General features: G+C 33.0%; 3 protein-coding genes and 1 pseudogene across 4 annotated transcripts in view; 1 reads left to right on the top strand and 3 right to left on the bottom strand.

The window, feature by feature from the left end:
* Positions 1 to 7,287: 7,287 nt before the first annotated feature.
* Positions 7,288 to 8,937, bottom strand: LOC134247264 (E3 ubiquitin-protein ligase TRIM71-like; annotated as a pseudogene).
* A 15,888-nt stretch (positions 8,938 to 24,825) lies between these two features.
* Positions 24,826 to 26,455, bottom strand: LOC134247265 (uncharacterized). The gene has a single exon (XM_062729623.1). It carries the CDS (start codon positions 26,230 to 26,232, stop codon positions 24,937 to 24,939), a length of 1,296 nt encoding a protein of 431 aa, XP_062585607.1. The 5' UTR covers positions 26,233 to 26,455; the 3' UTR covers positions 24,826 to 24,936.
* A 26,666-nt stretch (positions 26,456 to 53,121) lies between these two features.
* LOC134247263 (uncharacterized) lies at positions 53,122 to 55,438 on the bottom strand. Its single transcript, XM_062729622.1, has 2 exons — positions 55,382 to 55,438; positions 53,122 to 55,019 (listed from the first exon to the last, which is right to left on the bottom strand). The coding sequence occupies exon 2, from the start codon at positions 54,983 to 54,985 to the stop codon at positions 53,324 to 53,326; it is 1,662 nt and encodes a 553-aa protein (XP_062585606.1). The 5' UTR covers positions 54,986 to 55,019; positions 55,382 to 55,438; the 3' UTR covers positions 53,122 to 53,323.
* A 7,128-nt stretch (positions 55,439 to 62,566) lies between these two features.
* LOC134247266 (F-actin-monooxygenase MICAL3-like) overlaps positions 62,567 to 66,154 on the top strand; it is a 5,180-nt gene continuing 1,592 nt past the window's right edge. For both annotated transcript variants that reach the window (XM_062729625.1, XM_062729624.1), the window contains exons 1-5: positions 62,567 to 63,180; positions 63,358 to 63,413; positions 63,537 to 63,747; positions 64,351 to 64,447; positions 64,701 to 64,774. In XM_062729625.1, coding sequence (XP_062585609.1) covers positions 62,595 to 63,180; positions 63,358 to 63,413; positions 63,537 to 63,747; positions 64,351 to 64,447; positions 64,701 to 64,774 — 1,024 coding nt within the window. In that variant the 5' untranslated portion in view covers positions 62,567 to 62,594. The remainder of the gene's footprint in view (positions 63,181 to 63,357; positions 63,414 to 63,536; positions 63,748 to 64,350; positions 64,448 to 64,700; positions 64,775 to 66,154) is intronic.

Below are 66,154 nucleotides of genomic sequence, written 5' to 3'. Positions count from 1 at the left end.
GTTTGGTTGGAAATGGTCTCCATGTCAAAATTTAGAAAATATTAAATGAAAAGGTTAATTAAGTTTGAAATACTTCCTTTTCCTGGATCTTGAAAAAAATTACTAATACCGGTCCCTCTACTCACCCCACAAGTAGCATCAAAATCAACTGGCTCACTAATGACACAGCAAAGTTAAATGGATATTTATTTTAATTATCATTAATTTTGCTAAGAATGTAATTAGGTGCTAAGATTTTTTTTTACTTTTTACATTGCTTTAAAAGTGATGACATACAATGCACATCACATGCATTAATTCAAAAAAGGCACTTCAAGCATGCATACAAATAAATATAAAACACTTGAAAGGAGGAGAAAGGACAATATGTACACGTAGATTTAAATGATCAATCTTGAACAATTTGTCTGCATCAAATCAAGGAAAATATGTTCATTTTGAAAAGTTACTCATATTGTATAATAATTAAGATACATTTTTTAGAGTTGTAGCTTGATTAGAAAGTGGGGTCACTCTATTATATTTAGTTATCTTAAATGTCATAGATTTGATATATAATGATATTATTTACAAATGTATGTATTTTAGGGCAAAGGATTCTATTTGATATAGTTGTGCTCATTCAAGTCGTGTTTCAGAAGAAATTCATTGTCCGCACAAACACTTGGAATAGCATTTTGATTAAAATTTTCATTTAAACAATCAAATTATTAGGAAAAGTTACGTGTATATGTAGCATGAGAGGGTATTTATGAAATCAAAAAGTATATCGGTTTTCTGTCAAAAGATATATCATAATGGGGAATCCTTGTTTTCACACTGCTATTATCAATTCTTATTTTTTCGCGTAAAATATATATTGATTACTTGCATGTAGTTGTGGCACATGAAATTTCCAATATCTAGTTTTTTTTTAGCTTTCTCAATGTTAAAGTCTTTGCTTTATTGTTTTGGTCAGCTATCTACCTCTTATCTCTTATATACCTTTTAATAGGAAAATTAAAACGTTTAATTCTCGGGGGAAAATCCCAGCCATAAGTTCTGAAAATTAAAGTAAAGTAAACATTTCAGAATTTTGAGGGAAATTTGTTATATCACCATTCTTTGCAGGTACCAGTATACATGTGATGATTGTCAACGATAAATCTGATTAATATAATTCAAGCAATATTCAATTAAATTGTTCCTCTTTTTGGTATTTTGGATTATTACTTATCTTTCAGAGACAAAATCTCATTCTAGAGATGAATTATATCACTTATGATTATACTATATCATTAATTAAGGTTAATTTTCATTTCACAATAGAAGCCTTATCAATTAAAATATTTACATTTCTTCTTTTCATAAAGAAATATCTTGAACAAAAAAATTTTACTGGAAAAAAAGTATATATTCTTCATTTAAAATCTATTTTCTGGTTGTATTTCACTCTTTTTTTATCAGGGTTATGAAAGTGTTTACTTATCATATATTTTTTCCTAAACAGATAAAATGGCAAATTCTTATGTATATCAGTCATTGTTGGAAATCCATAGATAACCACAGTAGCCTAATATATAATTTTCTAAACTCTTCTCTTTTCACAATTCTCAGAATCCAATTAAGACATGTCGTTTTATAGATAGCATAAATGAAAGCACTAAAAAAAGTATCTGTTGACCAAAGAAAAGGAATAGTAACTTTAATTCCAAAGAAAGATAAGGATAGAACTTTGTTAAAAAATTGAAGACCAATATCTTTTCTAAATTTTGATTATAAAATATTATCAAAGGCATTGGCAAAGAGGATTAAAACTTATTTACCTCATTTAATAGACTCTGACCAAACTGGATATTTAGAAAATAGATTTATAGGAGAAAATATCAGAACTATCTCTGATCTTATAAACTATACTAGTATCAAGAATATCCCTGAACTAATTCTTTAAGTAGATTTTTAAAAGGCATTTGATACAGTAGAATGGTGTTTCATTGATAAAGCTTTAGAAATATTTGGTTTTGGTGAAAGTTTTAGGCATTGGGTTCAAATTCTGAATACAGATATATCTAGTAGTGTCACAAACAATGGATATGCAACATCTTTTTTTTCAAATTAAGTAGAGGGGTAAGACAAGGATGCCCTTTATCACCGTACTTGTTCATTTTATGTGTTGAAATGCTTGCAATAGCTACAAGAGCAAATAAAAATATACGCGGCGTAAAAATAGGGGAGACCGAATTTAAGATTAGCCAGTTAGCAGGCGACACTACATGTTTTCTAAGTGATGAAAAATCAGGAATTAAAATATTAAATGACTGCCGTCACGAGAAAAGGGCCCTTAAGGTCAAATTTTCACAAATTAACTTTTTGGTAAATTTTGATAGCCGCACTCTTTCTGAATGCAAATATACATAAATTTTGAAAATATCTCACTTTTTCGGTATATTATGAGCATTTTAGTGAGGCACTCCAAAAATAACTTTGACGTTACTCACTGAAAACGTAATGACGTCGCCTGCGTTATCCGTTATTTAAATAAACTCAATCTTTTGAGAAATAAAAACTTGAGAAAGTATTTAATTTGTTTCTTCCGTGCGACTAGTATGTTATTATTTCTAAGGGATTCGATCGTGTGTTATTACTATTTTCATGCTAAGTTTAGAGCAGATCTAGTAATTTCGTAAAAGGGGGGGTCTAGACAGGATCTAGAAACAGTTTATAACATAATCAAAAGGGAAATAATAATTTTTAAATCCATACAAATTTTGATATAAAATAATCTTATTCAATTTATAAAATACATAAAGCACTTGTAACACTTAAAGATGAAAAGAAATATATATAGAGAGAGAGAATCCCATGCAGAAGGACACCGCGCGCAAAACGGGACACCCCTCGCAAATGCAAAAAGCACATCGATCCCAATATTTAAAAAAAAATCTTATGAGACAGCATTCACTCACCAACACACACGCACGTCACTTTATTCCCTATAACTGTTACGATATAAAAAAAAACACCATGTATTTTCTGTATCACCGAAAAAATTCATTGAGAAATAAATTCAGATTCGCCAAGATATGTAAACTTGTTTTTAAAAACGTTTATTCCTTTCATAAACATTCTTTAAAAGAATATACGTTCCCTTCTTCCATGCAAGCGGATTCTAAAATTTTTACGTTTTGAATATTTTATTAAAAATGTTTTAAGCTCTAAGTCTTCATTGTTTATACAATTCATTTTCTTCGCCTGTCTTAGTTATGGAGTAGAAACGTAGTAAAGAGGCAATCAAAGGACAATGCTTTATATACAGTACCTTAAATAGAATCTTTCATTGAATTAAATTTATACCTCAAATTGAAACTGTCTTTTAACTTCTTATTTTTGTAAAAGTAAATCACAATTAAAATCGGTTACAAATATTTCTGCACATTAACCTTTTATTTATTTTGTGGACCTGTACCCTGTTTCACTTTAACACAGCATTTGTATATTTCTTACAAGGACCGCCACTATGATCTAAAAAAAAATGGTTTATGTACCGTTGTACAATTTAATCAAAGAGACGGTCTCCTTTTCTTGTTCTTGTCTCCTTTTCTTATATGTACACTAAACGGTGTTTTACTTTTCTGTGCGAAATTACAGTTCCATTAAATTTTTGACGAAATCTATTTGAAACTGATCGAATACTAGACTATATTTTTACGCAAGAACGGCAGGCCCTTGGGAAGCCATTTCAGTTAAGGGGGGGGGGCTATAATTTTTTCAGTTGTGGGTACTTTCAACCACCAAATTTTCCTTCATCTATTTATTTTCCTTGGTGACAATGGCTAATTAACTTGATACATATAAGCTTTTCACATTTTGACGGGATTGTCTTATCTAATAATGAACTAGATCTAATACATCCAACATACGTTAATGCTTTTTGCATGAGGCGATGCTGTTAATTTAGCAATAACATACCTTTATAATTTGACTCTTTTTCACTGAAAATATTTAGGCAATCTTTCCCTAGTTATTACCTCAGAACATACCAAACATATTAAAATAATAATAAAAAAACCCATTTAACTCGTACCTTCGCCTGTCCCCAGAAAACTGGTGTAAAAAAGAGGGGGAGGGTTCAGTCAGAAAAAAAAAATTAATTTAAAAAAAACAACTCAACCAAAAAAAGGGGGTGTCGAAACTCGAATCCAACTTCGCCGCTGGGGAGGGGGGGGGGGGGGGGTAGGTTCAGTCTTCTGTCAGTATCAAATTTTCTTAATCAAACATAATACACTGCCTGATTCTTTTGCCATATAGTGCACGAATTTGACTATGCTGCAACAAAAAGTGTATATGTGTGTGTGTGGAGGTTGGGGGGGGGGGCGGACTTTCATTGTAACCCCCACCTCACCCCCGTTGCTACTTGCTAAGTACTGTAATGGCCGATATTTTCTTTAAAAGAAGAAAAAATGTGTTTGTTTATTAATTACTTTCCGTAGAGTCATGATAGGATTGTGATATAAAGTCTTATCTCGATTTCAACGGACCTTAAAGAAATTAATGTCGAGATATGCGGGGTATTTTGATACATGTATCAGAGTTGAAGATTCCAACGTAAAATGTGACTTATTTATTTCATATCATGAATTCAATAGTCAATGATATATATTTTACGCTCGTTAAAGCTTTTAAAGATTTCAAACATTTTCATAACTTTTGGAAAACACACCCATAACCATTTGTCACATATTTTTTGCTCTTTCAGTGATGTATTCTCAAGAGACGTAGCCATATATCTGATATTATCGAAACAATAGTAGTTTCTACCATACAATTCCTTTGAATGTATTTACTTGATCATTTTAAATTAGTTTTTGAAACAAAATTTATTTAAGAAAAATTTTCGTGGGATCCCCATCATCCGCACTGTTCCCCTTAGCATATTTTAGTAAAAAATACCGCGGGTATTTAATATTGTTCATGTAGAAGGTTTGGATATTCCAAGTTACCAGTACCTTTATTCAATCAATAAGGGATTATGTTTCTCAGGCCAAAATAAAATTATAGTTTGTTTGGAATTGCCTCCCGCCTCACTGAAATACCCCCCTCCTGAAAAAATTTTATTGACCAAAAGTAAGAAGATTTTTTTTTATTTAATCAATTTTTTTTTGCCCATTACATGTATCACATGCACCATACAAAACACTGAAATATAGTCTCAGATCTATGTAAAAATTAGGGTTTTTCATGGTAGATGCTTTTTTTTTAAAGTCAGAAAAAATGTTTTTACTGTTTACTGAGATTTTTATCAAAATTTATCTTCAATTTAAAAAAAAAAGTAATTTCCCTTCCTCCCTCCTGTGTCTGAAACCCTTCAGGCGGCAATTCCAAACAAACATTTTTTTAAGGATGGCCTCAGCTTTAACTTAAACCGGTCTTTTTATTCGGAGATTTTTTTTGGCTTGTCTTCTTTCCCCTCCCCCCTTATTTACACACATTTTAAAATCGACAGTTCACCGAAGGCTGACTATCGAGGTACTTGAGTACGATTAACTATGGGTTAATATTAAAATGGCTAAATACGTTTTAAATTATGGTATATACTTTTCGGGAAAAAGTAGCGCCTATAATTAAGAACAGTAATTGCTGTTTGTGCATAGATCTCTCGCTCGCTCTTCTCTCTCTCTCTCTCTCTCTCTCTGAAAAAAAATATCCATGTATATGGAGTATTCCTTTTAATATTAAGACTTCTTAACATGAATTCAAATTTAAGCATTTGTAAATTGCTAATAAAACAAATATGCAGCATCCTTAATTTAGTCATGCATAGACATCGGTTTAATCGCTGTTCCAGAGCTAGCAATGTGCATGTCCAATACCCCGTATATCAACATTAAATTAAATACTTAAACAAAATTATGAATAAATTTATTTACTAAACTGTAATAATATCATATACCTATTAAAAAAATGTCCGCATCAACTTTCAAATTTTTTTTACGCTTTGAAATTCAATTTAATTTCTTGTTTACAAAATGCAGTCAACAAAAATTACTTCCGTGTTTACAATACCGCGACTTTGACGTTGTTTTCTGAGCATTGTGACGTCAAAAGATAAGGGCCCTTTTCTCATGACGGCAGTCAAATGTTATTCAAAATTTTAAGCATTGTTCTGGACTGAAAATTAATTTGAATAAGACTGAGGCAATTTTGATAGGAAAGAATAAAAATTTCAAACCAGAAATCTTACCAGTAAAATGGTCAAAAGGTGAATTTTTTACCCTTGGAATTTGGTTTAGTTCTAGTGGGGAACAAAAAGTTCTTACTAAAAACTTAAATACAAAATTAGATGAACTAAAAGCAACTTTGAATTTATGGAAAATGAGGAATTTAACACTTATTGGCAAAATTCTAATAGTAAAAACTTAAGCAATATCTAAAATAGTATAACAAGCACAAGTACTTCCACTTCCCCCACAAATGCAAAAATGATAAAGGAAGTGTCTAAAGGACTGAATAAGTTCATATGGAATAATGAAAAACCAAAGGTTAAAAGTTCAGTATCTTGCCAAAAAATTACTAAGGGTTGATTGAAAGTTCCTAATTTTGAAGCACAAATGAAATCATTAAAACTTGGTTGGGTCAGAAGGATCTTTGGTAATACAAAAGAAAGATGGAGAAGTACAATTCAATCTTATCTGAAGGATATAGTATTAAATGATTTTATATTTAGCAGAGGTTGTTTAAATAGGCTATTTACCACAATTTTACAGAGAAATTTTTGAAACGTGGACACAACAAAGATGTAATGATATTGATATTGAACCAAAAATTTTTAAAGAAGCTCTTTGGTTCAATGATAACATTAAAATCAATAATGAAACTGTGTTCTGGAAAAAATGGTACACAAAAGGAATCTTAGATATTGGAGATATTTTAGGTGATAATTATGATTTTTTATGATTAGGTAAACAGGATGACTTAAATGTATCTTTTTTGATTACTTTTGTTTAAGGAATGACATTCCATATCATTGGCGAAAATACATAAGTCAGAACGAAAAAAGTTTTAATCAATAGAGATTCTTTGATCTAAAGATTCAATAATAAAATAAGTCCATTGTCAAAAATATCTTGTAAAGACTTTTACTGGATTATAATAGACAGTCTAAATGAAGTAAAAACGTGTACAAAAATGGTGGAATGATCTACATATATTCAATGTAGAAAAACTTTCTTGTAAAAATGTTATTTTAAGTCTATATGAGAGAATATGTGACTGTTTGAATTACTGCATTTTGCTTGCAATTTTTGACATAAAGCATTGTTTACATATATCTGATTTTCCTCACTTTAACACTTATATACTCAGCCACAAAGAGGTTGTCCCTGGTGTCTACACATAAACCCCATGGAATCTTTAGATCACAGTTATCAATGTAACGGAGGAACTGTCCGTTCTGATTTAGGATGTGGATACAATTGTTGTTACGGTCCGCTGTCAGGATCTGACTCCGACTGTCTGTTGTGATGCCGACTGGATCAAATGGTCCCTTGGTAGTAGAAGAATGACCAGTGTATCTAAATCGGAGTTTCCCTGCCTGATTAACCACTACTATCGCTTTGGCTCCATAGTCAGACACACAGATATCTAGATTCCTGTTCTCACTGATGTATTTAAGATTACCATCTGAATAGAGAGGTTTACCTTTATCATCAAACTGAATGGTTTGTTTCTCTGTGGAGCCAGAGTAACGGACAACTTTTGAATGTTCTCCATCATCACTGTTCATGGTAACCAAGTGGTCACCAGAGGAGGTACTACAGACAAAATAAGGTATCCACCCCTGTTGTTTGAACACTTCCTGTATCTGTTTATCCTTCACAATGTTTACAGTACTTGTACCAGTGTCAGTATAAACTAGATCTCCACTTTTTGTCACTGCTATGTCACGTGGCTCATATTCTGACTTGGTTTGGATTGACTTCAGTTGTGTACCCTGGAGGTCGTAGAGTTTCATGATTTTGTCTTGTCCATTGGTCCAGATTTCTTCATCACTGAGACAGGTAACACTGTAAAGTCTTTGATGCCCAGTGTCTATGGTGGTAATGAGCTCTGGTTCATCAAGCAGTTCTTTAAATGGAGGACAGGATACAAATTCTGTTGTAATGGTAATTGTTGACAGAGAACCAAACATTTGATGGAGTTGTTCTGTGTTGATCGTCTGAGGATAGAAACTTGGTAATGAAACTTTGAGGTCTGGAGGTAAATGTCTGAACTCTGCATTTCTCGATTTATATACAGGGGCTAGGGGAATTTCATTGGATTCAAGAATTTCCTTCAGATCAACAATACTCTGTTTCACCTCTTCAGTAATCTGTTTGATTTCTTTTTCCTGTTTATTTAGAGCAGCCAGGTGTTGCGTTTTCATTTCATCAATTTCAGATTTCTGTTTGTTAACAATGATGTTTATTTCTCTGTGCCAGTTTTCTCCTTGTTTGGTGACAGCTGTCGTCAGATTCTTGTAGTGTGTTTCCAAGTTGTTTTTCTTGGTTTTTATAACTGATACAATTTCTTCATATTTTGGGAAAATTTCAGTCTCAAGTTCTTTTAACTCTTTCTCCATATCTTTTGTTTTTGGAGCTGAGTCTTTGTAAAACATCTGATAAATGATGTCCTTTATGTTTACCCGAGGACAGACAGATAGAGCAGACAGGAATGTCACATTGCTCACAGTAAAGTTCACAGTTCTTGGAATGCCTTGGACATTTTGGGTAGTCAGGAGTTGACGTTCTTTCTTTATATGATACGACTCTATGGTTTTTGGTTGAATCAGAGAGATGCTCTCCTACACAGGCCTTACACATGTTGACATGACAAAGCTCACAATGACTTTGTACCACATGTATCTCACAGAGGTCACATCTAATGATGTCTTGAGCACAATACCGAGGGTCCATTAATGACGTTTTGGAAAAATCCGCATATGACACTACAATAACGAATGAAAAAAATGAGAGTGTGTGAGTGAGAGAGTGTGTGTGTTAGAGAGATGTTTTATCTCCATGTATGTTTATTCTTGTGGAAAACTGTTTACGCTTTCCATCTGGGTGTGAAAAATACGTGTTATGTACACTTGTAAGAATGTCTTCCACTCTTAAACCAGTCAAACTTAAACAGTCAAACCAGTCAAACTTAAACAGTGGCCGTTTATTTTTTTTAATAAATGTCATGCCTATAATCGTTGATGTATGGTAGACCTGAAGTTTTATATTACATATGTTTTTGATAAAAATTATTTGCGTATAGATTTAGAAGTACATTATACTATACGGGATGAAAACCAAAAGAAGCAAACATTGTTTTAAAAGACTGATATTATATAATATGCATGCAGAACACATAAAATTTGTTAAAAATACAGACCTTGTCAATGTTACAACTCTAGATTGAATTCTAATTATTTTTTCAGCTAAATTCGAACAAAAGTGTTGAGTAACACATTAGAATGAATTGTGTACTTACTTCAGTGATTTTAAAATTGTTTCATTAAAAATGAATACGGTTTATATGGTACAATCTGAAGTATCAGAAATTAGAATTACCTAATTTAAATGACACTTAACATTTACAATGGTCTTTATATATTTCCCTACCTTGAAGTACTGCACATAATCATATACATTCAAATACGTTTCTTTCATGTGACATTTTCCCGCTATTCTTTGAAACGCGGGAAAACAAAAAATGATTGATACGTCCTAATTCTATATATTTTTTTTAAATGAAATTTTTAACCGAAATTCGATGGCAATCGGTTAGAAAATATACTGTCCGTTTAGTCGAAAAAATAAATTAAAAAAATACGTAATTTTTTCTTAAAATTCACTTTTGATTGATTGATTGTATACTGTTTAACGTCCCTCTTCAGAATATTTCACTGATATTGAAACGTCACCATTGCCGATGAAGGGCCCTCGGCACTCAGGGCCATTGAGCAGGGAGGGATCTTTATCGTGCCACACCTTGTGACACGGGGCCTCGGTTTATACGGTCTCATCCGAAGGACCGCCCCATTTAGTCGCCTTTTACGACAAGCAAGGGGGTACTGAGGACCTATTCTAACCCGGATCCCCACGGGGAAAATTCACTTTTGAGAACAAGAAAATCTCTGCATAATCGTTGATATACGGCGTTTTCTTATATCTATTTTAAGTTGATTTTGGTGTAATTATGGTTCTCCGGATTAAAACTGTGGGAATAATTGATCACTCTGCCTTTGACTTTTTAATTTTTTTTTAAAACACCATGTCGTTACCCCTACTGTCATGTTATTCTATTATGATAATTAAATCACTTTTGAACTAGTATGTTTATCTTTTGCAGTTATCTATGGAATTATGTTACTAAACAAACACTGTACTAAGTGATGCAGCTCAGAAGTAGTTTTAATTATGGTGACAATGCACACTGAACTTATGAGACATCTGCACTGGAAAGTTATCAAGAATTTCTCAGAGCTTGTTTCTACGTTGCTCATTTTTATACTACTCTATTGAAACTGAAATATAATATATATGCATGTAGTTACCTAACAATAGAAGAGGACAAATAGAATATGATTTCACCCTTACCGTCTGTTTAAATTTCCTTAGTTAGGGGGATACATTGAAAAATGCATATTTTGATATACTTAACCGGTTAACTGAACGTCTTGCTGTTCACCGATTAATTATTATGTATTCGATTGTCATCCCTATTTTTTCCTATAAAGAAATGTAACAATGAAGGGCTTTAAATTTTCGCCTTTAAATTTACTTTGGGCCAAGGTGCAGTAAGGGCTAATTATCGTGCCAAAGCCCATCGTAGCAAAGAAACTTGTTTTTTTTCAAAGTTACATCAAAAGAACCCGTGACTTTTATTTCTAATGTCAGACGTTTGATGAAGGAATTGACAGTCACTACCCATTTTTGTGTTTTAGATTTGACGCGGGCAAGGAGAATCGCACCAAAGCCTGCAGATCAAGAAGCAAACGCCATTTAACTACATGTAAGCTACCTTTTGACCAGTTTCTAAAAAATATGATCAACTTCAACATCGAGTGTTTATTATTAGTTATCTTAATTCACCTTTTTCAATTGGCATAACATTATCAGAGGTAAATACACGACAGTTAAATGTCGTAAAATTCTTTTAAAAGAATTTTAAATTTTTGTAATGGTTTAATCTACAGTTTTACTCCCAGACTAGCAAATTCTATCACATTATAATTATTTACAAACAAAAACATTATTATTGTTTTTTTTCTTACCTGTAAATACTCCATGGCTCCTTTAAAACTATTCTAATATAACTTACCTGCCTCACCCAGGTTTTCGGTCATGTGATTTTAATTTGTTTTAAATATGTTTCCTGAAAAAAAATATTCATATACTTCAAAGGATAAAATAACAGCCTATACGTCATGCTATAGTCGACGAAATGGTGACTCAATGATAAATTAATGCCAGTGAAATGTTAATGAAAAGACTGTTGACGTCTGGTTTAAATGTTATACTGTAGATCACTTAATTTTCGCGACACCAGCGTCCTTATTTTTGCGAGAAAGTCATTCACTCTTTATTAGCGGGACAAATTTTTCACGAATTGCGGTCATTTTTCTTTACGATCTTAAGGAATTCTATTATACCCGAGAATTAAATTTTCGCGAGCATACCGTCTCGCATAATTACGCGAAAATAAACTTCTCGCGAATAGATAGTTATTTACAGTATTCATTATATATTATGTATATTGATTTTATTTACATTTGAACTTGTCCATATTGAGGGAATGAAAAACAAATTACTTAAAACTGAAATTATTATTAATTATACTCAGTTCATGGGTGGGGCGTTTATCTATTAGTGAATATGTATTATTGCTTTTACTTTTTGTTGTATGTTGTTTAACGTCCCTCTCGAAATTTTAACTCATAGCTTGTAACATGGAGAGCTACAAATTTTGATTTCCTAAACTCACTTACAGCCTTTGAGAAATTTTTCATTGCATTTACCAGCAAATTTATGAATTTCATGGTCCTTCCCCTAGGAGGCCTGATGAGTGGGACTAAAACCATCAAAATTTATTCTATCTTTCAAAATCATCTGACCACTGTGCCACGCAGGTAAGAATTATTGCTTTTAAAATATTCCTCTCTTCTTGGTACTAAGCAAACAGATTTTGTGTCCCTATTGGTAATTTGGAGGGAAGTCCTGTTCTGTAAATTTAATGGCTTCTAGATAACAATTTTACTTCCCAGTTTGACTCTCCTCAGGTAAAAAGGTTTAAATACCTGTACTTTTGTTATAATATGTTACATACAACTTTGGTTGTGTGGCAAATTTGTAAAAAGCTTTTTTTTTTTTTACAACAACCCCATTTACATGAACACATTTAATCAGAGATGCGATCTTTAAACAGTAAAATTAAACTATGCAAGCTTTACTCTTGATGTATAAATGTATACGTAAATTTTGCGATGCATTCACATGCATTAGCAAACTTTGTGTAAATCAGTATTTAAAAAATTGAAAGTATTTCAACATTCTGTAAATATTTTTATGTGGATTTCCTGACTATACAACATTGTTCTTTCTTTATACAACAAGACTTCTAACTGGTATGTTTGGAAATCCGAAATCTTACCTATTACGTGGTAAACGCTAAGTCCCTTTTTTAAAAACATGCACCAGGTACAACTGTTTTCTTATTCACAAAAAGATTTGCCATCTTCAGGAACAAAATCTAAAATGACTTTGTTCATTATTGTTATTATTATTATTATTTACAGTGGACCTTCAGATATCCGGACGCCAGATATCCGGATGTTTCAGTATCCGGACGATTTTTCATCGGAACGAAATTTTTAAATGTTATTTTGTCTTGTTTAACTGGTGATTCAGATATTATTATATCCGGACTTTGACTGGGAACCAAAGCGTCCGGATAAATGAGGGTCCACTGTAAATGACTTATGCCCTTATATTAACATTTAACATGTTTAAAAGCACCAAAAAAGATACTCAGTATTTGAATTTATCGATGCCCTATATCGTTATAGTTTTATTAACATCTGTAGCTTGTAGCCTCTTTGTGACGTCAGGTAAGCTCGAGTTTCTCCGAGAATATTTCTACGCATAAGTATAAACAATCAAAGTGCTGAAAGTACTGAATCCAGGTGACTTCTTCCAGTAAAATGTGAAATTCATCCCCAAATAACTGTCACATACAAAAATTCAAATCTAGGAGAAACCCTAATAAAAATCACTAGAAAGATAAATGTGAGCAACACGACAATGCATTTTGTAACTTATTTGATCTCTAAAAACTGTACTAGTTACTTAGTATCCTTAAGTATCCGTCAGCACAAGCGGAAAACATCTCGCATTTCTCTTCAAATTATATTTTGGTTTGTTTCTTGTAACACAGTAATGAAGATGAACATTATATTTAATGGTATTAACAAAACGTGCAGACACTGTGTTTATATAAAACCACAAAATAGAACGCGTATCACACCAGTGTCATTTTGTTCAATATATCCTAACTCTCTCACCAAGGTCCTCTACAATATGCCAACGTATTAAAGATATAGTATGCAGACTCTGGGGCCATAAAATTAGACTGTAGATGAGCTTACTCTTGATCACAGTCTCACTTTTCCACAAATACTAGTAATTCCTTAGATAAAAGTGAAATTAGGATCAAAAGTGCGCCGGAGCCAGAAGACAACATTTATCATTGATGCAGCTTAACATCTAATACAATCAAAAACCCTAGCCTCTCTTTAGTTTTTTTTTTTTTTGCCAAAAGCAGGCCTATTTTGACATTGTAAAGAAAGATATAAAAACTGCATTTTAAAACTTGACTTCCCAAATAGAAGATTAGAAGATTCGTGATTTAACTTAAAGGTACTTGGACACAGATTTGAAGCTATGATTTTCTGTATATTTCTGTATAATATCACGAATTATATATTTTAATAGCATTTCACTCAAAAACTAATTAAAAATCTTATTTCATTTAAAAGCAATTCAAACTTTAATTTTTTTGGTGAGTTTGATTGACACATCCTTTCACTTTCACACATCTTAATTTTATTCTTAATCCTTAGGAAAAGTGGCAATCCTGATTTGTATTAATTAGAAATATTAAAACTTAAATCATGAAGAATAATTTTATTCAGAGTTGAAATGTTAGAAAGCAGAACTACTTCACAAGTATCACCATTCCATTGTGTACAGAGTTTTGCGAATCGATCACACTCGTGTTATGTACACAGGTTTTTTGTAAATATGTTATTGTTTGGTGTTTACGATTCATCGGGTGCGTTAAATCGCCAAAGTCTGTTCACCACAACTGCACGGACTGACATTATATTGTGTGTTTGTTTTGCTTTAGAACATGTCTACTCTGAATTTTCTGGATTATAGTATTAATATTTTTCATTAATACACATCAGGATTGCCACTTTTCCTAAGGATTAAGAATAAAGTTAAGATTTGTGAAAGTGCAAGGATGTGTCAATTAATTTTTTATTAAAGTTTTAATAACTTTTAATGAAATAAGATTTTTAATTAATTTTTGTGTGAAATGTTATTAAAATATATAAGTAGTAATAAAATAGAGAAAATAATAATTTCAAATCTGTGTCCAATTGCAAGTACCTTTAAGTAATTGAATTTTCCATCAATTTTAAATCTATATTATTAGCTATAAGGTTTTAAATACATTGTATAGCTATATCATATTAAAATACGTTGCATACATGCAAGGTATTGTTTAAAAATATGTTATTTGATATTTTCCAGTTAAGAGGCATTTTTATAAATGTTTATACCTTGAAAACAAATTTTTCGTTATTATCATTCTTAAGTTTTAATTAATACACTTTCTTACATATGCATCCTCTTCAAAGTTCATTTTCAAATACCTTATAGATCTAATTACTGGTATTTCTCTCTTTATGAATTCCTTAAATTATGAATAAAAGAAACCACGTAATAATAACTTTATTACAAGTATAAATTATTATTCAAACTAAATTAATAGCTCTTAACTATACATGTATATCTGTATTTACAGCATGATTCAATCATTTTAAAATAAAAATGATCTACCTTTGGTATGACATCGATAGATGACTTGTAACAATGTAATTTTTCATATGCGGAATTCTAAATTCTAGAGGAGTTCCGACAGAGTATTTTATGAAATGGTCATTAGCATGCGGCGAAATATGTACAAGTGCCCTGCTATTATTCACCTTTTTCAACAATGATAATACCAAAAAAAGTTTTACCCTAACAAAAAATACTATAATTAACTATAGTTTACTATAGTTAACTATAGTGATAACTTTGACACTGTAAAAAAACTTTGAGGAAAACTTTGACACAATGAAAACCCTTGGCGAAAACTTTGACAGTTTGAAAAACTTTGACGAAAACTTTGACATTTTGAAAAACTTTGGCAAAAACTTTGACACTTTGAAAAACTTTGGCGAAAACTTTGACGAAAACTTTGACAGTTTGAAAAACTTTGACAAAAAAATTGACACTTTGAAAAACTTTGACAAAAACTTTGACACTTTGAAAAACTTTGGTGAAAACTTTGACACTTTGAAAAACTTTATCGAAAACTTTGGCACTAAGAAAAAGTTTATCGTAAACTTTGATACTTTGATAAGGTTTATCGAAAACTTTGATACTTTAAAAAACTTTATCAAAAACTTTAATACTTTAAAAAACTTTATCGAAAACTTTGAAATTTTGAAAAACTTTATCGAAAACATTGACACTTTGAAAAACTTTATTGAAAACTTTGACACTAAGAAAAAGTTTATCGTTAACTTTGATACTTTGAAAAAATTGAAAACTTTAATACTTTGAAAAACTTCATCGAAAAATATGACACTTTGAAAAACTTTATCAAAAACTTTGATACTTTGAAAAACTTTATCGAAAACTTTTATACTTTAAAAAACTTTATTGAAAACTTTGAAACTTTGAAAAACTTTATCGAAAACTTTGACACTTTGAAAAACTTTGACAAAAACTTTGACACTTTGAAAAACTTTGACAAAAATTTTGACACTTTGAAAAACATGACGAACACTTTGACACTTTGAAAAACTTTGGCAAAAACTTTGACACTTTGAAAAACTTTGATGAAAACTTTGACACTTTGAAAAACTTTGACAAAAACTTTGACACTTTGAAAAACTTTGGCGAAAACTTTGACACTTTGAAAAACTTTGGCGAGAACTTTGACACTTTGAATTACTATAGTTAACTATAGTATTTTTTGTTAGGGTAAATAGGGATGGTATTCTTACGTTCTAAATATTTTTTTAATGAATTACAAAAACAGAGGGGTACAAATAACTTCGTTTTGTGATAATTTACCATGAAGTGCGAAAATAACTTCGCTTTTGGAATTAATTACGGTGAATTTTGGAGCTCAGTAGGGACTATTGCGCCTCAAACGCCTCTGTGTTAATGTTAACCCCAAATTCTTTTAATTGCATGTTTCAATTCAAGCAGAACGCTTCTTTCTGTTTTGTTTTAGTATATACTCTTGCTTAAATTGACGCTCAATACACATACATATGGGTCACGATTTCTGCTGTAGCTAGTTGTTTACATTTGACCCTCGCTAAAATAGTTCGGAGCGTAGGGATACCTCATATCTTATTCCATCTCAGGATTTTGTATATAGTTTTTGTAAATCCATAAAAACACTACTTATAATTGCTTGGAAATCGCATTAATTGCATTGTAGATCTTGTTTTGTGACTGAAACTCTGATTTCAATACAGTCATGTTTAATCAGAGGACTATATTTCTGAGAGAACTGATAAATATTAATGTTTTCACATTTCCAATCAATCTTGCAATTGCTATTGTTTACATATTGGCAAATTATCTCTGATTTGATCAATGCCTTCTAAGATATCATATTTTAACAACAAGAGTAATGAATTGTCCCAAAGAGCGAAGATCAACAAGAACATGCAAATGGTAGTGATCACAGGGTTCCGCGATTGAAGCTATAGAGCAGCTATCAAGGCTGACTTACGTCACCTCGAAAAATGGCATTCAAATTAATTTCATTGTTGGCTAAGTAGTAAAACAGAGGAAGCGTAAATACCGTATATACTCGCCTATAAGTCGGTCCGCCTATAAGTCGGTTGTATTTTTTAAGGTAATTTTGAAGGGATTTGCCATTGACCCGCTTATAAGTCGGTGCAACTTTTTGGCAGAATCGGCTGAGAATTTTAAATCAATACAGTGATTTTTTGACATGGTTTTAATTAATATTTCTCAAAATGATGCCAATATTTAATTTTAAATCATTAAACAAATAAGCAATGCACGCTTGAGATAAAAATAAAACCATTAAAGTAAGAAAATATTTGTAATTTATGTATCATCTTTGAATACATATATGTTAATATGTAATCCAGACATTGTTTTTCAATAGTCGTCAGAAATATATATATAAAATGCTAAATTTCACAGTCCAGAAAAAAAGTCTTCTTATGACTCGCCTATAAGTCGGATATAGAGTTTTGGACCAAAATTTAACTCCCAAAATACCGACTTATAGGCGAGTATATACGGTATATGTTTGCGCATGCGTCAGGTAAAAGTACAAGTCTACATGTCAAAAGTTAAGCATGGGAATGTTATTTGTCGTCTATTTGGCAATATTTTGCAGCAAATGAAATGATTTTTACATCACCAGCTTAACTACAAAAAAAGAAAGAAACGAACGAAATCAAAATAGAGGGGGCAGGAAAACAACATGTCTACCAATATGCCAGACTCATCTAGTCATTCACGCTGAGTCAGGCTAACTTGTGTTCAGACTCCATCCCTGTGCAATATCCGTCCCCATCCTATCCGTCACCTTCTATGCAACTACCACAAGGCTTTGAGAATAAGAACCCTAGTCAAGTGCCTGTGCAGCTGAATTTTCAATCGAACATTCCAGTTACGAGTTCAGTTGCACAACCACAATGGGCAACGAAAATCTTCAGTAGAGTTAATGGAACCTCATCATGTTCATGTCGTTTAGAAAAAACTAGATTCAAGTGAAAATTCATTAAGTGCTATGCAAAGTAAGATTCAGTCACTTACTTCTAGAGTTTCTGTTGTCAAAAAAGAGTTCATATCTAAATCAGTCATGACAGTGACAAAACGCTAGGAACGCCTTTGTGATAAAAAAAAAATAGCACTAGAAAATCAGGGAATACAAATTGAAAGACATCACTCTACTCCTACAATGCCGTTCTATAAGAGACAAACTCCTATTCTATAATATAAAGAAAGCTTTGCCCCTTGTTTTGCCCCTTCAAACTAAAGACTGTGCCCGTATTATTCAAGAAATATGTAGATCTGTACTGGTAATAGAGGGAAAGGTCGACATAAGGGGCACAGACTTAGAAAAAAGGAAACTGGTAAGATACGGCCTGTGGTTTTAAAGTTCACAAGATTTTCTCAAAGAAAAAGTGTCCTTAAGAATGCGCATTAATTTAAAGAATGAAAGGCTATCGATATCGGAGGAATTTCCTACTAGAGAGAATTATAAGAAAGGAAGGAAAAATAACTTCCCGTGTTGAAGCAAGCAAAGGACGAAAACAAGAAGGCACTTTTCGTAAAAGACAGGCGTTATAGACTCTACAGATAGGACCAAGCGATTAAAATACCACAAAACAGGAGATCGAAGCCAAGATAAAGGTGCCCGGAAAATAATCAGCGCCTGCAATAATTGGATGGAACAATAACGGTGATTAAAAATATGAAATTCCTTAGAGTATTTGTTATGTACATAGAAGACTTAAGAGACTTGTTATGTATAATAGGAGACTTTATATTTATCTGATTGTTGGATTCATTACGATGGAAAATTTCCGTACTTGCTTATTTCTAGAGATTCAAGATCTACTCTATATTGATATAAGATATATTTCTACCTTTGTTTCAATTGTTGATTTCTTTATGATGCTTAAATTTGTTTCAATGATCATAATAATGATGTTTATCGCGCATTTACATATTTATATCCTATTAATTCCACAATTCTGAAAAGCAATAATTGTGTTATATTTAATGAATTAGAAAAACTTTTGCACAGTTCCAAAATCAAGGAGTACTTGTCTTCGGAGACTTCGACTTAAATAGTAGGACACGATCACTAACAGATTAACCACCATTAATGCACTAGCTACACAGTCAGTCGAGCAGACGTGCAGGTTCCTGTTCTCGCGTACATTGTATGTATTTAACAGTGTAGACACCGGATGAATACAGGGGATTACCTTCACTATCAAACATCGTACTACATGTTTCTCGCAGAAGTCACACACCTAAGGATGTCTTGAGCACTATACCGGGGTCCATTACTGATATTTTGTCATGTGCCCTGGTGATACTGCAGTAAAACGGAAGAGAGAGACTTAAGCATTTTAATACAAGCTGATTAAAACCCATAATATTACCTTTAATATGTATGACAGGTACTGATACAAACAATTCATAAAAAAACGTTGTTTACAATGGAAGGATGGAAATTGATACTATTTATTAAAAATACCATCTCTTTAAATTTGAAAGATTTAAGATAATTATATTGCAAAAATGTAAATTATCAGACACACTTATGACCTAATTCAGAGTCATTATTTCCTTTGAACGCATTACAATTTATTTCATTAATGAAATCTTAAGTTCTTTTGAAAAACAATAATTGACTAATCTGCATAATAAGTACCATCACAATGTACTTAGTTTTAACTGATCATGCCCCACCTTTAAATCTAACATCATCGCTCCTGAACGACAACATTACTCCCTAGTTTTTATATAATATGTAAACGTAAGATAACCAACAGTCATCATATTCAGAGACCAACTGTGGTTTAGACCTGTTTTTAGTCAGTACGATTTAAATACCTGTACTTCTCTATCATAAGAAATATAATCTCTCTCACATTGTGGGACAGGTCAGATTTCAGGATGTGAATATTTGTTTGTGGCACTTATTCATTAAAAACTTTTTTTTTAATTTGATATGTTGTTTTTTTTTTGTGGTAATCATGAATGTGACCTTTAATCTAGCTAGCTTGCATCCATTTAAACTGAAAACAGGGAAATATTTAATATTTTGCAGAATTTTTACAAGCGGTTATTTTGTGAGGTGTCCTATTATCAATCAAATGACTTTTGATTAACAAAAAGCTTGACCTTTGAATACTCAGTTGTCTCTGTAGATTTTTCAAGCACAAGTTACAGTAGACAAGAAATTTGAAGTACTTGCAATGTTATTGATCTAATACAAATTAATCTCTTATATATATATATATATATATATATATATATATATATATATATATATATATATATATATATATATATATATATATATATATATATATATATATATATATATATATATATATATATATATATATTTATTTCAAATTCAATTCATATGAGCATATTTAGATTTTATCATTATCTTATAAGATTTTTAATTGGATCATGATAATTTCAGAGAGTTTAACTCCTTGTCCTCGTTACCCCCCGTTCACACAGAGCTGCGATTCTACAGCGATCATACCGATCAAGCCAAAAAAAAGAGTATTGGATCAGATCGCAGTTGATCGGCGTCTAAATAGAGCAATTTGGCAAATTATGGTCTTCTTAAGGTCACGATCTAGTAAATGAAAGGTGCCGACAGATTTATCAAACTTGATAAGGAAATACCTTTATTAATGCTTTACAACTTTAGCTTGGTCAAATAAGGTGTTTGGGGGCATAATTTGTAGGTAAACAAGATGAAAAACTGTACTTTAAACTGTCATTTTCAATGAAAAATTAAGAAAATCAGTAATTAATATGGGAGTTTTTTTTCGTATTCGGCAAAGGAAATGTATCCAGATTGCCTACAGTCTCTCAAAAAACAGTAATAAGTATGTCCATGGCATCTTTTTTAAACCAATATCAAATTTAATATAGGTATCCGGTTTACTTTTCATATGATTTCAAATTGAATGACATGAAAATACCCTATTTTCTACATAATTCTGCTAAAGCCGTAAAAAGAAAGTTGAAACTGATTATGACGTCATAATGGATCTAGCACCAAAAAATAGTCTCAAGTTATTTACTAGATCTTGACCTTAAGGACCGTGCTACGATGTCTCTACGTCAAACGCGTTGCTAACACGCTTATACTACGATTTTAGGCACACGCAGTACAGTTAAGGTGCGCAATGGAAATATCGACCAAATTTTGTATTTAAAAATGTATTCGTAATCGGGATGGCGATTATTTTAAGTACATTATTTATATCGGATAATTGTAATTATGGTTAATAACTACATATCGAGGACGATTATATTTTATATTTAGACTAGTCACGTGATGCGGCAGTCACGCGATTTTAGCACATTGACTTGAAGTATTGATGTTACATATAAATATCACTAGCGCAAGGGCATAACCAAGTTAAGTTTCTAAGTTAAGTATATAAATATTTTCAACACGCATTGTAATTTCTAAAAAGTGCTGCGATCCTGTCTAAATTCTGAAATTTCATTGTAAAAATTATGCATGTATGACCGAAAGCTTTATTTTTTGCTGGTCAGCGGCATGCTATATTGATATAATTAAATTGTTTTTAAGATTTCCTCAGGATCGCAGCACTTTTCAGATACCTTAATAGTTCTATAGTTGAAATGTAAAAGCTTACTTTGATCCATAGAGTGTATGCCCTTGCACTAGATCGATTTATTAACACCCCCACAGTACCCTCTAATGTACTTGCATACAAATATACGGCAGTGTCAATTAAATACGCAATGTTCAGAAGATATATTAACACAATAGTGAAGAAGACATTGAATTCAAGTTATTGACCCATAGAATATCTGAAATAATATTTTATTTAGTTAGAGAATACATATTTTGTTGTGAAAATATTACTTGATCTGTCTCTCACTGCATACATACTACGTCACGTTGTAAGAAATGACGTCATATTGACAAGTGTATTGCAATCAGTGACTTGGTTATAACTTGTTATGTGGGATTTAACTAACGACAAAATAACACGCTGTAGTAAGTTTTTATGTAGTTTGATGATTTCTTACTGGTTAAATTAGCAGATAAACTCATTTTGTGGTATTTTAAAGAAATGTTGTATGACGTATATTGTGTATGATGTCATAGTCAAGTTTTCCCGTACAAATTAGGCTCCGCCTACTTTTTGTAACCTTAACTGTGCTGCGCACTGTTGCCAACAAGCGGCCGTGTTTATTGCGTTTACGCTACGCTGCCACCACGATATCGAAGACGATATTACGACGCTACACAGACCTAGATAACTGTACCGCGATGTCGCTGCGGTGGTGCCGATCATATTATGAATGCATTACGCTTCTAGGACGATTTTGGCGATGATGGAAATAAATCTTGCATCCGCAGATTTGTAGTACGGTTGTAACAATGAGACCGCAGATTTTTTGCGGCCTTTACCACATTGTTTACCGGCATTTTCAATTATAATTGTACCAAGATGTAAAGTCTCAATTGCAAATGATCATCAAGTATAGTGTCACCCTTTACATGTTGTTTACAGATGATGATTGGTCAAATATCAACGCTATAAGAACAAACTTCTACCAGATAGGTTGTGATATGATCGGCGTATGGTTATTGTAGGTCTTCGTAGGATCTCCAGGAACGTAGAGAGATCGTAGTGAGAACGTAGTACAAAGGTAGAGGGAGCGTTGTATGAGCGTACTTGTTAATTTCCTACAATCACGAAGTTCTCTCTACGATGCTTTCGCGCTGCTTATACGATTACGGCGTTTCTACTACGCTCTTAACCCTGATTCATGTTGGCCACGATCCCGCTACGCTTGTTTTGAACATGTGGTGAGAGCGTAGAGCTCTCCGATCATGAAGATCCTACTGCGATCATACTACGCTTATGACGACTCCACGACGTTTCTCCTGCGATTTGTTACGATCGGCCACGCTTTCCACCAAGCTTTGATCGTAGAAGAAGCGGCGTCTATGTAAGAACGGGGGTTTAGGCATAGCTAAGAATAACCAGCTTGCGTAAGACGTGGCTCACACAGAGCTGAGCATCAGTCCAGTGATGATTCAAGTTCGTTCAAATCATGACCCCTGGGGGAAGGGCGGGGTCACAACATGGAATCCAAGTTTTACAATAGAAAAAAATCTTTAAAAATCTTCTTTTCAAGAATGAAAAAGCTATGATTAGTCAAATGCATATGGAAGCATTCTCATTCTCATGACCCCGGGGGTAGGTGGGGTCACAATGTAAGTTTTCAAGTGTAAAGGGCAACATAGCCACAGGTAGTCAAAGAAATATGCAAGCATCCTTAGTTAGTGTAGATTCAAGTTTGTTTACATCTTACCCTTGCCTCTTTAAGGATTGGTTGAGACCACTTTTGGATTTAACGAGGCCCAATCTACTTGATCTGCGAATACGTTTTAACGCAGTTTCGACTCAGACACGTCAAAATACCCTTGACTGCCGTCACAATTGAACACAATAAGGTCACAATTAAAATGACGTCAAATTGCGCTAAAATGTTTCGCTGATCTTGCTTACCTGGTAGCGCTATAGACTATGCATTGAAAGCTGGAATTTCTATTACTTTTTTAAAATATTTAAATTAATAAATAACTTTGAAACCTAATGAACTTGAGGGATCAATTTTTTGGTACAGATTCATTAATTTTATCCTGTTTTATTTCAATTTATGATTTAAAAAAACAAAAACTGCAACTTAAAGTAAACGATTTTAGTCATTCTCTTCGAACATGTTGAAGTGTTTATACACACTCTTTTTATCGCGGACTTAAATATGCATGGATTATCTTCAGTTTTAAAAAATAGAATAAGTCTATTCATCATTTAAATTGAAAGCCCGAAATATTTTATTTTTCTATATATTACATGATATTAGTAAAAATCGCAATTTTGTCGCCTTTACCCACCCCACCCCCTCCCTCTACCCCTTTTTTTTCCACGTTAAACAACATCGCGTGTTAAGAGAAAAATAATGCATGGCGAGAAAATTATATAATGTAAGAATAAATTATTTTTTAGAAACTAATACAGTATTGCAATCGTTTGTTGGCGTTATGCAAACCCATTGCGACCTATAAAATACGTAGTTGGATAGAATAAATCCAAATTTTGTGTTTTGACAAGCCCCCTTTTCACTGCAATAAAGGCTACCTTCAATTTTCTTTTCATTTTTTATAAGAAGAATGAAAATTGCATGATATATGTGAAAAACAAAAAAATTCATCCTGTATTTTTTTTTAATTTGTAAATTTCTTTGTTTATTGAAGAGTTTTAGTATGTAATTGTGTATAAAAACACGAAAAATGGTCCATATTTTGACAGTGTCCCCATTTCACTACAATAAAGGCAAGGTAACAAAATTTCATTCTAATTTTTCTGAACATAAAACATTCAAGTATATTTCCAAAAATCAAATTTTTTTATCATTCCGTTTTCGTAATTTTCAACTAGATCGGGCCTCGTTAAGCTTTACAATAATCAACTGATATCTGCTTTTTTCCAAGCTACATTGCTCAGGTTAACGATGTGCCTCTTGTTTATAATGTGTTCCGCGGACTATAAAGAGTATAATAACCCAACCCAGATTATACTCGATGATTTTGCCAAGAATTAGAGTCATTCCTTAAATACATTTGATAGTAAATTTGTTTTTTCCTAAAATCAACAGCAAATTATATGGTGGATGTCCAACTTCTAATTGGATTTTATTAGTCCTAAGTCAGACGACTTTTAACTCTCAGTGCGTAACTTAATCTAATTCACGGCCATTTCTTGAAATAATGCAGCGTTTACATGTATTTGATTTTTTTCACTTTACCACTGAAATACTCAGCCACAAAGATGTTGTCTCTGGTGTCTACACATAAACCAAGTGGAAGCCGCAGATCACAATTATCAATGTAACGGAGGAACTGTCCATCCTGGTCTATGATGTGGATACAGTGGTTATAATAGTCTGCTGTCAGAATCTGACTTTGGCTGTCTGTTGTAATGCTGAATGGAATAAATGATGTCTTGGTAGTAGAGGGATGACCAGTGTATCTGAATCGAAGATTTCCTGCCTGATTAACCACCACTACAGCACGGGCTTCATTGTCAGCCACACAGATATCCAGGTTCCTGTTCTCACCGATGTATTTAAGGTAATTAGATGAATACAGAGGTTTACCTTCACTGTCATACTGAATGGTTTGTTTCTCTGAAGAGCCGGAGTTACGGACAACTTTTGATTGTTTATTATCATCATTGACCATGGTAACCAGGAGGTCACCAGAGGAGGTAGTACAGACAAAGCAAGGTATCCACCCCTGTAATGTGATCACTTCATGTATCTGTTTATTCTTCACAATATTTACAGTTCTTGTATCAGGGTCAGTATAAACGAGATCTCCACTCCTTGTCACTGATATGTCACATGGTATGTTCCCTGACTTGGTTTTGATTGACTTCAGTCGTTTACCCTTGAGGTTGTAGAGTTTCATGATTTTGTCATTTCCGAATGTCCAGATTTCTTCATCACTGAGACGGGTAACACTGTACAGTGGTTTGTACCCAGTCTCGATGGTGGCGATAAGCTCTGGTTCATCAATCAGTGGTTTTATTTTGTAAAAGCATTCTTCTGTTGAAATGGATAATGCTGAAAGAGAACCAAACATGTGATGGAACTGTTCTTTGTTAATCTGATGAGGAGAAAAATTTGGTAATGATACTTTGAGGTCTGGTGGTAGACATCTGAATTTCTCAATCCTTGATTTGTATTCAGAGTCTAAGGAAATATCATTTGAGTCCAGTATTTTCTTCAGATCAAGTATGCACTGATTCACTTCTGCAGCAATGTTTTTGATTTCGTTTTCCTTTTCATTTAGGGAAGCCAGGCTGATAGTTTTCATGTCATCAATTTCAGATTTCAATTTGTTGACAATGATGTTAATTTCTCTGTGCAAGTCTTCTCCTTGTTTAGTGACGGCTGTTATTAATTGACTGTAGTGTGTTTCCAAGCTTTCCTTCTTTGTTTTTAAGCCTGATGCAATTTTTTCATATCTTGGGAAAATTCTAGTCTCAAGTTCTTTTAATTTTATTTCCATGTCTTTTGTTTTGGCACTGATTTTTTGTAAAACAAGTAATAAATGATGTCCTTTATGATTACCTGTAGAGGTACAGGTAAAACAGACAGGAATGTCACATTGCTCACAGAAAAGTTCACAGTAGTTCTGAGTATGGTTTGGACATTTTGGATAGTTATAAGTAGCAGATTTTCTGTGTTTGTATGGTACAACCTTATGTCTTTTGGATGAATCAGAAAGATGCTCCCCTACACAAACCTCACACAGGTTAATCTGACACAATGACTCTGTAGTGCAGTTCTTTGACAAAGGTCACATAGGAGGAGTACTTGAGCTCTGTCCAGGGGGTCCATTAATGATGCTTGGTTAACTGACCAGGCGGCACTGTAGTAAATATTGAGTAGTAAAAGAGACAGTTTAATACAATGGCACTTATAAAAAAACTTACTGAAATAATACTAACTGATACAAACAATTCTTTGAAAAAATATTTTTTTCAATTGAATGAAGGGAATACATATATATATATATACGATTGGTACTTTAGTACTTAGTATTTAATAAGAAGGTAAAAAAAGTTTTATTTATCATGTCGTACCTGTACATCTAACATGGCTCCTGGAAAACAATATCACTTCCTAGTTTAGTTTCATGTATCTGTCTTGATGTTTCTTCTTCGTCACGTGATTTAAATACACATACCTGTTTATAGTTAATTTTTATCTCTGTTAAAATATGGCACAGATCAAATTTCAGCTATGAAGTTGTGTGTGTAACATTTAACAAGCTGAATTTCTTTTTCATAACCTATAATTATTTATCTTTTGTTATTATAATAAATGTATTGAAATTTATTTCAATAATAAAAAAAATCTTAAGATAGCAAGGATTATGATAAAAGTTTTAAGGAGGAATGCTAACTAATGCAGGAATGGTTCACTCTGGTGTACGAGAAGAATGCTCTAGTGAGATACGAGTCTGAGTTCATGGTCAAGTGTGTCCTTTATTAAACTTGAGTTAAAATGTAGATTTATAACTTTGTGTTATTTAAATTTATATGTCATTGACATTGGTAAGTCAATTAAGAATCATTTTCCTCACCTGCTCTCTTTAAAGTTTTACCTATATAAATAGGTGACTGTGTGGTTTTGGACATTGAACTTGAGTCAGAATGTAGATTTTTAACTCTGTGTCATGTGATTTAGGTACATTGACAAATAGTGGCAAACTGAAGAACTTGTCAGAACTTCTCAGAACTAGCTCTAGACATGGTATATCATTCTGTGATGAAATGTTGTGTGGCTTAGTGGAGACTCTTGCACACATATTTGGCTAAAATCTTTTTTTGATAGAGCGCTATGTTTGCAAAGTAGTTTTCTTTCATTTCATTCTTCTTTTAAAATAAAGATAATTTATTGTTAATCATGTTAATTATATATTTTAAACTTTAAAAATATTCTTTAAACTCATGTTTCCCCAATAAATTTGTCTTATGAAAGAGTAGGAAAGAAAATTTAGAGTGAGGTGTTACTTTTGGTAGGTGCAATTTGTGTACAAATGTTTTGAGATTTTTTTTATTTGTTTTACAAAATTTGAGAAATATTTGTAATTAAAAAGCAACCCTCGTTTTTGACGGTTATTTTTGAGACATGAACACAAGAATTTTAAATTTATTTGTTGCCTTTGTCTTTATCAAAACATTTCAAGATATGTTTGGTGTGAATCAGGGAAATCCACTTTTCTCTTTTTGTTCACTTATTTGGATAAAATAGTACTTACACTGTCATATATGCATGACAAAGGTGTCGGATTTTTCAAGGCTTCACAATAAATTTGAATTCATATATTTTCTAAATATATATTTCAGTCTCTGTTCATAAAAGATATTCTTTTATTCATTGTGAAATTAAAAATGGCAAAGAGGTTTCTTGTTGTTATGCTTCCAGAAATTGAAATTCGTAATGTTTAAAATTGTAAAATTTCTTAAAGAACACAATTCAAGGTAGCACAAGTGTTAGAATCCGGAGGAAAATAAATTTTGAAATCTGTCTTGTTCATAATCATTACTTATGAAACACAAACAACAAAACAAACAAAACTGATAACTAATCAAGTACACGAATTTATAACTTTTACGATACTAAAATCATTTTAAATGAATTTCAAACAATTTTAGTATTTGATTTTAAATTTGATAAGTAGATTTTACTATGACATGTATATATATACAAGTATATAGAGGGGTGAATTTCTTAGAGCTTTCCTAAAATTAACTATATGAATACTGTGTGATTTCATTATTTAATTTGCTAAGTTTGCTTTTTTTGTTTTTAAAGTGATTTTTCAAAGATAATTATAATTCTAGTGTAACAGGAAAATTTGGCAAAGGACTTTCAATATCACTTACAAATATCACATTAATTTTAATTTGTTTCACAGAAATATTACAATTATAAAAAAAAACAAGTAAAAAAACACAATCTAAATATTTCTTTCAATATCAAATGAATGCATCTTAACTATAAAAAAAAAATACATGTAACTTGTACATGATTTATTATGTTGTCCATGCTATTTATGAATTGCTGTAAAGTGATATTAAATTAAAAACAAAATGCATGTTTTATCATTCTTAACTCAATTACTATGATTTTATTTGATCATTGCTATTGTTTTTTTTATACTTGTATGTAAAAAATCCTGAACAAACACACGTAAATAATGGTGATCTCTACAAAATTAGAGAAATATGGCATGTTTGTATACTTAAATGTATTGATAAATCTTAATTACGTTCTCTCTCTTCTGTTTTCAGAGAGCGAGAAGATCGAGACTTAGAGGCCATCATGAACACCAAGGGGTACAGCCTCGCCCCCACCGACTACGCCCAGAAAATCAAATTCTCCTCCAAAGTCTTCCCTCTCTCCTCCTAGAATCACCCACATCACTGTCACAGTCAGCTTCATGTGTGTTTCAAAGTCAGAATATCTTTCTTGTCAACTGACAGAGTACATGTATATATCCTGTCAATTGACAGACAAGGTATATTCATATAATTATCTAGTTTTAGTTTGGCTTACATGCGTCTTTCTTAAAGCTGCCTAGTTTTACCCTGGGCACCAATCAAACTATGACATCTAATAAACACGTGATATTTTGATACAGGCCTGTCCTCTGGGAGGACAGTAATAGCCACTGATCACAAAGTGATGGGTTTTCTATGATCCACTTCAGTTTCATTAAAAAGACTAAAAGCTTTAGTGCATTATATATAGGTATAGTATTTCTATGTGTATTATTGCCTGTCAGAGATACAGTGTGTGTTATGTATATCTTATTTTTCATTTCAGCATTAGTTTTCAGTTTTCAATGCCATTTTGAAGGGTATAATTAAGTTTAGTCTTGCAATGCTTAATGCAGTCATGTTGATATTATTGGGATCATATTATATTTTATGTATACAATGTTCTTGGCTACATGACTAGCAGTATGTCATTGGTTTAATACACTTTAATACAATGTTCTTGGCTACATGACTAGCAGTATGTCATTGGTTTAATACACTTTTTATTAATTTTTATTGTGATCAACATTGATCTTTTGACAGTGAATGTGATTTTTTGTTGATCTCTTTCTTGACATCTTTTTAAGAAATTATTTATTTGATATTAATTAATGCTGATATATTTATATATGTATCATGAATTACAAAGTTAACAATTAGACATTTTTACAGTTATGGAAGTTTGAAAATAAGAATTGTAAATTAAGTTGCTGAACAGTCAAACGTGTTTACTGTCTCGGAAACATTGTTTACTCTTACCATGGTGATGGAGTAGGCCAGTTATAGAAAAATTTAGAAAATGGAAAACTGAATATCTTGTGTCCACTAGTCAAAGGTTTCCTTTCTGAAATAAATGTATTAATTTATGAAAAAAGTGACCCTGGCAATTATTTCTGAAAATTTACTATTATCATAACGGGATAGGTTTTAATGATGCCGTCAAAAAGTCAGTAGGTAATGGATATTGCATTTAAAAATTGTACGGCTCTTCAATATCTAAAATTCACATTCACAAGTTACTATTATTTCACTGAAATATTTTCTATAGTTTGCATTAAAACTTATATTGGATGATACGTTTTCACAATATTTTGATTAACATGATATATTTATATATTTAGTAACTATATGAATGTCAGTATAAATTGACAATGGTCGGAATTAATGTTTAGTTGGAAAGGGTCTCCATGTCAAAATTTAGAAAATATTACATAATGTAATACATGCTTTCTGGATCTGAAAGAATGTTAAATAATTACAATTATCTCTACTCACCGCACAAGTAGCATCAAAATCAACTAACTCACTAATGACACAGCAAAGTTAAATGAATAATATTTTAATTATTAACGATTATTTTGCTAAGAATGTACTTAGGTGCTAAGAATCATTTATTGTTTTCATTGCTTTAAAAGTTATGACATACAATGCACACCATATTGCATTATTTCAAAATAGACACTTCAAGCATGCATGCAAATTTAAAACATTTAAAAGGAGGAGACATGACAATGTGTACACGTAGATTTGAATTATAAATCTGAACAATTTGTCTTTGCATAAAATCAAGGAAAATATGTTCATTTTGAAAAGTTACTCATATCTTATAATAATTTAGCTCCATTTAATTTTTTAGAGTTGTAGCTTGATAAGAGAGTGGAGTCATGCTATTATTTTTAATCATTTAAATGTCAGAGATATGATATATAATGATATTATTTTAAATAATGGTGTTTTAGGGCAAAGGGTTTTATTTAATATGTAGTTGTGCTCATTCAAGTCATTTTTTGGAAGAAATTTATTGTCCGCACAACCACTGGGAGTAGAATTTTGATTAAAATTTTCATCAAAAAAATCACAAATTATTAGGAACAAGTTATATGTATATGTAGAATGAAAGGGTATAAATGAGATCAAATAGCTATAGTATGCCAATTTGTGTTTAATGTTATAATATTATATGTATTATAATAGGGAATCCTTGTTTAGACAAAGCTTTAATCAATTCCCATTCTTTGATATTTTTTTTTTGGCGTAAAATATATAGATTACTTGCATGCAATTGCATCACATGAAATTTCTAATACATAGGTTTTTAAAGCTTTCTCAATGTCAAAGTCTTTGCTTTATTGTTTTTGCCAGTATTTACTTCTTATCTCTCATTCATCTGCCTTTAAATAGGAAAAATCCCAGTCATAAGTTCTGAAAATTAAATTAAGGTAGACTTTTCAGAACTTTGAGAGAATTTTTTATATGACCATTCTTTGTAGGTATAAGTATACATGTGATAAATGACCAAGATAAATTTTATTGAATAAATATCATTGAAGCAGTATTTAATTAAATTATTCCTCTTTATTACTTAATTTCAAGAGACAAAATCTCATTCCAGAGAGGAATTACATGATTTATGGTTTTAATTTATCATTACATTAATTCAAGGTAATTTTTATTTCACATTAAAAATGTTATCAGTTTAAATATTTAAATTTTTTTCCTTTACATATAAAGAAATATCATAAACAAATAAAATTCACTGCAATAAAAAAGCATATTCTTTATTTAAAATTTATTTTGTGGTTGTATTTCACTCTTTTTTATGTCTTGGTTGTGAAAATGTTTACTTATTATTTTAGTCAGTATTTTAAATATTAGTTTTTTCTGAACAGATTAAATGGCAAATGTATACGTACAGTATGTATTTCAGTCATTGTTGGAAATCCAAAGGCTGACAGTAAGAGATTTTGTTGATGTTGTGTTATATTTATTGATAACTTATTTTGTTCTCCTTGCTTTATGATATAGCTGACCCCTGCAATGTCTTCAAATGTAAACCTTGTTGAGCTGGGTGTTTTGTTTAGTGAAACAGTGTATGCAAATAATAAGAACAAATTGAATAAATGCTGATAACTTTACAGTGATGTTCATTTTTCTTAAAAGAAAGTACTGGTAATATTACAATTTTTCTTGTAGACTTCTTTAAATCACTTTCATTTTGGACACTGTTCTCTATTTATCTGTTTTCACCTATCGGCTGAGCGAGCTAAATGTTAACCTGTAGCTGCTCGGTTAGCTGTCACTTAGAAGAACAACAACGTAAACGTTACAAACCTGGTATTACTGTAATCCAACTATAATAATTCGCGTCATCTTTTATTCGCGATTTGTTAGTCTGAAATAAGTACGCGACGATTAATTTCCACGACCGAGGAAACATTCTCTACAAATCCTTAGTAAAATTAATGGTTCGCAGCGAATAATATTCGCGAGTTAAAGGGGGTCTCAGAACTCGCGGATATTTCTCGCACGTGAATAAAAATTGATTACAGTAATGTTAATTATTAAAAGTATACACGCTATAACTTGCGCCATTTAAAATACGATTGGAAATTGATATAATTTGTTTATAAATAAAAATTACGAAAATACTGTAAATTACACCATTAAAATTAAACGCGTTACAAAGTTATCAAATTATAATTATTTAATATCCTGCAAGGAAAGAAAAACAGCTATTTTTAAATAAATCCATCACGTGACGCCGTCGCTACTTTTAGATTGATAAACACAAGTGGCGTAAAGAAAACATAAGGTAGGCCGCTTGAGATACTACTCACTTTTGACGTGGATGGCAAACGTCTTACTTAATGGTACTTATCTTTTAATGTATTCAGTATCAAACATCTTCTCTGTTATGATGCATATTAACCTTATATTAATAATTGTTGTCAAAATGCAACATACCTCGTTGTCTGTGATTTCCCGTGGACATGTGTTTCTATATATAGGCCTACTGTTTACGCACTTCATTCATCAATATTCATGAAAAGACTGAATTCTAAATTCCTAGATATTGTTTAATTGTTTTGTTATTTCAACGACATCTATAGTACAATTTTGTGGAAAGTATTATTTTTCATAACACTTCATGTGTTTTAAATCATTAATCATTTTGTTTCACACAAAATTCGGCGTTCATATAGCGTATATGACTTTAAGGAAGATCTTGTTCTTCTGCTGGTATTATGTATGACCTAGTATGGAGTATATGGAGCAACGAACAGTACTCAATATCAAAGGGTTCGCTATATTTAGGACCTTTTAAAATAAGGGATCTAAGGTCCTTATTTTTAACTACATTTACGTCACCTGCAATAAGTATCCAGCAGGAAAATAGTTATAAGGCGAAGAAGAACATTAACGCAATGAAGGATTATATTTCAGATAATCGGTATCCAGGGCATGTAAAGTTCTTTTTATGTAATTAAAACGTTTAGAAGCAATGGTCGATGTATATTTATAGGAAATACAAAACATAGTCTTTAACTTGAAATATGGTGGAATGCAAGACTGGACCCTTTTGTGCTTAAGAATAATACTTATATTAACCGCGTCAATTCCTTTATTGGCATATTGAAGTTTAAGGAAAAAACTTATTATTTTAGCTGCATTTTCTTCCGTAAAACATGCGGGTTAAAAAATGACTTGAAACGAGACTGCTGATATTCTAGTTTCATCAACTTGTGTGTCAATAACTTACCTATTTTTAGAAATTGTTCATACGTAGAACATGCTCTTGCTTATCAAATCAACTGAGATATTACACTTCATATCCAGTTGATGAAGGTATATTGTTGCATAAGTAAGGGAATTTGACGATAGAAAAGTTAAAGTCATCATAGAGCTTGGTTGTGAGATTACCATTAACATCTTTTTCAAGTAAAATATCAGAAACAGATGTGTCAAACTCTGTGGTATCTTTTATCTAAACCACCACGATATATTGTATCGACATAGGAATGTAAATTACCAATTTTATTTGACAAGACATTGTCGATATATCTAAATGTCGAGTTAAAGGCCACAGCAAGTGTTTTCTTCTTTTCATGCATAAATTAAAAATAGGTCCGCTAATAACAGAAGGCAAATGATAAAAGATTGTTGGAAGACCTGGTCTCAAAAAACCACATAGATATTGTCAATCAGAAACTGAAGCATCTTTTTTATGTCAACTTCAGAGTACTTGTGTGTGACTAGGTGTGGGATGACTTATAGTGAGTAAATTTTATAAGATTAAACATAAGACTCCCTTCATGTCATGCAACCAATTGTTTATTGGAAAATCTTCAGAGTTGTAGTAGGACGAAAACAATGAAAATTGTCTAATCCGAATGTTGAATATTCCGAAATCTAATCTTGTCTAATACGGTGTTTGCCTAATAGAATTATGCAGAAAATAGATTATTACCATGATCGAATTCAATTTAAAATCATGAGAAAAGAAATCTGATACCTATATTCAATTTAATATTATTTAAAAGAAGAGGATAAGAACATACAAATAACGGTTTTCTGAGAGACTGTAGGCAATCTGGATACTTTTCCTACGTCTGAAATGGAAAAAACGCCATATTTATAACTGGATTTCTTAATATTTCATTAAAAATGATTGTTTGACATATGATTTTTGTCTTCCTTACCTACTAAATATGCCCTATTTGACCAAGCTGTAGGTATAAGGTATCATTAAAGGAATTAAAATATCAAGGTTTCCGATCCATAATACATGTAACCTCATATTCAATGACTTTGAATGCATAGCAGATCTCTATTGGCTGAATACTCAGTATATGTAGGCATAATCTTCATGTTTTAGTCTAAATATGTAAGAGCAGAACGTGTCCTAATTTTTTACCTTGACCCGTCCTCGAAGAGTTGCATGAAAACTAATAAGAATAATGGAGAGATTCTTAAATCTCCATGTTTTAAATTTCAATAGCTTATGTCAATTACTTTTTATTTAATAACATTTTAAAAACTCCTTTATAATATAGTCTCAGTTTATCAAAACTTTAAAAACAAACTAAAACGACGTCAACCTATCCAGGCGCGGATCCAGGAATTGAAGTTAGGGGGGCGCCAAAAGTAGGCAAGGGGTCTGGGGGCCGCCTTTAGGCCCCCAGTGGGTCCAGGGCGAAGCCCTGGTGGGGGCCCAGGGGCGAAGCTCCTGGATTCTAGAGATTTTGTAGGGTAAAAATGAGACCTACCGAGTAGACATTTTTACATTTTTCTTTTCATATTTTCTTTAGATTTTTAATGTTTAATGTTTGATGAACAGTCTGACGCTAATGCTTTAATTAACATTGGTTCTAATTTTAGACAGTTATCTGCTTATCAAAGGAAGCATAATGATTCAGTTGATCAACATTTAAATAATCTGATAAGCATTATTAGGTAAAAGAAGTAATTAGGTTAAGAAGACAGTGGTCTTGGATTGTAGTTTATTGCTCAAATCACAAAATTAAATTCAATATGCATATTTATTTATCTGATAGAGGATTTAATAGTAACACTTCGAGGCTGCTGCCTAGCATACATTTCAACGACTGATTCGACGTCAATGTTGATGTCCTTACACACATAAAGAAGAAGAAGTGCGTTTAATCTTTCTTCTCCCATAGAACTCCTCGACGCCCGTTTGATATATTTTAAAGATGAGTTTCCACGTTCTATTCCGCTTGACGAGACTGCAGTTAACTGAAGCAAGTGTAAAACTTTTGAAACATTTGGAAAAAGAATTGAACATGTTCTTTTGTCTGATAGTGTGGAAGTTATGGTGTCTGGTCGGTCTTCCTGACTAGACCATAACCTCTTCCAGAGCTCCAATTCCTGAGAAAAAGTAGATGGGGATGGTAAATCAGTGTTGTGGAATTCAAATAGAGAAGGGACTGTTTCCTCTGTGATTTTGTTAAGATTGTTTGGTAATAGGCAAAACCCACGAAGAGCTGTTTTAGCAAGAGTACCAAACCTCATGTCCATTTGCTGAATGATATTATCCAAAAATGGTATGAAAACTGAACGTTTGAAATAAGTTTTGGGATCTTCTGCTTCGATATTATTTCCTTGGGTTTGTCTTCCACATCTTCGAGGAAATTCAATTGTAATATCAGCTGTTCTTGCCATTTTCTCTGATTTTGCATATATGATATTATAATCAGCTTCACTGGTTCTTGCAAGTTTTACTGTTTCCTTAACAAGTTCTACCATCTCGTAGGCATGTATGACGTCAATGTCAGTTCCCTGCAGTTTTTTACTGAGCCCCAACAAATAGCCAAAAAGATGCAGCACTGTTTGAAAACTTACAATGAATGTACAATCAGTAATGCGTCTCATAAGCCCATAGACCTCTGTTACTGCTTTTCCGTCCCACCCTTGCTCAGAAAACCCAATCACATCTAAACAAGTAAGTAAGGCTTCATATAGATCTTCAAAATCCTGAAGTGTTGTTATTTTCTCCACCCATCGAGTTTCACAAAATATTTTCATTTTTGATTTTGTAATGGCATCTTTTGCTGGTCTTCCTTCATTCACGGTAGTTACAGCTTTTTCGAGACGCCTGCTCCTCTTTGGAGAGTAATGGAAGAAAATTCCAATTTGCTTCAGTGCATCCAACATCACATGCACTTCCCTCACCTGACAACTCTTGCAGAGGACTAGATTCAAATCGTGGTTACTGCAGTAGTGATATGTTGTCTTTGGATTGATTGATTGTATATTGTTTAACGTCCCTCTTGAGAATTTTTCACTCATATGGAGACGTCACCGATGCCGGTGAAGGGCTTAAATTTTAGACCTATACTCGGCACTCAGGGCCATTGAGCAGTGAGGGTTCTTTATCGTGCCAACGCCTACCGTGACACGGGACCTACGTTTTTAAGGTCATATCCGAAAGACCCGTGACTTTCACTTCTAGTGCAGAGCGCTTGGCGAAGGAACAGTCACTACCTATGTTTACGTCTTAGGTATGACGCGGCGCCGCGATCGAGAATCGAACCCGGGCCTCCCGATCACGAAGCGAACGCTCTACCACTAGGCTACCGTGACCGGTTGTTGCCTTTGGAGAAACTTCTTGGAATTTTGTATAAAAACCATTGTATTTTCCGGACATGTTTGCTGCCCCATCCATAGTTTGAGAACGGCAGCATTTTACATCAATGCCAGCTGACAAAAGAGATTTAATGACATCCCATACGAAAATGTGTAGTTGACCGTCAACTAGTCGTCAACTGATAATCCAAAAACAGTTGACCACTCGGAGTTGAATGCTTTTCTGAAAAGTGATCAACTGATTTGCATAAAACGGCCAGTTGACCATTAGTTGAATGCTAATACTTTGAAATTTCATGTAGAACCAGAGTTGACCACTAGCTGAACACTCCGACTTGTTAGAAATTTCTCCCACACTATGTTGGGTTCAAAATTACATTATCATAGATCGGGTTAGTTATACCATAATTACAACAACCAAGATTTGAAACAGTACGTGTGTGTTTTCTGTAGAAGATGGGAATTTTGATTTGAAACATTATTGTCTTCGTGATGATTCAGCGTGTGAAATATCTAATGTACTATTGTAAGTATATAAAATTTTAAGATTTGTTTTACTAAGCTTGTTATTTGAAAACAGATAATAGGAATACAAAAACTCTAGTCAGTAAAGTTCCCTAAACTCCCTATTTTTGTGTACTTTTTTAAATATTAAAAGAATTCTGAAAACTTGTCATGCATAAAGTGTTTTGTTGTGTTTCTTGTTTTGTTGGTAAAAAAAATATACCGTTGCTTTAGACTAGTTCTATATATACATGTAACCTTTTCTGCCCAGAAAATGAAGAAGGCATGTAACAACTTATGAAAGTGTGCCAGCTCAATTCATTTATAATGCATTTAGATTTACAAGTACATTTATGTCAAATTAGAAACTCTATTGCTTTGACTTTTCATATTTTCAAGAACACTGCTTGTCTTAGATTTCAAGTCTCCCTCCATTTTTTTTTTCAAAAACCTATGTGCACTGACTAATGGAGTATTCAACTAGCGGTCAGCTGCAAAGGAAATAGAGGAGTAATCAACTAGCGGTCAACTGTAAAGGAAATAGTGGAGTATTCAACTAGCGGTCAACTGCAATGGAAAAAAAGGAGTAATCAACTAGCGGTCAACTGCAAAGAAAATAGTGGAGTATTCAACTAGCGGTCAACTGTAAAGGAAATAGTGGAGTATTCAACTAACGGTCAACTGCATAGAATATATATAGGAGCATTCAACAGTGGTCCACTCTATGCAAATGAGTTGACTGCTCCCTCATTTGCATGGCAAAAATTCAACTAATGGTCAATTGACGGTCAGTTGACCGTCAACTAGTAGTCAACTGAATACTCCGATTGAATTCTTACAGTATTTTTTCATATGGGATTGTCACAAATTTCTAACCCAGTTATTCCTTCACATTGCACAAATTCTAGTAATCGTTCCACAGGTTTATTGTCACATGTATAACGCAAGACAATTCCCAATTGCTCCCAGTTACTTTTGTCAGTTACCTCATCACATTGTAGTCCATAGTATGGTCCAAACGGTTGTTGATTTATTTCTTTCACAATTTCATTCTAAATATAACTCTTAATATACCCCAATAATTCATTTTGGCATGTTTTAGAGGTGTATTTTGCATTTTTTTTTTTACAGTTTGCAAAATGTTCTGCTAAAATGTGATCCCCAGAGTCTATTCGAAAGTTCAAGAGTTCTTTAAAATTCCCATGGTTGTATTCATTACATTTTTCTGTGTCGTCATCTTTGTGACCAGGTAAAGCGATTCCCGTCGACCACAAAAGATCAGTGATTTTGTAATCGACTTAAGAATTTTCCGATTCTGCTTTATTCTTTCAGCAGCTCATATGTCTAGTGAGGCATCAATGCGTTTTGCAGGAATCTGGTAAGTATCTAAGAAAGCTCTCATCCTAGCCATTGATGACAAGTGATATTCAGTTACAGCATGGTTCTTTAAATCCTCTTTTGCATCCTTCCAGTTTCTGCATGGTTCCGTTATAAATTTCTTTCCACATCGATGAGAACTGTCCGAAAAAAACGACAAGCAATGCAGAAAATGCCATCCTGTAATTTAGAATAGCCAATAAAACTAAAAATATTGAACCACTCCCATTGACAGTGTCGTTTTATTTCCCCGCGTGCTTTCCTTTTATCCTTGTAGAGTTTCGACGGGAACTTGAAATTGCGTTCTGGGATACGCTTGTCAATAAAGAAAAACTTCATCTGATCATTGGCTTTATGGTCACACAAACTTATGTCAGGCAAATTAATTCCTGAACAATCCTGCGATACATTAGGTTCATCTTGTATTTGTTCCAAAGAGACATTTCGTGTCTGTAGCACAGGAACATGTTCTGTTTGGGAATCAGTAGACTGGACAAGAAATGTATCAAAAAGTTCTTCCAGTGTCTGCATAACAGAAGTGTTTTCTGTTTGTTCAACAACGACGTCCTGTGTTTGTAATACATCAGGTATTTCTTGCGTCTGAATAACAGAGTTATCTTGAATTTCTTTTTGCTTATTTACTAAATTTCTGATATGCAAACCTTCAGTATCTGTGCTTTGGCTATTAGGGACAGCTTCTAAATGTTCGCTATGAGCTTCTTCAATGACAATCTTCACTGGGGTAATTTCAAATTGTTGATCAATTTGACTCAAACTTCCCGCCATTTCTCTAACGTAGGTTATCAACTCTGATAAGATAGAGAACTGGAGTACAACAGCTTTTCCGTCGGGAATACATCTGCCATTATTGTCCCTGCTATGGGAATCAAAAACTGTGTACAAAGTAGCATCTTTTCGTATTCCAACTGTACTTCCTGGAGAATTCCCAACTGTGAGAAAACATACATTTGTCTCTTCAAAGCTTAATCTCATAGTTGACTCCAGACTGAATGTAAGGGAATCGGGATTATCTTCAGTGTAGGAGATCAAACCAGCTCTTGGATCAAGGATAGCTACTGAGTGTTCAATTCCACATATAACCAGTTTCTGTTGAAGATCCGCAATCATTAGATTTTCGTTTTGCTGGGAAATTTTATGAAACAAATGTGTCCCTTCTTTTAATTTATTATCAATTTCCAAGGAAGTCTGAGGAATTTGTGAAGCAGCAAGAAAACAAACTGATATACAAACACATTGTTTCCCGCCTCCTTCAAGCTGGCCCTGATGTATTGTGCCTTTGCATAAAAGTCTGAAATGAAAAGTGAAATAAAAAGATTTCAGACTCTTTATGGAAGTCGAAAAAATGGATAGTTCATTTAATGCACGCACGAATGCTTTGATTCTTTTTGTTAATGTGATGAAGAAAATTGAATTATTAAAATATCTAGTCAAAAAATTGAATCGGTTATGGTGTTTCGATGTTGTATTTCACCATTATTATTGTGTAAACGAATAGCCTAAGTATACTCGATTCTCATTATATCGCGGGTTTCATTGTATCGCGGCAAAAATTCGGATACATAGCCTATATTTTTTTTGTTGATGGAAATCTGTATGTTGTCTGAATGTTTACTTTTTTGATGATTAAGAAGTATGGAACATCTGTTTAAAAAAAAAATTCATATAAAACTTAATTTCACAGATTTCCAGTCCCGTTTTTATTAATTAGACCATTAAATTTATAACCTAGTGAAAAATTTAATAAAATTCATCTTTTAAAATGTTTAGTTTGTACAATTGATTATTTTTCATGTAGAATAATCAATCACATCGTAAAATCAAAAATTAAAATTAACGTCTATGTCAGCTAGAAGCACCCATGTTTTCCCATACCGCGATACAATGAGACTCTCCAACTTAAGAGGTAAATCCTGTTTTAAAACTAGACCACAAATTAAACGATGCAAGCTTGGAAAATATTTTGACACTAAAAAGTTAGGCTATAAGTTAGAATTATAAATATCATTTGATATTATTTAAATTAAAATTTTGAAATTATAATTTTTATGCAAAAGAATTAAGTACCGCAATATTGAGACACCAGTAAAAATGGAGGAAATAAAAATCAGTGTGTGTGAATAAAGATTGTACGTCTGAGATACATGTACATGTATATGTGAGAAAATTGTAAAAGCTTCGGACAGTCATCTTATCATTCTTTATAAATGATAAACCATGCATGCTGTTGCTTTGCTGAAAATCTAAATATACAAAATTGTGTGACTAGTTTCACGAAACTTGTAAGATCGACATCTGTAGGCCATCGCTCTTGTTTCTTAATTTTCATATAAAAAATTACATAAGAAATCAGGCATTCATAATTTATTACATAATTCAGGGTTAAAACATACCTTTTTCTGCCATCCTCTGAGTCTTTTGTTTTAAAGTAATCGAATATTTTCCTTTTCTTCATGATCGGAAACTAGATCGACAATATAATTTAGGAAACCTTTCGTGTGCATGTACAGCGAATTCGGATGCGTTTTAAATGAACAGGCGGATCAAAGGAAAGTTTAAGAGCTAAAAATTTAACGATATTGACCTACACAATTGTTAGGTACGTAATATACACATTTCAATAATTAACACCATCCATGTACTACCGGTACATGACAAAATATCAAATATTTTGTGTGTGAAAATAAAAATTTAATTTAAGGACTTGACCTTTAAGCTGTTGGCGAAGTTCACGGCATTCAGCCTGAAATGTGAAGCTGCTGAAGAAATAAATGACTATGTCAGATTTTGCTTTACTTCTCTTGGAATTCTGATAATTAAGAATAAACAAAATGAAATTGTTATGTGATCGACTGGATTTCTGTGAATTGTAGCTGCACACGGCCATACTCACCGCATGCTGTTCAGCACACTGACAGTTGACAACAAATGTTTATAGTTTGCAAAAAACTCTAAAGGAAATTATAAATATTGAATCAGTATGTTTGACCATTACGCATATTAATAATTGTGGCATCGTTTATGATATATATCTTTCTGAAAAATAACCAGAATGCCATGAAAAAGAATTTACCACGCACAAAAAGAAATTTACAAAATCTTCAATAATATTCCTTGCTCAGGCAGACCGTTATCTGTGCTTACAATGAAAATCGCATAGTACAGAGGTCTTACGGGAACCTGTCTAGAAAAGCTTAATTAAAACATATCCTGTGAGTGTCCTTAGTTACTTATTACTCATTCACTCACAGGTGGGTCTTTCGGACTTGTAGAATCATTCTTTTTTAACAGAATTACGGATTTACACTAACTTTGACAATTTTAGGGGGGGGGGGGGGCTGTGTGCACCCCCCCCCCCTTAAATCCGCCAATTGCAGAATCGGTTAAAAAATCATTCATATAAAATTGTAATGACTTTTTTTATACCTATAAGTTCTTAATTTTGCTAATTTTTTTTTAATTAGGCAAAAAAGTTTTAAAACAGTAAATACGCTTCATTTTACGATGATGCGCGAAAAATTGAAAATTATAGTCGGCCCCCTTAAATAGGTTTCATAATAAATATTCTTGCTTATAGGAAGTAAATTTGCAAATTTGGTCAGGACTAGGGATTTAAGGAAGAATCCTGAATGGTCTATTGCTTATAAAAGTTAATATCCAATCCTACTTTTACATTTCTTGAAAAAAAAACACTCAGAAATACTGAATCAAAAGTAAATGTACTGTACTTTAAAATATCCGTGCCTCCAAATGAAGTTACAAAGCATAAGACAGTGTTGAGTCACGTTTTGTCCGCCGTCACATTATGTCCGCCGTCACGAAATGTCCGCCATTTTTTCAGAAAATTCGTCACGTTATGTCCGCCGTCACGAAATGTCCGCCTCTTTTTCGGAAAAATTGTCACACTATGTCCGCCGCCACGAAATGTCCGCCTCTTTATCGGAAAAATCGTCACACTATGTCCGCCGCCACGAAATGTCCGCCTTTCTCCCAAAAAATAGAAATATTAGGTCCGCCGCCAAGAAATGTCCGCCTTTTCTCCCTAAAAAATCGTCAAACTATTTCCGCCGCCACGAAGTGTCCGCCGATCATCCAAAATTGTAACGTTATGTCCGCCCCTACAAAATGTCCGTCCAAGATTGAAAATAGTGTTTTATTTTTTCTTTTCGGTGTTTAATATATGTATCTTTAACCAAACGTCTTATAATGTATGCCATCAGAAATATAAAAATTATAAAAATATCACTCTTATAATACTGGAAATTGAAATAATTAATGCAAAGTAAAATTCAAACAATTATAGCATGTCTTACGTGGCAAAATTGGACAAAAAAACTCTTCTACTTAACAAAGGACAAGAGCCATCTTATGCATAAAATGGCCCTGTACTTGTATCAATTAATTAAATATCCTCCTCCTTCTCATTTCTTACATCAAAATAAAGCTGCTTTCATTTTCTAATAAAATAACGTTTTGGGAATCCAGATATTGAAAAACATGTTTGAAAAATTGCAATGTACTTGAAATTTGCAGAAAACGTGTTAACAAAGGACAAGAGCCATCTTATGCATAAAATGGCCCTGTACTTGTATCAATTAATTAAATATCCTCCTCCTTCTCATTTCTTACATCAAAATAAAGCTGCTTTCATTTTCTAATAAAATAACGTTTTGGGAATCCAGATATTGAAAAACATGTTTGAAAAATTGCAATGTACTTGAAATTTGCAGAAAACGTGTTTTTGACTACCTTAAGCACAGAATTATAATATGAGCACAGCCCACGACGATCCAATGTTTTTTGATCTTCAGAAACAGAACTTCATTACGTACTTGCATATTTTGGATCAGATGTTGTGCTCTATATGACTTCTTCGGAAAGAAATAATCATACATGGCACGCTCGTCTTTATTTTCTTTAGTCTCCGTAATCGCGGAAACAGCGTCAAAAGTCGAATTCAACCATGAAATGCTATGTGCTAAGTATTCCCAAAAATGTTCACAGATATGCTTGTAATTGTTTTGTATTCTTAGTCTCAGAGTTCTTCATTATATCATTTAATTTTTCTCACCTACAACTTGCTAAAGCGAAAGTGAAAACGTTCTTTGTATATTCGTGAATTTCAGCGGTAAAATTTGTTGAATCATATGGTTTAGATATCAATAAATGATTTGGGATGAAAAATTTTGCTTTATTTGATTGTTTATTTTTTCACATTTTACCGGGGCCCATAAGTGCACTCTTTTACACGTGAATTCTTTTATTCTGTTTTTATTACCGAAAAGCACTACCTGAAAAATGTTGGATAGCATTTCTTGAAATATGTTCGAGATGAAAACTTTAAATTGTTGGAAGTGAAACCTAAAAATGTCGCAAATGAAAAGTTGAAAATTTAAAACATTCCGGATATGCAATGCCATGTCACAATTCATCTTTATTACCCTTTAATTAATCTTATTTTATATGCATGTGAGTTTTTTTCTTTATCTTTTTTAAAATATTTTAAAAATGAAAGTCATTATCATAAAATATTTCCATTTCTATTTTTTTTTCTCTATGATAACTCTTTGAAAGTTGTCGGAGTTTATTTCTTGATAATTCTGCCAGAATGTAAATTAGGCAGGTCGATAGGTCAGGAGCTAAGGATGCCTAACTCGTGAGCATCTGTCTCTGTGTCTGACGCTAAGGAGGCGAAATATGTATGTAAATCTCGTGCGGCTGCCTATGTGTTTGACAGCAGTGGGCGGGGACTATTGAAATTGGCATGGAAGTCCTCGTGTGATTTAAATCTATGTCTACATTTTTAAAGTCTAAATCTACAATGTTATCTCACAATAAAATGGAAATATAAGGAATCACTGTCTAGTTTTGAGAGTATGCCAGGGACATCACCAATAGTGGGAAACATGGCCAGAGTACTGGCATGCTCCATACTTATTCATGATAACATATACCTAAGTGGCATTGTAGGAGCAGCAATGAAGAAAAAGGTTATATATTTTTTAATCAAGTAACTGAATAACTGAAATTATTTCAACATGACAAAGTGAGCATTAGTGCTCTTCATGTTATTTATTTCAATTTCATAATGATTCAGTTTTAGTTGTTAACGCCTCATTTAATTGAATGAATATAAATCATATAACCTGGATTGCCTAAATAAAAAACATATCAGTACAATTGATGTTTCCCTTAATAAAATACAGCAATTTTGAACATGTTGAAGGAACAATCATTTTATTTTCTACATTTAATAACTGGAAAATTAAATTATAAGGAATGAACTAAACAACAACCTAAGTTATACTGGTTTGCATATAACCTGAGTTTGAAGAGTTTATGTTTTTTTAATAAACTGCTTTGTAGTTTGTAAATTAAAGTGTAAACTGCCCCAACACAGGTTATACCAGTATAACTTTAGTAGCTATTAAATTCATTCCTTACATAATATTTATTGCTACAGGTATCCTACATATACAAGATAAAACTAGACAAAAAGTCTGGAGATCCTGTAAACACACACTGTGAGTGTCCAGCAGGGAAGGGGCCTTATGGAAGCTGCAAACACATTGCTGCAGTCCTCCGGATGATGAAAGAGTTTACAGAATCAAGAGAACTCAGACTAGGGAAGTCGTGCACTGATACTTTAATGATGTTTACAAAACCAAAATCCTCCTATGATGGTAATTTATTATTCCTTTAAATAATTCAGTAAATTCTGGATAGTGTACATTTCTTTGATACCGTATAATTTAACCCATCAGTTTTAAAACATTTTTGTTCATTTCACAGTAGTGCAATTTGTTTATTTTTTTGTGTGCTTTCAAGGATCTCCAGTCAAAGCTGAAAACCTTCCAACAAAGAGAAAGTTAGCTGCAGACTTCCTCAGTGACCCAAGGCCAGAGAAAAGAAGAAACTGTCCGGGATACAACGACTATGTACAATCTATAGTTACCAATTACTGCAGCCAGTCCTCCAATGATATCTCATTCCGATACATGTATGGGAAGGCAAATATTCAGGTATATATTTGAATGAAATAAGAAATTAATAACATTCTGGTGAAGTTGTATTTTTAACAGTGTACAAGTAATTAATATGACAAAAAAAAAATTTCAAGGCTGCTGTCAAAGATCACGACTATTGCCAATTGCCCTTTACTGAGCACTGGGTTGATGATTCCATTAAGGTACATGTGATAGATTTTGTTAAAATAAATCTAACTCTTATGATTTTTAGTTGTTTATCAATTAATGCTTATTTTACACATATATAGGTTACAGAATCTGATGTAGTTAGGAATGAAGAGTCCACAAGACAACAGAGTGCAAGCCAGATTTGGTTCATCGAGAGGAAGTGGCGCCTTACGGCATCAAAGTTTGGGGAAATTTGCAAGGCCACTTCTCGTCGAAATACCAAGAAGTTGTGTGCTGCATTATTGTCTGATGTACAAATCAACAGTGAAGCTTTACGGCATGGAAAAAATTATGAGGCAAAAGCTTTGAAAGTATTCAACAGCAAATTTAATGTAAATGCTAAGAAATGTGGGTTTTTTGTTTGTTTAGACAAGCCTTTTTTAGGTGCTTCTCCTGATGCTGTTGCTGATGGAAGTAGTATTGTTGAAATTAAATGTCCATTTAATGGCAGAAATGATGTTGTGAAACCAGGGAAAAATTTCAAATTTTTGAAATATGATGATGAGGGTAAAATTGTTTTGAAGACTTCAAGCAAATATTATGACCAGATACAAGGCCAGCTTTATGTTACTAAAAGGTCTCTGTGCTACTTTGTTGTATATACCTTAAGCGATTTGTTTGTACAGAAAATCTTGTTTGACGATGAATACTGTAACAATTGTCTCCTTCCTAAGCTAGAAACTTTTTACAAAACGTTTTTCAGAAATAATGTTGCATCACTGTTTTAAAAGGAAATGTTATTTGTATTGCATTGCACAGAACTATCTTTCAGGAGTCCATTTGCCATTCAAAGTGGTCAATGGTCAAGAAACTTATAAAAATAATAAGTATAACAAACAGTGTTAATACATGTTTATTGCATTTGGAAATATTTATTTTATCAATGGGTAAATGTCATAATTTTTTTCATAAACAAACATATATTTTATTTCATCTTGTCTAAAAACAAAAACAAAAATTATTTGTACTGATATTCCACCACAGCTCTCAAATACTGAACAGTTGCAGTTTGCTAAATATGGATTTTCAATGTTGCCTTGAAGAGCATGTTTCTTTAAAAAATAGTGCATCCTAGTCATTATTGTATGTTGTACATTATATACATGCAATTTTCAACTGTACTATAGTATTTAAAAAATATATACTTTTACATGGATTTTACATGTTTTTTTTAACACTCAATGGAATAAGAACCCTCCAGTTTGTAATGTTTAGGGCTTCCACAAGAACATGAATGATCTTTATACATGTATTGAATACTGCAAAAACTTGAATGACAAGAGGCCCACGGGTCACATCGCTCACCTGAGCACTGTGGCTAGGAATAAGTAGAAATTGGTTTATTATTGAAAAGTTTAAATACAAAAGTAGTCCCATGCTATTCTTGAGATGATGATTTTTAAAGAATTTCCCTATATATTTCTATGTAAAACTTTGGTTGGCCATTGTAGCCCCGCCCTACCCCCGGGGGTCATGATTTGAACAAACTTGAATCTACACTACCTGAGGATGTTTTCACATAAGTTTCATCTTTCCTGACACAGTGGTTCTTGAGAAGAAGATTTTTAAAACATACCACCAAATTTTCATTAATTTCCAATTACCTCCCCTTGAATGAGGGCGTGGCCCTTCATTTGAGCAAACTTGAATCCCTTTCACTTAAGGATGCTTTGTGGCAAGTTTGGTTGAAATTGGCCCAGCGGTTCTTGAGAAGAAGTGGAAAATGTGAAAAGTTTACAACAACGACGACAACGACAGACAACAGACAAATTTTGATCAGAAAAGCTCACTTGAGCCTTTGGCTCAGGTGAGCTGATAAAAGGTATTAATCTCAACACTATCTCTGTGGTGAAACTGAATTTTATCCATAGATTTTCAGTACATATTAGCAACAGTTTTTTTTTTCAAATAAAAAGTAACTTTGAATATCATCTTATGCATTCTTTGGAACAATATTTCTCCTGAAGTTTGATATGGCAAAACAAATAAATATGATACGAGACCCTAACTGAAGTTTACTTTTCGAAATCCCATGCTTCAATATTTTGAAACTCTTTGACAAACCGATGACTCTCTCAATGTGGATTCTTTTAGACGCCACTCGTCGATCATGAACCACTTCGTCTGGGTCTAATTGCGATTTTCCCTTTAACAGCGTAGGGGTATTAATATGAACATCTTGATTAGCAAATAAATCCTGAACCATAATGCCTCTATCAGCCATTATGGAATCGCCCTTTTCAAAAAGCTTTAATGTAGGCTCCAGAAGACAAGATTTTTCAATAATCTGTCTGTCAGAAGCAGAGCCACCATAAGAATCAGAAATGAAGGTTATGGCACCCTTTGGACTGCAGCCAATCATGGTCTTGAGGGTGTTTTTATGCTTATAATTTGACCAAGTCACACTCTGACAGTTTACATGGGACGGCCTTTCAATAGGTATCTCAGTGGCATCTAGTATTACTCTGGTGTTAGGGAATTTTGATTTAAAGTCTTGGGGCATGTATTCATGGATGACAAATGGTGATGGCCAAAAGTTAATCTCTTTTAATTGAAAATACATGAAATTTATCCATGTAATAATTATTCTGGATACCGTGGACTCTGATACATTAAAAAGCATTGACAATTCAACATCTTCTTTGTCTTGTCTAAGTTTGATAAGAGTCATAAACAACTGGTCTTTTGGGTGAAGTAATGAACACTGGAATGTGAGCTCATATGCACTGGGTCCAAGGCAGTGAAAAAAACATCATAAAGTGGTTGTAATCTTGAAACCCAGAGTAGTAGTTAATGATTTTATCATTATTCATGACACTTTCAACAGACAGTTTTCCGAATGTTGGAATTTCACATTGTATACCTTGGTGTTGCAGTGCAGGCTCTTCAGTTGCACATTCATCACAGTCAACAAGTTCTGATTCAGTACTAACCTCTATTTCTTGCTGACAGCCAATCTCCTGGAATGGAATTAAATTTTCTGGGTGTGTGTGCCTCTTCTTAAATCGTTTTTCTCTTGATGACTCCTCATAACTTGCATTAAATGTAAAAATTGAAGGAACCGCATCTTCCTTTAGTCGTGATCTGTCACCTTATCAAAAAGAAATAGAATGAAATTAATTTATAAGATGAGGAAAATAGTTTGAAATTTTGATTGTAATTTTATTGAATATTTATAAAGTATTGAGCTGGATGTTGATATTTATAACCACAAGTTAAAATAAAATTAGGAAAACATATCAAAAGTTTCTTAAATTAAAATTAAATGAATTATTATTGAGTATTGTATTTATTATAAAAACAATCATCATGCTTATGCTTAGGTTGCCGAAATATATATTTGAATAATTTTACTATAGGCCCTAAACAATGGAATTAAAATACTCCCAAATAATTTCATCCACTTCATCTCCACCATCCTTGCTTGCATGTCTGTTTTAACAGGACGTATATACCTGGGAAATTGAAAACAAACCACAAAGCAACACGAACAGGAATTCATTTTATTAGTTAAATAAAACAATCATAGAAAAAAATCAATGAAAATTCAACAAAAACAATCTATGAACGTGTAATTAATACCGTGACTAACCTAATAGCGTCGTCTTGAAGTCACCGGGGAGGAAGTGGGCGTGACACACAACGTCAAATTTGCCAGGTGTCCATAGACGCTTTCTCTGGTCTGTTCGTCTAATAGCAACTCGCCATTTCAATTTCAGTGTATTATCAGACGGAAAGCGATGCCCGCCTGTATTTTTACACCCAGGAACGCAACAATATTGCGGCATCCCTCGTTGTAATGAAATCTATCGTTACCTATACAGTCAGTAAGTTAGCGTCATACGAAAACATTCAAGCGTCTTCAAGACAAAGCGTCCCGCATACCACTTATAAAACAGTAGCGCCACCTTTCGACCTAAAATGCACGGGTGGAACCTATTCACTGCAGTAGGTAGAGACCACTTTTCCTACTTGACTATATAGGTCCCATGTCGCAGCAGTTTTGATACGTCAAAGATCACACACTGCTAAATGACACTGAGTGCCGAGCATTTGAATCCCTCCATCGGCAGGTGGTAGCGTGTCCATATGAGTGAAACCATTCAAAGAGGGACGTAACATGCATAAAAATCATATTAAAATAACATCGCACTATTCCTCATAATACCAGAAAATGAAATAATCTGTGATTATTACAGTAAAATTCGTTTAGTAGGAACACGGATATAGCGAAGTTTTTCGGGGTCCCCGGCATAATTCTTAATATTTCTTTGTAAAATTATACGGTTATAACGAACTCTGATATAGCCAATATATGGATATAGTGAACTGAGTTTCCTAGACATTAGAAATAATATAATTTACATCATCTTTTATAACGAATTTTCGAAGATCTAAAAATTTTATATTTTGAACATGTTTTATTTTCACTAAGCATTTGTATGTAAAATTTAATTTATAATAAATCGTTACTTATTTCAAATATGTTTTGTAATATTTGCTTCCCTGGTATATTCGGTAAAAATTCTTGAAGGAAAACGTGCATATTGCGAATTCGCTATATATTTATACGAATTTTGCTATACGGATATAACAAATTAAGGATAGAGCGAATTAAATCCACAGGTCCCCAGGATTTTGCTGTAACCGAGTTTTACTGTATATAAACCTCTACTTTAAAAGTGGGTTCGGTCTGAAGATCTAACAAGATATTTCCATTTCCATTTTTTTTACCGGCCGCCAGGAGGCGGTCGGTTATACACTGTTATATGATATGAAAGTTTTAAGTCGCTGCGCGTTTCTGTGGAGTTAACAATGTAGATAAAATTATTCAACATCATATCGCCGGCGATTTAATATAAACAAAGATTTCTAAATGTTTAGGAAAAAGCACAATAATCGTAAAATTCAATTTTATAAATAATGGGGTAAATATTTCGTCCAATCCTGATTGACAAATTCTGATATTACTGAAGTGCGGAGAAAATTAGTAGGAGTGTAAGGCATAGTCTAAAACAAAGACCGCGTTGTAAATCAACAATTTACTTTCTCTTTTTAAAACAGGATCTGCTCTATTAATTTGAAATGAAGTGTATATTTAAACATTTCCTATGGATGTTTTTCAAAAATATATGAAATATTGATTTCTTAAAAGCAAAGAATATTACGACATGTTGGTCCAGGAGACTAGGATATAGCGCATTTTACATTGTGCCAAACATTTTCCCGCCACATCTCAACACAAAAACAAAGAGATTGAAAGAGAAGAAATGTAGTGGTGGATCTTGAAAGAGTTGGGGGGGGGTTAACATCCTCTAAGAGAGAGCGAGGAGCCCCACATGTTATATATTTGTTGCGTTTTTCTTAAGGTAAAACTATAGCTAAGTTTAAACTTTAGTTTTGTACTTTTAATGTAAAAACTATTTAAACAGCAAGTTGTACCAAACTGGGTGCAGAGACGCAGAGGACTATGCATAGTTTATATTGCCTATACATGTAATATTGTACATGCATTATGCAATCGGCATTGTCGCATGCATTTTTTTTCATGTCACGAGGATATTTAAACAGATAAATATAAGAATTTTTTTTTAAAACAGCAAATTTCAGTTTCTGAAAGGAACTTCAACATGCAGTTATATAAATTGGTTTGCGGCCGATTTTTGACGCTTGCGTCAACATGTTTCTTGTTCATTATTGAGACTATATTTTGGATTAATGTGTGCACAGATGGCATGTTTTAATTTTTAGGTGCTCATTAAATTGCCCTTTTGAAAGAAAACACAAATTCATATTTATGAAATATTCTTAAACTTGAAAAGTATTGCTGCTTTTCTGATATCAAGAATGTTGCTTAATAAGAATGTTGCTTAATAAATACATAAAAGACTAAGAAAAGGACACACATATTTCAGTTGAGCCTAACGTCTTGAAATATTGTTGAAAAATGCAATCTTTAAAGAGCAATATTGCTTTCCATAAACTGAAAGGTATGTAGAAATAATTTTCACTTAAATTTTTTATTTCACCTTGGGTCTGCTTTGCAATAATGAAATTTGTTTATGACCTCCAAGCCGTACACATGAAGTAGGGTGGGTTTTTTTTTTATTATGGTGACGGTTATAAAAATTGTATGAAAGAACTCGTATTGCGTTGAAAGAACAAAACAATTTCGTTGCAAATCTATACAAAATATAAACATTTTTTAATTTTTTACTTTGTCCAAAAATGCTGTGATTCAGTTTTACGTAGCATACATCTAGTATACATTGCATAAATATACGTTTATTACACGACTGTCAAAAAACGTGACCAAACTAAATTCATTTTAAAGTGTATACTATGTTATTTCAATTAATATTAATGAAGTCATATGATAACAGCTTACAAAAATAAATTAAGTTTTTAAAAAAGTACCATTGTGCTTATCTATTTTCTGTCGATTTTTTAACGTATATCTTTTCACTGCTGCAAAAACAGGTTACCCGTGAACCTAGTCAATAAATGTATAATGTTCACCTGAAAGGTCATGTGCAGGTATTTGATATTTCTTCTAGAATGTTAGATCTCAGCCAAGCAGAGAATTTGGAACTATTCAATCATATTAATAAAACATTAAATTATAAACAGCTTCATTCATATTGTAACATATAATCTTATCATGAACATTTTTAGATAATCAGAGTTTAATGTAATCTACAGCGTTTAAATCTATACATCAGAATTTAGAGAATGATATTTAAAATAACCATCACAAAACCAAATCTCTGTTGGATGAATATTGATCTTTTACAGTTAATATATTTCAGAATACTGATTTAGAGCAGCTGTGTTTCGTCTTAAAACTAAGCTGTATATAATTTGAAATCATTGTATGAAGTTCATGTACTCCTCTTTTTTTTTACCAGTACTTAATCAGACATCAATGACTTTAACTAAATCTAATTCATAATCATTTCATGACATAATGCAGTGTTACGATTTCTAAAAGTCTCTTTAACTTTAAATGCATATGGTAAATATTGTCTTTTTTCACAATCATTTCCTGATATGATTTAGTACGCGTTTACATGTATTTGATTTTCTTCACTTTACCACTTTTCCACTCAGCTACAAACAGGTTGTCTCTGGTGTCTACACACAAACCCCATGGACGCTGTAGATCACAGTTATCAATATAACGGAGGAACTGTCCGTCCTGATGTAGGATGTGGATACAGTCTTTTCTGTAGTCTGCTGTCAGGATCTGACTCTGGCTGTCTGTGGTGATGCCGTGTGCATCAAATAGATCCTTGGTAGTAGAAGGGTGTCCAGTGTATCTAAATCGGAGTTTCCCTGCCTGATTGACCACCACTACTGCATTTGCTCCCCAGTCAGCCACACAGATATCTAGGTTCCTGTTCTCAGTGATGTATTTAATGCAACCAGATGAATACAAGGGCTTACCTTCACTATTAAATTGAATAGTTTGTTTTTCTGTGGACCCAGAGTAACGTACTACTTTTGACTGTTCATCGTCACTGGTCATGGTAATCAGGAGGTCACCAGTGGAGGTACTACAAATATAGTAAGGTGTCCACCCTGGTGGTCTGATCACTTCCTGTATTTTATCATTGTTCACTATGTTCACACTTCTTGTATCAGGGTCAGTATAAACCAAATCTCCACTCCTTGTCACTGCTATATCACGTGGATAATTTCCTGACTTGGTTTGGATTGACTTCTGTAGTCTGCCCTGGAGGTTGTAGAGTTTCATGATTTTGTCATTCCCACGTGTCCAGATTTCTTCATCACTGAAACAGATAATACTGTACAATGAGTATTCATACCCAGTGTTTATTGTGGCAATGAGCTGTGGTTCATCAAGCAGTGGTTTGACTGCAGGACAGAATAAAGCTTCTGGTTTCTTCATAGGAAAGCTATGTTCTTCTGTTGTAATGGATAATGCTGACAGAGAACCAAAGATTTGATGGAGCTGTTCTGTGTTGATCTGATGAGGAGAAAATCTTGGTAATGAAGCTTTGACTTTTTGGGGTAAACGTCTAATCTCTTTATATCTAGATTTGTATACAGAAGCTAAGGAGGTATCATTCGATTCTAGAATTTTCTTCAGATCAACTATGCACAGTTTTACTTCTGCAGTAATCTGTTTGATTTCTTTTTCCTGTTTATTTAGAGCAGCCATGTGTTTAGTTTTCATCTCATTTATTTTGAATTTCTGATTGGCGACAATGATATTAATTTTTCTGTGCAATTCCTCTCCTTGTTTGGTTACAGCTGTTGTCAGTTTCCTATAGTGTGTTTCCAATTTATCTTTCCAACTTTTTATGCCTGATGTAATTTCTTCATATTTTGGGTAAATTATAGTCTCAAGTTCTTTTAATTCTTTTTCCATGTCTTTTATTTTGGAGCTGAGTTTTTGTAAAACATCTGATAAATGATGTCCCCTATGGTTACCAGTGGAGATGCAGGTAGAACAGACAGGGCTGTCACATTGCTCACAGTAAAGTTCACAATTCTTGGAATGCTTTGAACATTTTGGATAGTTAGGAGTTGATGTTCTTTCTGTGTATGGTACAACTCTATGTTTTGTGGTTGAATCAGAGAGATGCTCTCCTACACAGGCCTTACACAGGTTGACATGACAAAACTCGCAATGACTTTGTACCACATGGTTCTCACAGAGGTCACATATAAGGATATCTTGAGCACAATACCGGGGATCCATTGCTGATTTTATAGCTACTAGCTCAGGTGAAATCCTGCATTGAATGTGGAGAATTTAAAGTGATGGTAAACTACCACTATTGATATTCCCATGGAATTAATTGATTTTCTAATACAAACAATTTTTTGAAAAGAAAAATAGTATTTCCAATTAATAGAGATATTTGATTTTAATTTTCAATGACTATAACATAGTTATATTTATTGCGAAAATTTAATTTTCAGACACATCAATCATTTTGACAATTCAAAGTCCTTACTTATTTCAGACAAGCTTCCCATATTAAATAGTCAGTTAATATGTTAGTTTTTTAAAAAAAATCTCTCATGCACATAACTGTAAATACAAAGGGTACTTAATAACAAGATAAAAACAGCTTTATGTATGAAGTCTGACCTGTAAATCTAACATGGCTCCCGGACGACACCAATATTACTCCTTCTTCAGTTATCTGTATTAACCTGTGTATTTATCATGTGATTTAAATACCTGTACTTGTTTATTAGTATAATGTATACATTCATCACATGTCAGGTCAATTTTTTATGAAGTTAAATGTGTAGCATTCAAAGAGTCATAACCCATAAATTTCTTAGTCAGTGTTTTGATTTTTTAGAAATAGAAAATTCCTAAAGTTAGTGGTAAGATTTAAATTAATTATTTGATAATTGGGAGGAACAATCTATATGAACTGTGTATTTTTCAGTTAGAAATTTTTAAACAGAAAATAATCCCTTCCTATCAAAGGATCTCAGTTCGAATCCACTGTAGGACATGAGTACCGATCTTTTAGATGAAGCTGTATAAACCGAGGTCCCGGTTTGCAGTAGGTGCTGGCATATAAAAGATTCCCTTCTCAATGACCCCGAGTATAGAACAAAATTCGTAGCTTTCCACCAGCGAGAGAGAATCAATTAATCAAACAACAAAATTTTATTTGACATGTTATCAAGCATATCATAAAATGTTTCAGAAAATTTGAAACAATTTTAATTGCCTTTTGATCATCATATTCTTTTCTTCAATCCACAAAAAGGAATAATTTCTTATTCAGCAAAACAATTGATCAAAAAATGCCATATGAAAGAAAATATTAATCAGTCTCATGACTTAACTTTGACGGTCCCTTTGGCCTTAGTCCCACTAGTTTGAATAATGGATTCTCTCAGTATTGTTTAAAAACAAATATACAATCAAAATATATTTATCATGACTTATTTTGCTATCCAACTTATATCTTACTTACTGTATATTTGTACAGTCATGAACAGACTGTATATTTGTACAGTCATGTACAGTAGTGGCCATAAGTGAGTCATAAAATGGCCGACGTGACGCAGCGTGAAATTTATAAACTTCAAAACAAAAATGCTAATTATTCAAAACTAAACAAGTACTTACAGTTGATGCTTTAATATTTTGTTGCATGGCCTTTAGACCTGATGACCTGTCGTAATCGAGCCGGTATCGATGCATATAAGCTCCGTATGTAGTGGAAAGGTAAGGACTGCCAGATTTCTTTGACTTTACTTATAAGTTCTGCGCGACTGTGAATGTGGTGTACTTCTCTTTGAAGTTTAATTTTTATTGTTCTCCAAACATTTTCGATTACATTTAGGTCAGGGGATTGTTAGGGCCAGGTCATAGATTTTAATTCATTTTCAATCTTCCACTGTTTCGTAGCAAACGAAGTATGTACCGGTGCGTTGTCATGTTGGAAAAGATAGTCATTTGTAGGGAAATGCCTAGCTATCACTGGCCATAAATTTGTGTCTAGTATATCAATATACTTCTGTGAATTAATTGTGCCATCAACTTCAGTAAAAGTTCCGATTCCTTGGTAAGTTACACATCCCCAAAACATTGCGGAGTACTTCCCCGTACCACGAACGCCCAGACATTCTGGTCGATAAACTTCGTCGGGTCGTCTCCAAACAAGTACATTTTTATTTTGATCAATTACGACTTGGGTTTCATCACTGAAAATCACTTTTTTCCAATGGTTGTCAACTGTCCAGTGTAATCTTCCTCTGCACCAGTGAACCCGACGATTTCTATTCTCCTTACGAATAGTTAGTGTCTTCCGTATTTTCCTTCTTGTGTAATTGTTAGCCCGCAGACGTCTTCTAATAGTCCTTGAAGATATAACATTTGGTAGAACATTGTTTGCCTCCGCAGTAATATCACCCAAAGTCTGTCGCCTATCATGCTTCAAACACCTAATAATTTTTCGGTCACCACGAACATCCGTTTGTCTCGGACGACCGCTTCGGCGCTTATTTTCCGTTGATCTACGTTGCTGAAATCGTTTCAGAAATCGAGATATTGAAGATTGACTTACATTTAATCATTCTGCAATTTGACTTTGTTTGATTCTACTTTTAGTTATTGATATAACCGATTCTTTAACCGGCGTTGACATTTGTTTCCTTTTAGAAGCCATCTTTACACAAATGCTCTATTTACCCAAATACGTCACATCATTAAAATGACGTCACGATCACTTGTCTTAGATCCTCCTCGAAGTGATAATGTTTTCAACTTTTGCCTGCGCGATACTTATTAACAGTATAAAGCAAAAATCATTCATCAAGGAGAGAAGTGGATATTTTGAGACGCCATTTTATGACTCACTTATGGCCAGGTACTGTAAGTTCTTCTGACTGTAGAAATATAATCAACAAGATATAGTCATGGTCCATAATTATACATAGTAACCACAGGCACCTGGTTACTTATTTTTCGTTTAATAAAAAATAATTTAATTTCACATGTATCAAGCAATTTCATTGGTTGTGTATTTCTAATTCGGGTTTATTTAACGAATAAATCTAATTTCACCTTGTGTTATACAATAGCATAACTTGGGGCAGTTTACGCTTTATAAACCGCAAAGCGGTTTATATAAAAGCGTAAAATGCCCCCAAGTTTTGTTATATCGTATAACATAAGTTGAAATTAAGGTTCATTCCTTATAATTTAATTTCAGTGTACTGGTAATGTTACAATTTTTCTTGTAGACTTCTTTAAATCGCTTTCATTTTGGACACTGTTCTCTATTTATCTGTTTTCACCTATCGGCTGAGCGAGCTAAATGTTTACTTGTAGCTGCTCGGTTAGCTGTCGCTTAGAAGAACAACAACGTAAACGTTACAAACCTGGTATTACTGTAATCCAACTATAATTATTCGCGTCATCTTTTATTCACGATTTGTCAGTCTAAAATAAGTACGCGACGATTAATTTCCACGACCGAGGAAACATTCTCTACAAATCCTTAGTAAAATGAATGGTTCGCGGCGAATAATATTCGCGAGTTTAAGGTGGTCGCAGAACTCGCGATATTTCTCGCACGCGAATAAAAATGATTACAGTAATGTTAATTAATAAGGAAGATCTTATTCTTCTGCTGGTATTATGTATGACATAGTATGGAGCATATGGAGATAAAGAACAGTACTCAATATCAAAGGGTTCTTCATATTTAGGACCTTTTAAAATAAGGGATCTAATGTCCTTATTTTTAACTATATTTACGTCACCTGTAATAACGTATACAGCAGGACAATAGTTATAAAAGGAAGAAGAACATTAACACAATGAAGGATTATATTTCAGATAATCGGTATCCAGGGCATGTAAAATTTGTTTGTAATTAAAATGTTTGGAAGCAATGGTCGATGTATATTTGTAGGATTTACAAAACATAGTCTTTAATTTGAAATATGGTGGAATTCAAGACTGGACCCTTTTGTGCTTAAGAATAATACTTATATTAACCGCGTCAATTCCTTTATTGGCATATTGAAGTTTAAGGAAAACACTGATTATTTTAGCTGCATTTTCTTCCGTAAAACATGCGGGTTTAAAAATGACTTTAAACGAGACTGCTGATATTCTTGTTTCATCAACTTGTTTGTCAATAACTTACCTATTTTTAGAAATTGTTCATAAGTAGAACTTGCTCATGCTTATCAAATCAACTGAGGTATTACACTCCATATGCAATTGATGAAGGTATATTTTTGCATAAGTAAGGGAATTTGACGATAGAAAAGTTAAAGTCATCATAGAGCTTGGTTGTGAGATTACCATTAACATCTTTTTCAAGTAAAATATCAGAAACAGATGTGTCAAACTCTGTGGTATCTTTTGTCTAAACTTCACCACGATATATTGTATCGACATAGGAATGTAAATTACCAATTCTATTTGACAAGACATTGTCGATTTTTCTAAATGTCGAGTTAAAGGCCACAGCAAGTGTTTTCTTCTTTTTCATGCATAAATTAAAAATAGGTCCGTTAATAACAGAAGGCAAATGATAATCCAAAAGATTGTTGGAAGACCAGGTCTCAAAAAACCACATAGATATTGTCAATCAGAAACTGAAGCATCTTTTTTATGTCAACTTCAGAATACTTGTGTGTGACTAGGTGTGGGATGACTTATAGTGAGTAAATTTTATAAGATTTAACATAAGACTCCCTTCATGTCATGCAACCAATTGTTTATTGGAAAATCTTCAGAGTTGTAGTAGGACGAAAACAATAAAAATTGTCTAATCCGAATGTTGAATATTCCGAAATCTTGTCTAATACGGTGTTTACCTAATAGAATTATGCAGAAATTAAAATATTATCATGATCGAATTCAATTTAAAATCATGAGAAAAGAAATCTGATACCTATATTCAATTTAATAATATTCAAAAGAAGAGGATAAGAAAATACAAATAACCGTTTTCTGAGAGAATGTAGGCAATCTGGATACTTTTCCTACGTCTGATATGAAAAAAACACCATATTTATAACTGGATTTCTTAATATTTCATTTAAAATGATTGTTTGACATTTGATTTTCGTCTTCCTTACCTAATAAATATGCCCTATTTGACCAAGCTGTAGTTATAAGGCATCGTTAAAGGAATTAATGTATTAAGGTATCCGATCCATAATACATGTAACCTCAGATTCAATGAATTTGAATGCATAGCAGATCTCTATTGACTGAATACTCAGTATATGTAGGCATAATCTTTATGTTTTAGTCTAAATATGTAAGAGCAGAACGTGTCCTAATTTACCTTGACCTGTCCTCGAAGAGTTATCATTCTTTGCTTTTGATCAACAAAAATCATATTTGAAAAAAATCTTAATTATTTTATGAATCTTTCCACCAAAGTATTTTTTGATATAAATAGTGTTTAAATTTTTATTTCAAATAATTTGCTCTTTTTCATATACCTCAACGCATTCTTAATTAATTATTTACTGCCCGATTAATTGAATTTCTGAAGATTTCTCCTGGTAAATCCTTTTCTATTCGTAACTGCTTTGAAATAGTTTCAGAGTATTTAATATAGATTGGATATAAAAGGTTAAAAAATTATGTCCTTTTATGGAACGGATACCTTAAATTTGAGAAATCTATAGGCACCTTTTATTTACTAGATCTGGACCTTAATACACATCTTTTAATCTAGTCTTTACCGGTCACAGTAGCCTAGTGGTAGAGCGTTCGCTTCGTGATCGGGAGGCCCGGGTTCGATTCTCGATCGCGGCGCCGCGTCATACCTAAGACGTAAACATAGGCAGTGACTGTTCCTTCGCCAAGCGCTCTGCACTAGAAGTGAAAGTCACGGGTCTTTCGGATATGACCTTAAAAACGTAGGTCCCGTGTCACGGTAGGCGTTGGCACGATAAAGAACCCTCACTGCTCAATGGCCCTGAGTGCCGAGTATAGGTCTAAATTTGAAGCCCTTCATCGGCATTGGTGACGTCTCCATATGAGTGAGAAATTCTCAAGAGGGACGTTAAACAATATACAATCAATCAATCAATTAATCTAGTCTTATGTAACTCTACCATTTTAATACACACCTTAAATCCTAGTCTTATGCAACTCTACCATCTTAATACACACCTTTACACTTAGTCTTTTGTAAGTGTGCTGCTGCACCTATTAAATATAATAAGGGGACCGACTGTGGTTTTATTGTGTGAAAACGACAATAACAAAACGCTTCATTTTTAAGCCATGCATAACTTATATGAACTTTAATGTTCATGCAACGTTTGGACGATATCTACCGCCCAGCTATTTTTAAGGGACCGCTTCAAAATATAGGTACATTTACTATAGGGTTATTTTGGAAAGTGCCCAATTTTTTTGCACGTTTAAGCAAATTATACAAATACTACAATAGGTTTTTTGTTCAAACTATAATATTTGATGAGTAATATTATATTATACTTTATGTGTAAGAAACACAAAATTCTACAGTCTTGTTACCAGAGGGGGATCTCAAATAGCCAAAAATGTACGAATTTACCCGCTTTTATAGCAAAGTACAAAATATGACGGGAACAAAGGTATTACATGAAAACTAAAAAAAATAATAGAGAGATTCTTAAATTTCCATGTTTTAATTTCAAGAGCATATGTCTATTACTTTTTATTTAATAACATTTTAAATACCCCTTTCTTTAAAGCCTCAGTTTAACATAACGTTAAAAACACACTATAACGACGTCAACCTATCTATCAATTGCAAAATCGGTGAAAAAAATCATTTATATAAAATTGTAATGACTTTTTTATACCTATAATTTCTTAATTTTGCTATTTTTTTTATAATTAGGCAAAAAAGTTTTTAAAAAGTACATACGTTTCTTTTTACGATGATGCGCGAAAAATTGAAAATTATAGTCGACCCCCTTAAATAGGTTTCATGATAAATATTCTTGCTTATAGGAAGTAAATTTGCAAATTTGGTCAGGACTAGGGATTAAAGGAAGAATCCTGAATGGTCTATTACTTATAAAAGTTATATTAATATCCAATCCTACTTTTACATTTCTTGAAAAAAAAACACTCAGAAATACTGAATCAAAAGTAAATGTACTGTACTTTAAAATATCCGTGCCTCCAAATGAAGTTACAAAGCATAAGAAATCTGACCGACAACATCTTTGTGGTTTTTGGAGACCAAGTCTACTGGAATCTCCAAGGGTATTAATTGTGCCTTTGTATTCATGTACAGCAGATTGTGTTCAAAATGATATATGTGAAATGAAGAAAACACTTGACATTGAGATACATCGACGATATTTTGTTAGTTAACAATGGTAATATGATAAATATAATGATAAATGATATATATCACAAAAATTGCATTTTCTTTTAACGCGGGTATGTTAAGGAAGCATAAAAGTAATTTCTAGGGAAATTTAGACTTTTTAAAGAAAATTTAATTTAATAAATTACCAAAACCACTGATAAACGTAAACTGTTATTTACTATTGCATACAGATAAAAGCGTGTCTAACGCAAAGACGTGCATCACCGCCACGGCATCACGTGACTTCTATTAATAGCTAAATTGTCCTTAATAAAAAGGCTTACAGAACAACAATACCTAGGAGTTTGATAATTACTTTGAATATGTAATATAGCTGAAAAACATCTATTTTGTCTTAAGAGTTCTGCTAGAATCCCACTATCTTGTCCGTAAAATATTTATTCCAAACATTCTCACAAAACCTTACCCTTTGTTTTGAATTTTAAATATATGAGTGCCAGAGAGAAGGCAAGACAGAGGGCCAGAATGAAGAGTGATGAGGAACTAGGGATAAAGAATGTAGCATATACACCCAAGGTCAAAGGACTTTTGAAGCGGAGTACCTCAAATACACCAAGTACAAGTGACTTTATCTCTGACAGTGATGATCCCAGTAAAGTGTTACACTCCACCCCAGTGGAGAAAGCAGAAGTGCCAAAACCAGAAATCAAATCCAGTGGGAAGACAAAAAAGAGTAAAAAGAAGAGCATGGACCTAGATTTGACTCTGTCTGAGAAGTCAGATGGTGACACGAGTAAAGAGAAAATCAAGAAAAAGAAATCCCTGCTTCAAATTCTGAAGCCTGGGAAGGACAAGTCTCCTAAAGACCTGAAGGACAAGCGATCTTCGTCCAATGACACTCTGGAGGAAAAAACTCCAAAGAAGAAGAAGAAAACTCCAAAGTCTGACAAGAAGAAGAAGAAAATGATGTCAGAATCAGGAATGGAAAAGTTGGATAAGGGTCTGAGTGAACTTAATTTACAGGGAATGAAGGAGAGATTTACTCTTGAGAAGAGACACACACCAACCCGGAGGTATGCTGTCAGGAAGACGATACCACCCAAAGCTGATCGTAAGTACTGAGGGGGAATTTAGACATCTATAGCAAAGAATTGGGTTTAACTTTAAAGCTGAAGAGCCATATCTGTGTTCTCTGTCTTTGTTTAATTTGTTGCTTCAAAAAACCAGATGCTTTCTTAATTTTTCCTGATTTAATGTACATATGAAGACAACTGTTTCTTTCTTTCAGTGGATGAGTTTTCAGACTCGGATGACAGTAAAATGGACACACTGAAAAAGTCAAAGGTAAGTGCCTTAATCTCTTACAAATGAATTCAATTTCCTTATCACATTTAAAAACTGTGACTCCTGCGATCAACGTCTTACAATTCTTGATGAAAAAAAAACATTGCATTGTATATCTTTCAGGATCGTCGTACCATGTCTGAGGATGAACTGAACTATCGTATTGCTAAACGTGTACAATCAGCAGCCAGGAAACACATGAAGCAGCAGGAGCAGAAGAGACTGAGAATGGCACAGGAAATCCAACGACAGCTGGAGGAGGTGGACGTCAAACAGAAGGAGCTGGAGGAAAGAGGGGTCATTGTAGAACGGGCACTCAGAGGGGAGGGACAAGGTGAGAAAGGGCACTCAGAGGGGAGGGACAAGGTGAGAAAGCACATGGCCTTCAGAGAGGTCATTGTAGAGCGTTCAGGGGGCAGGGGGTAAGGTAGATATGGCACTCAGAGGGGAGGTGCAAAGTAAGACAAGGCACTCAGAGGGGAGGGGCAAGGTAAGACAAGGCACTCAGAGGGGAGGGGCAAGGTAAGACAGCACAGGGCACTCAGATGAGAGAGGCAAGGTAGGATAGCTAAGGACACTCGGAAAGAAGGGACAGGAAAGAGAATGGGGCACTAGGGCTAGGTAAAATTTCAGGGGCAGTCAGAAGGTATTGGCATGCTTTAAGGTTTAGAGTACAAAGGCAAAAGGACAAGGTAAGAAAATGGGATTATGAACAACATTTTTGGATGAATAACCAGAAAATTTCACTTTCGGAGCAGGTTCATCTCCAAGAAATTTTAATCCTGCATCCTACATAAACCATGTTTATATTCCTGCATAAATTATACTTGAAAGAATTATGTAAGATTAACCTTATTTTTCAATAGCATTTGTGAAGGAAAGCTTTGTAATCTTTGATAATCCACCAGTAAATGTGGAAGTATTCTTTTTTTTGTAGATGCTGGTAAAGAGGAGTCTGAACTCATGCAGGAATGGTTCACTCTGGTGTACGAGAAGAATGCTCTAGTGAGATACGAGTCTGAGCTCATGGTCAAGTATGTCTTTTATATTTTCTCAATAAGATAACTACCTTTACCTTTAATTGTTGTGTAGGCTATGTCTGACATTCAGAAATTATTAAAATATCTGTGTTGTATTTGAACTATCGTATGTTCTCTACTAGTGTTTTTTTCTAGGTAAATAAGTATAATATGAGGGTAGTAAATATAATGAGAATGTTTATTACACATACATGATACATTTGTCTTCATGCTTCAGTGCATTAAACATTTGTCTTTCATGCTTCAGTGCCCAGTACATGGAGTTGGAGGACAGACACGGTCGACTGGAGCAGGAACTCAGAGAAAAGATGTCCGTAGACAGTGAGTATCTTAGTCTTCTGAATGTTTAACTTCCCCATCTCCCCAGACAGGCCCTCAGTAGACCCCTAACATGTGGACTTAACTGACTCCAAATCTTATCTACTAAAATATGAAATTTATTCGTATTAAGGCATGCTTAAAAAATTACATTCATAAGAATGTTTATTGAATAACCAATGGGCATATTTGGTAGCTTTCTGTAGAATATCTATGAACATGTAAATAGCTTTGTGTGAACCCAAACTTAGATTGCAGTATAAATGACCTTGACCTGCATTTTGATGCTTCAGATGATGGTGATAGTGATGAAGAAATGTCTCTGTCAGAACTCCTCAAAATCTATTGCAATACTTATGGTATTATATTTCATTACCCTCTGATGGATCCCTAGATACAAGATTACCCTTTCTTCTTCCAAGTCCTGGCCAAAAGTCCTATTACAAAACCCCCACATAAATATCATCACTTTCCACCTGTCATTCACGAGTGGCATTAACTTTGTGAATTGCCAATATATTATGTTGCTTTGGATTTTCCTGGATGACAATGATTGAACATAAATGACTTTTCCCTTCATTTCACCTCAACCCTTGAAAGCCTATATTAAAACCTTGCTTTTATTAAAGGCATTTTGCTTATATTCAGACTAATAAATATTTTAATTTGTTCTCCATGGAAATACATGTAAGAAGTTTAAATTTTAAATTGATATGTCATTGACATTGGTAAGTCAATTAAGAATCATTTTCCTCACCTGATCTCTTAAAAGTTTTACCTAATATATAATTAGGTGACTGTGTGGTTTTGGACATTGAACTTGAGTCAGAATGTAGATTGTTAACTTTCTGTCATGTGATTTAGGTACATTGACAAATAGTGGCAAACTGAAGAACTTGTCAGAACTTCTCAGAACTAGCTCTAGACATGGTATATCATTCTGTGATGAAATGTTGTGTGGCTTAGTGGAGACTCTTGCACAAATATTTGGCTAAAATCTTTTTTTGATAGAGCGCTATGTTTGCAAAGTAGTTTTCTTTCATTTCATTCTTCTTTTAAAATAAAGATAATTTATTGTATTTCATGTTAATTAATTATATGATATATTTTAAACTTTAAAAATATTCTTTAAACTCATGTTTCCCCAATAAATTTGTCTTATGAAAGAGTAGGAAAGAAAATTTAGAGTAGGGTGGTACTTTTGGTAGATGCAATTTGTGGAAAAATGTTTTGAGATTTTTTTTAATTTGGTTTACAAAATTTGAGAAATATTTCTAATTAAAAAGCAACCCTCATTTTTGACAGTTATTTTTGAAACATGAACACAGGAATTTTAAATTTATTTGTTGCCTTTGTCTTTATCAAAACATTTCAAGATATGTT

Source organism: Saccostrea cucullata, unplaced genomic scaffold (assembly GCF_032062105.1).
Source record: "Saccostrea cucullata isolate Sc308-1 unplaced genomic scaffold, CSIRO_AGI_Scuc_v1 ctg7711, whole genome shotgun sequence".
NCBI lineage: Eukaryota > Metazoa > Mollusca > Bivalvia > Ostreida > Ostreidae > Saccostrea > Saccostrea cuccullata.
This window is presented reverse-complemented; position numbering and strand designations above follow the sequence as displayed.

Bases quoted from the DNA above. Each gene is read 5' to 3' on its own strand.
- LOC134247265 (XM_062729623.1), bottom strand. From the start codon at position 26,232: ATGGAAATAAAATTAAAAGAACTTGAGACTAGAATTTTCCCAAGATAT.
- LOC134247263 (XM_062729622.1), bottom strand. From the start codon at position 54,985: ATGGATCCCCGGTATTGTGCTCAAGATATCCTTATATGTGACCTCTGT.